Raw genomic sequence first — 61,206 nt, forward strand, 5'->3', positions numbered from 1 at the left:
ACAGCAGGCCCAAAGGAGGCTGAGCAAGCGCAAGTCAAATAATAACATGGCAAAAACAACAGGATGTCATGGCAGAAGTGTCAATTGACCCACAAAGAGGGTAAGGATTGGATTGAAGAAGGAAAGGCCCATGCCCAAGCAAGACCTAGCCCAGGGAGAAAGCAAGATATAAAGAATGAAAGCCCAGTGACTCATCCATGCCACAAAAGGTCAAGAATGAGTAGCAGAATGTGTAGCAAAGACTAGACAAGCCCTTAGGTCATGGCAAACACATGAACAACAGGTAAGCCATGGATACACATGGAAATGGAGCATGCACAAGGTTCAGACACCACCCACTTGTACCAAGCTAATACAGGAGTGGTGGGCCATGGGTCGAAGGTAAATCATGGTGCACTAGCAAGGTGTTGCGTCTGTGTGTACAGGGTGAACCAACAATGTTCAGGCTCAAGGAGAGGTAATTAAGCACGGATAAAGACACATTGTACATTATGTGAACCAACAATGTACCAATTTTTTTTTTTGAAAGCATTAAAGTTATCATAATTAAAATTTTAAACCTTCTTCCTCTCTCTAGATCGTCTCTTTCTGTCTAGATTCATTGGATAGCAGTGTGGAAGGCCTCTTTCTACATCCCTATAGTGAGATCATAAGTGTTAGAATTATGTGCCCTCAAAAAAAATATTATGCATTTTTATTTGATAATAAAATTTTATTTTCACATTCATAATTTTTATAGGTATATTTCATTATTTAAATGTGCCTTGTGATTTCACATTTGTAGAAAAATCATGTTAATAGTTAAGGAACCAAAGACAGGAAGTAATGTTTTTCATAGATTATTAATTGTTTTAGGCTGTGGATATTAATGGAATATTACTACTGAAACCTATACTTGTTGTGTTGGTATATGATAGGACGATTTACTCCATCATTGAGGTAGTGACTTTAAGCAGACAAGTGGGTGTAATGTAATAAGTACATACACTGAATTGGATCTGATCAAGAACACCTTATGGAGTGATCACTGTTAATTAAAATATTATTCTATCACAATTTTTCTATTGTCCTCAAACATGAGAGATTTGTGTATAGTTATTTATTATGCACATAACTTTGACAGTGTCAACTGCTTAACAATGAATCCACCAGTTTTTAAAGAAGATAGTATATTCAATTGATTTTCATAATGAAGTTGGACTCAAAACAAAACCAGCCAGTGACATTTTTCAAAAATGTTTTTCATATATATAATATTGTATATGTATATATATATATATATATATATTTAAAGAGTTTTTCAAAGATATTTGGAGTCTAATAGAAATTATGAAATCAAGATATTAAGGGTTACATAAGTTAAGGACAAGACAATAATATTAATCCAGTTCTAGTGACTTGTGGGAATATTGTGTGGTGGAAAGATATAGATATAAAATTGTAAGTAAGGGGACCTCATTTGTAATTCTCTAATCTTCAGGGGTCAATTGCAATGTGTTCATGGACATTATTGCAATCTATAGAAGTTCAAATATTTTCTTGATATGGTTGAGAAAATTAAAAGATAATTTTGAAAGAGTTTCAAGATAAGTCAATAACATTCAAAAAGTTATTGATTAATCTTAAGATCCATAAGGATCCCACATCCAATCTCTCTCTTGGGTTTTAGAAGTCTTAAATAAAAATAAGATTTTATAATATTATATCAGTCCAATCTCTGTCTTGAGTTTTAGAAGTCTTAAATAAAAATAAGATTTTATAATATTATATCAGTGGTAGGCTATCAGAACTACTGAGTAATACTTGTAGTTTTCTAAAAACCCAAAAAGAAATAGAGAGAGAGACGTGAATATCTTGGGAGGCAACACACTTGGTTGCTAAGAGAGATACACAATTTTGTTCTATTTAAAATCTATAATTGTGCGATACAACGATCTTTAAATGAAAATATAAATTTTGTTTTATATTGCTTCCGCAAAAACTATCAATGGTATCAGAGCAAACCACACTTAATCATGGATTTTGAATCGTTATTCATATCAGTATGTGTGTCGAGATTTATTTGCCATATGTCGTGATTGATCTATATGATATGTCATATTCTTCATTGTTTTAGCTTTCTTCCTATTGAAACTTTAGATTAAACAGACTATCATAGGTCCTTTTTCAGAGTGACAGAAAAGGTGAGGGCATGAAAAACAAGTTGAACGCCGATCTGAAAGTTTGGTGCTTTAAAAGTGTTTTGTTCTGTATTTTTCTCTCCGCCTGTCTTGCGGCGTCCATCTCTCTCTAGAGGCTAGAGGGTTGAGTAATAAACTAGGAGTGAAAATGTGTGGTTGAGTAATAAACAGATAATGCCTTGGTCTGCTTCTTTTCTTTTTCTTTTTTTTTTTTTAAATATTTTTGAACTTAATGTAAAGTAGCTAATGTAGACCCTACCCTTGTTAAATTATATTCTTATTATATTTATTTTTTATTTTTCGTTTCAAACGCTTGATTGAGTCCTATGCCTCAATCCTCGGTCTTAGATTTGAATATACCTTTTTTTTTTTTTTTTTTTTTAGTGGAACATACCTGTAGTTTTTAAGTGAAATAAATTCATCTCCAAATTTGTGGGTCTCACACTATTTTTTTCTCTTATTTTTATTTCAAATAATTTAAGTTTTAACTTTTTGAAAATAAGTTATTTTTTTGCCTCACAAATAACTTAAACTCAAAAAAAAAAAAAAAAATTATCGACAAGTCTATGTATTAAACTCAAAATAATAAAAAAAATTACTGACAAGTCCATGTATTAAACTCAAAAAAAAAAAAAAATTACTGACGATAATTAATCCCTTATATCTCAATACTAAATTCTTTTGTAGTTTTGTTATAAACTCAATTTTTTAAAATAATTAGGAGAAAATAGAGAAAGAAACTTGAATGGTACATAATTTTTAAAAGCAAACAAGGCGTGAACTGGTGTACAACTTTTCTGTTTTATTTTGTATCTTTAGGATGTGTTTGGTAGAGTGGACATTAGGGAGGATGGAAAAAAAAAAAAAAAAAAAAAGGAGAGAAAGTGAGGAGGGAAAACTATTTGGAGGGTGTTTGGTTGAGAGGTGGGAGAGGAAAATGATGGTGGGTTCCATCATTTTGTTTAGACGTGATTTTTTTTCTATACATGATATTTATTTTTTAATAAATATGGGTGATTGTATTTTTTTTTTTTTTTGGATGTTTCACTTTTTTGTTCCAACTGGGTATCATTTTTTAATAAAGGTATATAGGTAAATTCATACAAATTCATTTTTTTCACATTTCCATTTTTTCAATCCCAACCAAACAAAAGGAGGGAAATTAAAATATTTTCTATTCTCCTACTTTTTTACCTCTTCAACCAAATAGACTCTTAAATTATAATTTTTTTTTTGGGCTAAAATGCATTTCAGTCTTCTAACTTTACTTCTGTTCATTTTAATTCTCTAACTTTCAAGTTTATTCAATTAAGGTTTTTCTGTCAATCTTCGTTATATGTTGCGGCTAATTTTTCAATTTTTTTATAAAAATTTTCTTCAATTTTTTTAAATTAAAAAAATTCAATTAATGGTTGAAAAATATTTTCTATATTTTTTTCCAATTTTTTTTTAACAAAAGTTGGCAGAAAGATCTTAATTGAATAAATTTGAAACTTAGTGTTCATTTGGAAACAAATTATTTAGTTGATACTAAAAACTTTTTACTGAAAATACTGTAAATAAAATTAAAAGGTAGATGAAATAGTATAGTGGGACCTGTTAATAGTACCAAAAAGTGCAATGGGACCCATGAATAGTAGCAAAAATAGACTAAATAGTAAAAAAAGCTAGTTTTTCAAGCCAATGCCAAATGCAATCGTAGAGGACTGAAATGAACGAAAGCAAAGTTAGAGAATTGAAATGAGATCTGAAGAAACATAGATGGTGTGTTTTGCATTTTAGCCTTTTTTTTTTTTTTTCTTCTTAATGTTGACCCCCTTTTTTATATCAATTTTGATTCTAGTTTTATCTTTTAAATTTAAAACTACGGATATTCCTAGGGTGGGGTTTTATTTTAAAATTTGTCATGTGATCTATGGAGAACACGGTGTCATGACATATCTTGATAATTAGGATATGAGTCTAGACACGAGGTTTGACATTTGCTAGATTAAGTTTTCTTCTCTACCAAAAGAGTGTGGTCATATTGGATTTTTGTTCATGAATTTTATGCTAATTACTAAAATAGAACATATATTTTTTGTTTTTGTTTTTGTTTTTGATAATAAATACAACATTGATCTGAAGGATAGTATCAAAACGCAAATAATACAAGGAGATTTTGTTTAGAACCACTAAGCCTACCATTTATCTAATTAACTTCTACAAAAAAGTTTCTTCTAAATCTCTACATATTACAAGGGTTTAGAATTTTTTGGGTCACAACTTTGGTCTCTCAAAACGTGCTATTCCCAGCCATAATCTACTTATTACTTACACTCAAACTTCCTATAAACTATTTTAATTAGAAATAGCGCGTTGAGAGTAAGTATAGGAAGTTTAAAAGTAAGTATAGGATCTCAAAAAAATGTATAGGAAGTTTTTTGAAGGTAACTTTGTTAAGCTTCCTATGCTTACTCTCAACGCGCTATTGGGTCCGTTTTTGCCACAAACCCACCCAAACCCACCTATTTGACACCCGTCCCTCTCCTCAAAATTTTTTATTTTTTATTTTTTTTGGGTTGGGGATTTTTTTTTTTTAATTTTCAAATGGACCTATAATGGCATTTATAAACGCCACTATAGACCCATGAATATAGGGATGTGTATAGATCATATTGAATTGGGTCTGAGATATTTTTTCAACCCAATCCAACATTTTCATATTGAGAAATCTTTAATCCAACTCAATCCATGAAAATTATAAAAACTAATGCAACCCATCCTATAGGGATCAAATTGTCAAAGCCTTAAAAAAAATTGAGTTTTTTTTAAACTTTTTTTTTTTTTTTTGATAACATAAGAAATCTTTGTTAAAAAGATCCCTTTAAACTCATCTTTAATCAGTAACTAAAACCTACAAGCAACTCATGTGACCCCACCCACCATACTAGTTGACAGGTAATTTAGGTGCATACACTCCTAATGGACTATGAAATTTATGCTCGTGCCCAGGAGCAAACTATTTAAACTCACTATTCAATAAAAAAATTAAGATTTACACAAATAGACCTAATATTCTGTAAATCCAACTTCATCAAAATTAAATCTCAAAATACCAAAATATATTAAACTAACAAATTTAAACAAAGCCTCAAAATCTAATATAAATCAATCTAACAAATTCAAAATACATACAATTCTTAAATTATTAATAGCGTGTGGGTTGGGTTGGTTTAATAGGGATGAAAATTGTGCTAATTTAAACCCAACCCAAGCTTCAAAAAAATAATAATAATACAAAACAAAAGAAAAAAAAAAATAAAAAATTTAGAACCCAACCCAACCTCCCAAAAGACCAATTCAAAATGTCCAATTGAGTTGAGTTGGGCTAGTTTTGTCTAGTTGGTGAGTTGAATACACATGCAATACATCTCAAATGATAAAAAACAATACTTGGGACATGATTTTTCTCAAAACTTGGTAAGGTTGTAAAGTTATGCTTGTTGCAATATTACTCTCACATATATAGACCCATCCTAACAAATTTTTATTGTGCACCAATCATATCATGTCATCTCATCGATTGTGAAAAAAAAATTTCTTTGATAGCTAATCACTTCACTCCATTTTTTTTAATGCACTTTTTAGTCATCAAATACCATTGCTAATTTCATGGCAAAACTAATTTCTTGTTCTGGAAATGGGAAAAATATTAGCCTTAATCCAGTACTCCTTTAACTCTCTTTCTCTCGAAACAAACTCAAGTTTTCAGTCTCCCATAGTCCCATTAATTTCTAGGACCCATTTCAGTCTCCTCTAATTAGATTGGGAAGAAAAACTTTGCCACTATTCCTTAAATATGATTTGAAACTATTCTTTGATAGCTAAGTTACCAAGCCACACTAGCCCAGCCCAACCCAGCCCAGCCCAGCCCAGCCTATTTAAACAAATTAGCCTAGCCTAACTTGACTTGTTTCACCATTTCAAACATTCTTTTGGTAGAGCCATTTTAGACAACACAACTAGGGTTTGGGGAAGGAAATGGGTAAGGGTTAGAGGAAGCCTCCAGTTTACTTTCTGAGGGGAAAAAAGAGACTCGTGGACGGCAAGGATGTCTATAAGTGCACTCACTGCAAAGCTGGCTTCCAAGGCAAATCTAAACATGATGAGCATCAGAACAAGTGCCGAATGAGGGTATGTATTTTGGGGTTTATTACTTTATTAAAATAGCCTTCAGTTTAATTTTGTCCTAGCTAACCACCTCATGCACCGCGACTAGCCTCACGTCCTCTAGCCCCACGTCAAGCTTCCTATACTTACTCTCAATTTACATGGCACTAGATCAACTATGCAAACAAGCTATCACTGCCCACAATCGAACATAGCCAACTACCTATACTCCACAATCAACCACTGCCAATCATAATTGACCACTATAGACAACATGGACAACCCATACATCACATTCAACCACTACCAACCACCAATTATCGTCAATCTCTCACCCTCAACCAAAATTCTTTTCAATGGCTTCAATTAAATTGAAACCCTACTTATTGAATCACAAAAATACCCTATACTGCAAATAAATAAACAAAATACTAGGGCCTATGATGTTCTTGATGACACTATGATATGAAAGGCTCTTCAAATAAAAGTCTCATCGCACGTGGGAAGAACGTGTGATGAGGCTAGTTATTTTTAAATAATTCTCCTTTACACTTGTCATTTTCTTATATACATAGATGCTTCAGCTTTTGAACTATGCGTCATTTCATTTCACATCGTAATTATAAATGATAAATAATCTTTTCAAAATAAAGAATATAAATGATAAATATTGTCATTTCAACCAAAAAAAATTATTAATAAATTTCATTTCAAATATGTTCTAAATTTCATACAAATTTTGGGCTAGGGGGGCCTGGACCCCCTTAGGCCCCCTTCTAGGTCCATCCCTAACCACATGTCTTTTTTGGGTCACAACTTTATCATAACTCTAGTCTCTCAAAACTTGTTATTTCTAGCCATAAATTACTTACTACTTACTCTCAAACTTCCTATAAATTACTTACTCTAGAAATAGCGCGTTGAAAGTAAATATAGGTAAGTATAGGAAGGTTTTTTTTTTCTTAAAAAAAAAAAAAAGTATAGGAAGCTTTTTGAAGGTAAGGTTGTCAAACTTCCTATACTTACTCTCAATGCACTATTGGGTCCCCTACTCGGTCTGTACCTATCTCAAAGCCACCCAAACCCGCTTATTTGACACCCCCCTCCCTCTCCCCAAAAACACAGAACACAATTTTTGAATCTCTATATCGCAAGGGATAGGGTGCTGACTTCCATTGATTTATCTTGCTCTTGTATGGGATAGAATTCGGGAAAGGTATAGTTGGTTTTGGTTGGCCTTAAATGGGTTGGGCTTAAAGTTGGTTTTTATCCACTCTATTGTGATAGCTTTTACTATCAGGCCAAAACATCATTTAATTTTTGGGGTAAAAAAGATTCCAACTTAGGTCTTGCTTGTTCCACAACAAAAAGATTTTACTAATTGAGCTAATTAAAATCCATTTACTAATAACTTGATAACTTGGTCTTGGTTATTGTGAGGGGTTATTTCTTGGTTTCTTCTAGTCATTAATAACTTGATTATCTTTAGATAATAGTAGATAGAAACAACGCTCGTAAGGAGTCCTATTGAAACCAAGAAATATAGACCTACCTACCATCATATAAGGGAAAATGCTTTTCTTTTTCTACAATGAAAAGCAAACACATGACAAAGAAAAAAGAAATATGAAGATTACTTGTTTTTTTGGATAACTCATAAAGGAACTAATTGTGACATCAATTGTCTTTTAGTAGCTAAGTGATTAAACATAAGTAGATTATATTTGTTTTAATTTTCTATGGTATATTCACAGTTAAATCTCAATGAACATTGATTCTAAAAAAAACACAAAAAAATCTCAATCTGATTCCAAAAGAAGTTATCCTTATGTTTGAATATAAAATCTAAAAGATGTTTGGGATGGGTGTATTTTGTATTTCTTTAACTAAATGGGCACAGAATTACTTGAGGCAGAGACTGACCCTTACATAGTGGGAAGGAAAGGAATATGAATGCATTTTCCTCCCAAGTTCCAACGATATTAAATGATTTAAACATTAGACAATCTTATAGGTGATTTTAAAGAATTGGTACTTTAATTTCCAAGCATACAACATGGGATAAGTCACAGGACAAACAAAAAAATATATCCAAGCTATCCAACAATAAAATTCCAAATATGGATATACTCATCCAACAAAATATGGTTACTCCATGCACCAATGGCCAACTCGTTAGACGTTGGTACAATTGGGCCTTTTAGTTGAATTAAGAAATGTTCGGTTATCATGTATCAGAGTAAAGGGGGAGGAAAGGGGAATGATTGTCCTTTCTTGTGCTTGGGTTGGGTTATGGGTAGGGGTGGTAAATGGGCGGGTTTTGGCTTTTGTCAAAATGAGTTGAGTGTATAACTACCTATTTATCTATTTATGATCCACTTATATTTAAATTAAATACCCATTACCTATTCAACCCGTTTAATTTAGTAACCCACCCATTTAACCCAAATACCACTAAAACTACTTAAATGACATAAATACCCTCTGGTCTCTCTTGACCTCCAAAATTACCAAAATACCCCTAAATACTCAAAATGACCCAAATACCCTACACTTCTAAAATTACCAATATACCCTTGGACATCCAAAATTACCAAAATCCCCATAGAATGTCCAAAAAACACTTAAAAGCCCAAAATTACCAAGACAATAACACTTGATTAGTGACAAATATCATTTTTTTTTTCTTTTCTTGATGGGCAAATCAATAAGACAATTTATTTTATCACTCTTATTGAGGAAATAAATTAATCACCATTATCCATTTATTTTTCTTTTTCTTGATTTTGGTTTAGTACAGTTTCTACATTTATAGACTAATTTTTCCATCACACCAATTAGGGCTATAAACGAGTCGAGTTTTGTCGAGTAGTGCATGTTCAAACTTGGCTCGTTAGGGAAAGCTTAAATCTCAAGCTTGATTTGAGCTTGTGACAAGCCAAAAAATAGCATTTGAGCATAAGCTTTTGGAAAAGCCAAAAAGGTTGAGCTTGGCTTGGCTTGATTAATTAGTCAAGCCAAGCTCAAGCTTAATATAAAGCTCAAACTCAAGATCAGGTCAAGCTTTTGAGCTTAAGATCTAAAAAAAATTACATTATCAACTGCTTAAATCTCTAAAGTTAAGAAAAAGAAAATAGTATACTTATTTTATCATGCATATAGTCTTACTTATAATTAGCTATTATTCATCAAATTAAAATTTTACATAATTAAATTCATTCATTCATTCATCATTCCTTGTCTACAACTTTAGCAATTGTTCAAAATTCAATTTTTACATTCATATTAGATGGTGAAGTACTAGAAAAATACTTGATTGTAATTATTATGAATGAGAAAATACTAACATGTTTCATAATTTTACTTTAGATTATTGATAGGAAAAGATCATATGTGGCCCACTTAATTAATTAATTAATTAATTTTTAAATGTAATTATAGTCTAAAGTGGTTCTTGGTCAGTGTAAAGGGAAGGAAAAATTAAGGCAATGCGTAGTGGTCCCATATTGGCCATGTCAATAAACTTATAAATGAGTCTATACTTGAATTGTTTTGTATCAAGCCTAATAGATCACAAGCTTGTTCGTGAACAAATATTTTTGTTTGGGCTCGGCTTGTTTATTAAACAAGCCTAAAACTAAGGCTCAAGCTTGGTTTATTTATAAACAAACAAACATAGATAAGTTTTTTATCGAGCTAAGCTCAAGTTATTCATAATTAGCTTTGACTATATTTTAAGACTTCGCATGTGTTTACTCGAAGGTGGTGGCATTCTTGTCCATGGGCTTCATTTCTTGAAGAGATATGAAGTTTCCCCACCACTCTGGGAACACTCAACATCATCAAACTCACCTCAAATTTTTTCTATTTTTCTTCTTTGAAATGTCTTTTTTAACTACTACTAATAATCCTCCCATTGTTTACTTTTTTTCTTTCTTCTTTCTCTCGTTCACTTCAGTTTAGCCTGAAGGGCCAAGCTATACTCGAATGTGGAAAAGCCATAGGCATGATGGAAATACCCCAAGACAATAAGATGATGATGCTGCCACATATGAAATAAGTTTGTACTCTATCAAAAACTGATCTTCATTGTCAAGATTTCTTTTTCAAATTAAATTTTCTTAAGTTCAAAATGCGAATAACTCAACTAGATTTAAATCTTGAATGCCACAGGATATCTTGGCCTAACTTGTGGCAGTTTCCAATCCATTTACTATGAAAAAAACATTAAAATTCAATACAAATCAACACGACATTGGATAAACATGCATATCTAAAATGTCCATTGGTTTTCTTCCCCCTAAATGAAAAGGGTGATGGCTAGTTTCAAAACTAAACAATCTTCACTCTTCGCTATCATTGAAACGTTCAAGCAACTCTTTATCTTTCAAAACTAAGCAATCTTCACTCTTCCCAAACCAGTCAATGGGTGTGCATAGTTCAGGTTGGGTCGGGTTTAGGGGATTTTTTGACCCAACCCACTATGGTGAGTTAAAAAAAATCCAACCCAACCCACACAGATCAGGTTGGGTTGGGTTGAACCCATGGGTTGGACAGTTTTTTATTATTATTTTTTGTATTAATATTATTATTAACTTGAGCAGGAAAAATATATATCTCACTTGCCACCTGTGAGAGTGCTTTTTTTTTCTTTAGCACACAAGCCCAAGGATCCTGGGCCAAATAGTTGTAGTTTGGTGGACTGGGCTTAGTTCACCGCAGCTAAATGGGGGCTGATTACGAACCAAGTTGTGCGCAAGTCATATAAATCTCCTCAAGGCAAAAATGCAATTCCTCCTAAGTAATAAAATACCATTATAAGTGTTTTAGTATCATAAAATGACCATTTTCTCTTACAAAATAAGTAAAATAGATGTTCATAATATTCACAATGAGAAAGAGATTGAAATAGAATATTTAAGACTTATCTTTTATCGTATAAACATTTTAAAGAATTCCTTCACTTGGTACCCCGGGCGTACTGTCGTGGGATCCCGGGACGTACTGTCGTGGGATCCTGGGGCGTATGAGGCCTGTAAGAACCCAGAATCTCTGGTTCTCTGCGCTATACAATCTTTCTTCATGCTTGTTATGCAATGGAGTTTTGTCCTTTCCTTTTACCTCTATAGATCCTACACAAGAACAACTATACAATGCACATATCTTCAAATAATTGTTAGTTTCTTAAATTAGGATATATATATATATATATATACATATACATATATGTAAGTGAGTTTCATGAGAATGATTCAGCCACGAGGATCCTGACCCCAATTCTCACAGACTTAGTGCTTTTGCACAAGACTTGTGGGATTTGAAACTCAAGTCTAAGTGGCTTTGCTTGGGCAAGGACTCAGTTTTACAAGCAAGAATATATGTATTGAGCAGCAAGAAACAGTAAAGGAAGATAATATAATAAAGAAATATGCAAAGTAATTGTTAGAAATTCTCAAATCAATATGAGATATTTCATTATTTTTCTTGATTGTGGATTACAAATGTGCTCACTAAGACGTGATACAAGGTTCAAATAAGCTCAAAAATTACAGACTTTGATGGCTATTCAAGCCTCTAAGACTTGCAAAGTTTGAATCCTTTTGAATCCAAGTATGTGCTATAGTGGCTGTTTCTGGGATACCGGGAGACATTCCTCTGTTTTTCTTAAATTTTACAGAGTTCTAATGACTCTGTTATGATATTCTTCCTACTGAAAATCCTCCCCCCCTTCAACATGGGTTTTCTCTTCCTTTTATAGTGTGTTTTCTAGGGCTCCATGGTACTAGTGATTTCTCTCTTTTGCCCCTCAGAGCTCGTGCTGTGACAGTTGCTCAAGGGCTGGTCTCTTCCCTTTTTTCTCATAGTTTTCATCTTTTATTGCTGTTTCTCTAAAAGTCACTTCCTGACTTTCCATTCCGGGGTGTCCTTGGCAATTAGCCTTCAATCTCTCTTCTTTCAAGGTTTCTCATTTTTCAGAATTAGTTGTCGGTGTTATTTCCTTGCTGTCATTATTCCCAAATAGTTGGAATCTTTTATTGCTGGGTTGAAAGTTCCTCTCCAGTTGCTTCTACTTATGATTTTCTCATTCTTGGTTCCTTGTGGTACAGCTCCTTTGTTCATGAATGTTTACTTTATACTTTCTGATTCTTTGCTGCACCACTGGGTACTTGAGAAGAACATCTCTGTTCTTCATTTCTTATATTTCTTGGTACCTTTCTTGAGTTGTCTCAATCCCACAGTAGCTGTGCTGCATTACCTGAGGATTTCGGGCCTCTGGCAGCCTCTGGGTATCCCGGCCCAGTTCTTTCACTGGATTTTGCTGGAATTTTTAATGACCTTTTTGCTGGAAATCTGAACATAAATAGGGCCTTAATGTTGATTTTTCTTGTTGCTTGAATTGAGCCTTCTTTACTTTTTCATGGAATGGGCTTTCTTGTAAAATTTTAGCCTTCAACACCACCTAAGTTGATAAATAAAATATTCATAAACTAGTATTCTAACTTAGTAATAAACAAAGCATATCCAACTAAGTTGATAAACAAAATATACATGAACTAGTATCCCAATTCAGTTATAAACAAATAGGAGTGGAATGACAAAGTGGGAGTGGGAGGCGGCAAAGAGAGAAATAAGATTGTTAGAGTTTATAAGGTAATTGGGTTTTAGATAGGAAGAGCCGAATATGAGAAAACATTATTAATTATATAATATATTTTTATATATATAATTTAAATTTTAAATATATAGGTGGGTCGGGTCGGGTTAGGCGGGTTTATGATTGTTATGACCCGCACCCAACCCACTATTAAAAAAATTTTCATAACCCAACCCACCAACCACTAAACACCGACCCAACCCGGCGGGTTGGGTTGGGTCGGGTCGGTTTTGGTGGGTTGGTGGGTTGGCTGCATACCCCCACTCATAGTCGCTTGGCAATGTAATCGTAGACAGGATCTCTGAGCGGAGTTGGAACTACCAAGAGTGTACTTAAGGCAGAGTATGGTAGCAGCTTATATGACAACCTTCAAGGTAGCTGCATAATCACATCACTACAAAAAGTTAAGACTTTGGTACTTGGCAATAATCATATGCTACAAAGTAAATAGTAGGAGTGGGAGAAGCAGCCTGGACAAAGAAAAGCAATAACTAGCATAATTCACATTCACATGTCTGTAAGCACAACAATCTGCACAAGCATTCATAAGTCTGTAATTGGATCCGCTGTTATAAAGAAAATAAGCAAGAATCTAATAGCTTTTGAATAAAACTGTTTCATCAACTGAATCTTTAAAGATGAAGTGTAAACTGTTTCAATAATTTGGCCAAATATCAAACCAGCAAAGCTATAAAAGCATAAAAGGTTATGTATAATTCAATTTAGAATCCATGAGTGCTTTATAACACATGAAACATTCCCATTCATGCTTCAAGAAGAAAACAAAGATAAATCACACTAGCTTTGGAAAGATAAGTTTATTAAGGATACTGTTGAAAGCTATAAAGGCATTTGCCCTTCTTAGTTGAGGATTAACTTGGGCCTTGGCCTGGGAAAAACATGGGCCGTTTTGTTTGTGTTACCACAATAGTTGCAACTTTTACATGAAACTAGTTCAAAATGCAAGGTAGATCATATTTATGGTTTCAATTTCCAATCAGAAACAGAATTGAGTTGCAAAGCACAGCACAATCTAAAATTGTATAACAAGAACATTTGATTAGGTTTGTATTTTGACGATAAGGGGAGAGAGACAGAGAGCTCACGATTTTTTTTTTAAAAAATTTGTTTTTAAGGAAGAGCTCACGAATGTTTTTGGTTTAGAAATTTAGTTTTTCTATTATTTATTTAAATTTTAGATTTTAGATGGATATTTAGTGGGTATTAGTAAGTTTATTCATTAAGACCCATTTAATTAAGTTACCTAGGGGGTCTTTATTTAACCAAATATTCAAATAGGTTGGGTTAAAAATTTATCCAAATTAAGTGGGTAATGGATGAATTGAAAAATCTCAACCCCATTTCAGTCAAGTTGGATTTACAATATTACAACTATTTGTTGCCCCCTATTTAAAAATTCTAAATAGTTGTACCACTATACACAAATTATTATATCAATATTAGACTCATCACACACGCTTGACGCGTGCCATTAGACTATTTTTTATTTTTATTTTAGATTAATTGAAATAATGTATAAAAGTGAGATAGAGATAATGTCCTAATTTTTAAGATAATTCTCTACGTGAGAATCAATAACAGTTTGAAAGCCAAAAACTTAGGATTAAAAAAAAAATAGTAAATTACTCTTTTAACAGGGTTTTTTTTTTTTTTTAATTTAAAATTATTTAACTAAAAGATAGAGGCATTTTAGAAACTTTGAGAATTTGTGTGATGATATTTTAGTATACAAAATGATGAAACCCACATAAGAAACCATGTTATTAATAATATAGATGAAGTATCAAACCAAATGCATTTAATTAGTAAAAAATTCAAATAATTTTGTCCCAACTTGGTCGAGAAACAAGATAAATTTGAAGGGTAAATTGCAAAACACTCATGAAGTTTAGGGTTATATGAATTTCACACTGTAATGGTTCAAAATTTGAGTAGGGACAAAGTTTGGAGCTCAAACCCAAATGTATAGAATCCTGGTCCAATAAGCCCAATACAATGAATTTTGTAGAGTATGGGTCAAAGAACTAGAACTAGATAAGTTGGGCAACGGCTAGCATGAAGTTAAGAATCAATTAAATACAGATAAAAGTTATTATGACCTGAGGACCTTTGGTCCGAGAAGACCAGAATTTGACGTAAATATAGATCACAATATTAGGATTGTTGAGCATGCTACAGTATTCTCTCTTACTCTTTTTTTGCCTCCCTTTCTTCATGGGGCTCTTCCACATTATATAGCTCCTTCCTGATCATCTGGACTATACATTTGTTGATCACCTAGATCCCCACTTGAGTACCCATCCCATCAAACACCCCTTTCAGCCCTCTGTGAGTTACAACAGTCAAGGCAACACTGTTCAGGGGTCTTCTCCACATTAATGCGGCCAGAAAAGTAGCTACAGTGCATTTAATGTGGTGGTGGTAGCTTTTCCTTAAATATTTTGAGTTTTCTTCCCTCTCACATGTTCAGGAGGGGCACTTCAACTGCTTGAGTATATATTTGGTTTGTGTTTGTCGTGTCCGAGGAAGAGTTTTTCCTCGGACCTTCTTCCCTTTGTCTCCCACTAATGAGACTTGTAACATAGATCATCTAAATCATGTTTCTCTTCTTGGACTTGTTAGTGTCCTCGGACAAGGTCCAAGACCTAACATATTATTTTGGGCCCTAACCCCCACAATTTGGATTTGACCCTCTAACATTGCATTGCATTTTTTTTTTTTTTTAGAACCATTCATGAGTTTTTGGCTAATGTGTCTGTTAAGTGACACATTAGCTTGCCACATGGACTTTTTTTTTTTTTATGGGCCCACATGGACTAATTGATCTAATAAAAATACGTTATCTATTACACTATTCGATATAATTAGACAATTTTAAAAAATCTTTGAAAAATAGAAGTAAATCTAAAAGTCTATTAAATTAATTAAATAAAATTTTTAACTATTATCGCGTGAACAAATTGGATATTCTCCTCTGAAAGAAAATCTTAACAAACACTCAAAGAAAAAGAAAAAATAGTCCTAAATCAAACCAAACACCAAGAACATATATGGACTTAAATCTTTCACATAAACACAAAATTATCATTTAAAACACATAAAATTACATAAATTAAAAACGCAATTGCAAAAAATCACAGCATTTTCTCAGCATCTAAACAGGAATTTCTCCTCTTTACTTTCAAAAACATGAGTCAGGCATGCGATGATGTGTAGCTGTGGCTTGAGCGAGGCATGCGAGCAGTAGCAGCAGCTGTTGGACGAGTAACACAGAAGTGTCTCAACTCTCAAGTAGATCGGCATGGGAGGCAGCCATTCCATACTTCACTACCAACCCATGAACTTGCTTCCATTCTAAAAGTTAATTTAAACTGAACGGGTTCCACATAAGCATCACAAACCATTTAAACGAACAATAACAAGGCCCCAAGTGGTTTACCATTGTCATTGCTCTCGGCAAAAGCTCTGATTAATGATTATAGTGTTCCAAGAAAAGCAATTTGGTTGGGGCATTTGGTCGAACACCTTCGTACGTATTATATACACTGTGATTGGAAAGCACACAGAATCTAAGGACTTAGACGGCAGCCAGAGGTAGTGGATTTGGGCAGTTTTGATCATATGGGCATGGACTTGATTCAAGTCTTCGATGGTTTTGCAGAGTGTAATGTTTGAGATGAGTGAGCACGGGTGAGATGGTGCCATATTGGGCTGCTGGGCTTGCATGTTGTGGAATTCATGGATCAGAGGTTGAGAAGAGACTTGTTTGTTACTGTGTTGTATTCATTAGATCTGAGTACATATCACATATACAATTATATCCAAACCCAGATAATTTTTTTTATAGTTAACCAAACCCATATTTGAATGTAAATAGGAGAATTCCTGTTTTTATACTGAAAAAATGATGTAATTTTTTGTAATTGTGTTTTTAATTTATGTAATTTTTTTTAATTTATGTAATTTTGTGTTTGTGTGAGAAATTTAGGTCTAGATGTGTTTGTGGTGCTGGGTTTGATTCCAGACTAATTTTTCATTTGAATGTTTGTTTGTAAAGAAAATTTGATTTTCTTGGAAGAATTTTGAATGCTCAGAATTTTCCTAGGGGGAATATCCAATTTCTTCATGTGATAAATTTTTTAAAAAGAATAATACTAGAGATACAAATTATTTTACAAAAAATTTGACAAGCTGCTAATGTGATTAATGATTATTGGGAAATGAAAAAGTAATATTAATAGCGAGTTTAAATGAAAATTAATAAGAGGTTGATCACATCAACATTTTGTAAAAATGTTGTAAAATAGTTTATGTTTGTAATATTACTCTTTTAAAAATTAAAAAAATAATTTAGTAGATTTTAAAGATTTTGTAAATTATTTAATTATATTGAATAGTGTAGTACACATGGCGTACTTCTATTAGATCAATTAATCCATGTGACAAGCTAATATGTCACTTAACGTACACATCAACAAAAAACTAATAGAGGGTGTAATTATCAAAACAATATGTAATGTAAGGGAGTTAAATCCAAATTTTAAAATTTCAAAGTGTGAAATCCAAATACTTCCAAATTTAAGGGGTGTATTTTGCAATTTACCCAAATCACTTAAAAAAAAAAAAAAAACATAAACTAAATTTTCTATTTTATTAAATTAGGAAGAGGAGATAAAAGAGTGACTAAAAAAAACCTATAATATATATTAAATAAGGGTTGGTTGAGTCGGGTTAGGTAGATTTGTCAATCTACCGACCTGAACCCAACCCAACCTAAGCCTCCCCTTGACACCAAAAAATATAATGAGTTGGATCGATTTAGGTGAATTGGCTAGTCGAAGGAGGGTAAGTATAGTTATTTTGGACCCTATTTTTAAAATATTAGGTACACATACACAATTTTTAGTTTTGTGTACTGCTTATTTGGACTTATTGAGTATTGACCTCTTAGTCCACTCGCTGCAATGGAACATGTCACTCATGGTCTACAACCTTTACACTGGGCATGGCCCAGTCACACCTTTTACTAACCCTTATGGACTTAACTATACAGGTCATTGTACAAATCAAACCAAACCTGCAATCTTGTACTTTGTCGTTTTGAACTCATGGCAAGCTGAAGTGACTCAATGAGTGCATCGAGCTATAATGATTACGAATATTAGTATATTATCTGTTAGGTTCTAAAGACTTAGGATTTTATGTATTTAGAACTCTAATTTGTATTGTTGGCAAACCATGATCAAAACAATGTATTTAGAAGTGTTTTAGTCTTGCTTAAAGTTGTGTGTTTATGTAAAGTTGGAATCGAGCTGAATGCAGAAAAGATTAATGCATTTCGGTCTAGCTCGATCGATCGAAGCTTAGGCTCGATCGATCGAAGTTCGGGCAGAATGTTTTTCTACAGAATTTTCCAACTCAGCCCTAGTTGTTTTAAAACATTTTTAGGATTTCTTATTTGTCCTAAGTATAAAAGGCAAACCCTAGCCACATTTTAGTGTTGCTCATATTGCTGTTTGTGTAAATCTCTTGTGAGATCTAGAGGAGTTTTCCTTTACACAAACTTAGGGTTTTCAAGGAAGAGATTTTATCTACACCTTGATGATCAACTCAGTTGCTGCCATTGAAACTTAAAGAAAACACAAGCGGATGTGCTTGTATCTGGTGGTGAATCCAAGAAAGAAGGAGTCCGTGAATCTCTAAGCTTGCACGTGGTCGTGTCAGTAAGTTCTATTGGTTGGTAGCAATAAGAAGTCGAACGTAAGGGCTTGTAAGTCTTATTGTATGAACTTCGATTCTTTCAAGATAGTGGATTCAAGTTTACCTTGAGGATAGTTAGGTCAAATCCTCCCCAGGTTTTTACAAGTTTGGTTTCCTGGGTGATCATATATTGTGTTATTTATTTTCCGCTACTTTGCATGATTTGATCTGTGTTATTGTGATAACCTAGACTTGTTAAATTAGACTAAGTAACAACTTGGCTAATTACCTAGGTTAAATCAATTGGTTTTAAGGGGTCTAAAAACTATTATTATCAATTGGTTCAAATTTTTTTCCTTTACATAAATTTTATAAGAAATATGGTATTATCAAATGATTGTATTTCTTTGCTTAATAGAAGTTTACATTTGAACCAAGTTAAATAACAGCTAAGTTGAAATTCTCATTCTTTAGTGAGTTCACCTTCTATTAAAGGCTTTCCTTTTTCATTATTATTTACCCAAATAGTTAGTAAACACTTTCAAACACATAAACAAATGTATTCTTATGCAATTTATATATAAATTTTCAAAAAATATATATATGCAGCCACAATTTTTTTTAAATCCAAAACCTTAGTTTTTTCCATGATCAAAATCCATTTTCCAATTAATCAGTATGAACAAAAGAAAATCAAGGAGGGAGAGAGAGAGATAAATAGTAAAAACAATATTAAGAGAAAGTATGTATTTTAATGAAAATGCTCACTGTAAGGACACAATCTTTGGCGGCCCAATAAGGATGTTGGGCTCGCGTACGAAAAGATACCCTCACAATATGATTTTGTAGAAGAGTGGGCTTAAAAGCTAGCCGCTGGTCACGGGGTGATGTCCATCCTGGTTTTAGAGGAACTCATGTAGAAAATAGGAATTGGGCTTGAACATTTAAGCCCTAAGACGTCGCACCCTATGGGATGGGACTCCTCGGAGTTGATCCGAGAACCATTGAAGCCTTACCCCGGTTATCCAACGACGGACTTTCTTCCGTGAAGTCCGGTGTTGTTAAGATGTCCTCCCCCATGTGATCCTTCTCTTTTTGAGGGTAGGCTGGGATCCCCTTTTAGATTTACTTACTTTCTTCTTTTATACTCGTCCGTGTTGATTGTCCTTCGTCCACGTGTAGGGTCAATCTATACAAGACTGATATTTGTCCCATCAGTCTAATCCCAGAATTGTTGAGTATGGTTGATAAGGCTGCAGAGTACGGCTCTGTCATGTGTTGGGTCTTATCTGGAAGGGTAGTAAGGATAACTTCCCCAAGATATTTTGGATCTCCTCACGAATTCGTCCCTATACCTGTTTTACCCCTTTATTTCGGTGGGATTCAGGATCTGCCGAGGACTGAACCGTCCTCGGCTGCCTCCCAAAAATTGTTTTGTGCTCTGTATTGTAGAGCTTGGGCCACAGCTCTCCTCGGATTGGGCCTTCGGACTTCCCAGGAGCAATTGGGCTTGGCCCTTAAATTATTGGGCCCCACACTCACTATATTCATTTTTAGAGAGATAATAACAATAACAATAACAATAATAACAATAATAATAATAATAATAATAATAATAATAATAACAACGCCATTGTGGACACCTAAAAAAACTTTTGAGACTGATTATATATGTAAATTAACCCAAAAATCCCAAAACTTTTCATGAACACCCATAGTACTATTAAAAAAAATACTTATAATTACTCAAATTTTTGCGTATATATGCTCACAATCTTTCTTTGATATATTGTTGGGTATATAATTACTTTAAATAAAAATAATACTTAAAAAAAAATTGTTGAATTTAAATATATATAGAAAAAGAACTCAATGATATATATATTTGAGAAAATTATACGTTTTAATTTATCAAACAAATTTCGTATAAAAGAGGAAAGAGAAAAAAAACTTAACAACTCAGTTACAACTTTGAAGTCAATCTAAAATATGTAGTTGGTAATTGTGGGGATAAAAGAACCAAGTAGGAGTATTGGGCCGTGGGTCATGCCTGAGGATGCAGAGGCGCCCGAGGATGATCAAACAGTAAGATAAGCACGTGGGCTGATGGGTTGAGGACAATGACTAATAACAGTGAACAGGTGATGTTTCTCGAGGAGGCAAACTTCCTTGGGAGGTGTTGTGGGAGGCTAGAGCTCGACCACCCAGAAAATAATGCGCAAGATGCAGCCACACTTTAGAAGATAAGCTTCAAAGAAAGGAGTTAATAGTGAACTAAGAAATAGTTGAGAAAAAAACTGCTACCACCACATTAAATGCTCCACACCTAACCATCTGGTAGCATTAATGTGGTGGTAATACCTAAACAGTGACTTTAGACTTACAACTATATACAAAGACTTCAAGAAAGTTCTGATAAGACAAGCATCCATAAGATTAGCTAAATAATCAAGTAAAGGGCCCAAATTGTGCGCCAGAAGTGAGTATGGTCAGGTCCATTGGACTTGGTGCATGGGTTTGTATGGGAAGACAAGGATAAAGCCACTTTATATGCACTATTCACTGTGAATGTACCTCTTGGAGTGTAAGCCCAGATTATGCGGTCCCTAGTGGAATTTCGGCTTCTTGGTATTCCCAAGATGGCATCAACGTCAGCTGGCAAGAAGTGTTGCCGAATCATGTCTGCCTTCCATTCACCCGTATCATCATCAATGAGAGTGCAAACCCGTGCATCTTGAGGAAGTGTACCTGTCGGCGAGATGACTTAAAAAGTGGAGTGTGTAGGCAGCCACTTGTCAAGCCAAATCTGAACCAAGGACCCACTTGCCATCTGCTGCCTGCCTTGACCACATCCTGTGCAGCCATGATGCTACGCCAAGCAAAGGAGGGTTTTGAGCCTAACTCTGCATGTAAGAAGTCACTGTTTGGGAAGTAGCGAGCTTTGAGGACACGGTGAACTAGGGAATGGGTGTTTGTTTGAAGTCGTCATCCTTGTTTGGCGAAGAGTGCCAAGTTAAAAGCTTTTAAATTTCGAAATCCCAAGCCACCATCAGATTTTGGAAAACAAACTTTATCCCATGACAACTAAGCCATTTTATTTCTTCCATTTCGTTAGCCCCACCAGAAGGAGCGCACCATGCTAGTCATCTCATCACAAAGTGTATCTGGGAGTTTGAAGACACTCATTGTATAGGCTGGGATTGCTTGGGCCACTGCTTTTATGAGGATCTCCTGTCCTGCTTGGGAAAGCATCTTTTCTTTCCATCCTGAGAGCTTATTGTCTAGTCTTTCCTTCAGAGCTCGGAAGGTGTTCTTTTTAGATCGACCCACGAGTGAGGGAAGGCCAAGGTAGGTCTCATGCTGTTGTATAACCTCAGCCCAAAAGCGTTGCTTTATCTCTTCTTTCAGGTCCTGTGTGGTGTTTTGACTGAAGAAAAGAGAGGTTTTCTTCCGGTTTATTTTTTGCCCAGATGCGTCTTATATGTCTCAAGAATTTGTTCTAGGTGGTTACAGTCTTCTCAAGTAGCTTGGCAGAAAATAATACTGTCATCTGCAAAAAAGAAATGTGAAATCTGTGGGCCGAGTGGGCAAGCTGCTACTCCTTTAAGTAAACCAGTTACTGTGACCTATTGGAGAAGAGATGAGAGACCTTCTGCACAAAACAAAAAAAGGAAAGGAGAGATGGGGTCCCCTTGCCTCAAACCCCAGGAGGGAATGATGTGGCCACGAGGCTTACCATTTAGTTTGACAGAATATGTAACTGAAGTAACACATTGCATCATAAGATTCACCCATTTTTTATCAAAGCCCATCTTATGCATGATATCCCGAAGGCAACCCCATTCCACTCTATCAAAAGCCTTACTCATGTCAAGCTTCAAGGTCATCTCCCCTATTTTACCATTTCTTTTCTAGTTTAAGTAATGCATGGTTTCAAAAGCAACCAAGATATTATCAGTGATAAGGCGGTCAACCATGAAAGCACTCTGGTGTTCACTGATTATTTTTGGTAGGAACCTCTTAAGTATGTTAGCAATGACTTTTGAGGCTAGCCTAGAGATGACATTGCTCAAGCTTATGGGTCTGTATTGTGTTATTTTTGTAGGGTTCTTAACTTTTGGAATAAGGATAATATGAGTCTCATTAAACTTAAGGGGAATGATGCTTAAATTTAAATAGTCAAGTACAACTTTAGTAACACAATCACCAGATAAAGACCAGAAATGTTGGTAAAATAAAGGAGGCATACCATCAGGACCCGGCGATTTCTTAGGATGCATCTGCTTCAAAGCTCGGTGGACCTCATCTGCTTGGAAGGGCTGGCACAAGAATCTGTTCATGGAGTCAGTAACAACTGGTCTGATTGCTACAACAACTGCCGAAGTGTTTGTGGGACCATTGGAGTGAAATATATTAGAGAATTGGCCCAAAGTAATTTGCTCCATTGATTGGTCATCAGTCTGCCATATGCCATGTTCATCAGTTAAACCTTCAATGAAGTTTTTCTGCTTGCGGTTGGATGCTTTTTGATAGAAAAAAAATGTGTTTCGATCGCCATCTGTGATCCACATTTGCTTTGCTCGTTGGTGCCACATGGTATTTTCTGTGTCCAACCAACAATCAAGAGCTTTACGGACCTCCTGGATTTGTTCAAGGTTTTTTTGTGGCCGGTGATCAAGTGCTTGCAACTCCCGTTCCAAACGTGCTATTTGGCGTCCAACATGGCCAAATTCCAGTTTGTTCCACGATGTTAAGCGATCTCGGCAACTGTCAAGGCAGTTTGTGATTGGTGTGCCCTCTGTTTTGTATAGTCCTTCCAACCATGCATCTTGGATGACTTCAGCACAGCGAGGGTCCCGTAACCACATTGCTTCAAAACGGAATGGAGCATGGGATTTAGGTCGTCGACGCCAGACTGAAGGGAGAATGACCACAAGCATGGAGTGATCCAAGGCAGACGTAGGCACATGTTGTACGACAGTGTTTTGGAAATGTGACTTCCATGCTATAGTGGCAAGTGCTCGGTCCAAGCGGATGTATGTTTGGCCATTCACAGGATGATTTCGAGACCAAGTAAATGGAGAGCCAGTATAGCCCAGGTCCACGAAACCACAATGGTGGATCACTTCGCGAAACCGGTCCATTTGTCTAGTTGGCCTCAAACTCCCTCCGCTCTTTTCTGCCTGGCTGATGATCTCATTATAGTCCCCGAGGCACAACCATGGAAGATTATTTGAGTGCTTTAAAGACTCAAGTAAGGTCCAAGTTTCCTCCCTTCTGCTTGTATCAGGTTGTCCATAGAAGCCGGTTAGCCTCCATTTCAAACCTGTGTCATTGCAAAAAATATGGGCATCAATAAACCATTGAGAGAAATTTTGGACATGTACCTGTGTATTGGGTTTCCAAAGAAGAGCCAGTCCACCACTAGAGCCATCACTGGACACCACAAGTCCTTGGTTATAATCCCAGTTATGTTTCATGCCATTTAGTTGTTCAGTGGTGAGTTTTGTCTCCATTAAGCAAGACACAAATGGGAGCTTTTTTCTTCAGTGCTCTCTTAAGAGCGTTAACTGTTCGGAGGTTTCCAAGCCCCCGACAGTTCCAGCTTATTATACTCATTGTGTCCGGTGGTGCTACGTAGCGGCTACCATCGATCCTAACTTGTCTGCCATAAGTTTACCCAGAGCCTTTGCTTTAGGCGTTGCTTTTTTTCCGTGAGAATAGCAATATTTGGTTCAGTGTCTTCACACTTACATTCTGGGCCAAGCACTTGTTCATTTTTTTCAGAAGTGTCCATTGCATGGGCTGGTGGCCCAAGTCTGCACCATGTACCAATTTTTGGGCCCACCAAAGATTCGGTGTTGCGGCTTTGATTAGCATTGGCATCAAGGTGTGAGTTTGAGATGTGTGGTGCAGGTGTAATGGAGGTAAGGTTCTGTGTCCCTACTGAGGTAGTGATGTCTTTTCGAGGAAGAGTTGACTTAGAGGGTTCAGATATGGAAGTAATATCAGGGGCACGTGGGTGGGATTCTGTCAGTTGCATGGGATTTAAATTTGGGTTGTAATTTATGTCTTGGTCTATTTCCGTAATATGCGCATGGAAAAGATCTTGATTTGACAGTATTTCCATATTTGTGGGGGTATGTTTGGAAAGTAGTGCTGAAGTCACGGTAGTGTCCAATGGTAGTGGTGGCGGTGGGTCCGAGGGGTTGGTCATTGGTGGGGTTGGCTTTGTGGACGGGGAAGGAGTGGGGCGGTGTGGTTTGTGTGGTCTTGGTGCTCACTGTTTGTGGTTGCTGGACGTTGTGTACGCTTGCCCGAAGCCAAGGCCCGTATTGCTGCTCTTCTTTTTTCAGTGAGCCTCCATTGTTAATCCAAGTTTGGCAGTCTTTTTCATCATGGTTTAAGAGGCCACACCAGTAGCAGTACACTGGTAGCCTCTCGTATTGAAGTGAGATCCAGAGTGGGTCCGATTCACCCACGTCCACGAAGCGGCCGCGAGAAAGGGGTTGACTGATATCAATGTCTTTTTTTTTTAACTTAATATAAAGTAGCTAATGTAGACCCGACCCTTGTTAAATTATATTCTTATTATATTTATTTTTTATTTTTCATTTCAAACGCTTGAATTGAGTCCTATGCCTCAATCCTCGGTCTTAGATTTGAATATACCTTTGTTTTTTTTTTTAGTGGAACATACCTGTAGTTTTTAAGTGAAATAAATTCACCTCCAAATTTGTGGGTCTCACACTATTTTTTCTCTTATTTTTATTTCAAATAATTTAAGTTTTAACTTTTTGAAAATAAGTTATTTTTTTGCCTTGCAAATCACTTAAACTCAAAAAAAAAAAAAATTTATTGACAAGTCTATGTATTAAACTCAAAATAATAAAAAAAGTACTGATGAGTCCATGTATTAAACTCAAAATAAATAAATAAAAATTACTGACGATAATTAATCCCTTATATCTTAATACTAAATTCTTTTGCAGTTTTGTTATAAACTCAATTTTTTTAAAATAATTAGGAGAAAATAGAGAAAGAAACTTGAATGGTACATAATTTTTAAAAGCAAACAAGGCGTGAACTGGTGTACAACTTTTTAGTTTTATTTTGTATCTTTAGGGTGTGTTTGGTAGAGTGGATTTTAGGGAGGATGAAAAAAAAAAAAAAAAAGGAGGAGAGAAAGTGAGGAGGGAAAACTTTTTGGAGGGTGTTTGGTTGAGAGGTGGGAGAGGAAAATGATAGTGGGTTCAATCATTTTGTTTAGACATGATTTTTTTTTCTATACATGATATTTATTTTTTAATAAATATGGGTGATTGTGTATATATATATATATATATATATTTTTTTTTTTTGGATGTTTCACTTTTTTGTTCCAACTGGGTATCATTTTTTAACAAGGGTATATGAGTAAATTCATACAAATTCATTTTTTTCACATCTCCATTTTTTCAATCCCAACCAAACAAAAAGAGGGAAATTAAAATATTTTCTATTCTCTTACTTTTTTACCCCTTCAACCATATGGACTCTTAAACTATAATTTTTTTTTTTTGGCTAAAATGCATTTCAGTCTTCTAACTTTACTTTTGTTCATTTTAATCCTCTAACTTTCAAGTTTATTCAATTAAGGTTTTTCTGTCAATCTTCATTATATGTTGCGGCTAATTTTTCAATTTTTTTTTATAAAAATTTTCTTTGATTTTTTTAAATTAAAAAAATTCAATTAATGGTTGAAAAATATTTTCTAGATTTTTTTTTTCAAATTTTTTTAACAAAAGTTGGCAGAAAGATCTTAATTGAATAAATTTGAAACTTAGTATTCATTTGAGAACAAATTATTTAGCTGATACTAAAAACTTTTTGCTGAAAATACTGTAAATAAAGTTAAAAGGTAGATGAAATAGTATAGTGGGACCTGTTAATTGTACCAAAAAGTACAATGAGACCCATGAATAGTAGCAAAAATAGACTAAATAGTAAAAAAAGCTAGCTTTTCAAGCCAATGCCAAATGCAATCTTAGAGGACTGAAATGAACGAAAGCAAAATTAGAGAATTGAAATGAGTTTTGAAGAAACATAGATGGTGTGTTTTACATTTTAGCCTTTTTTTTTTTTCTTCTTAATGTTGACCCCCCTTTTTTATATCAATTTTGATTCTAGTTTTATCTTTTAAATTTAAAACTACGGATATTCCTAGGGTGGGGTTTTATTTTAAAATTTTTCATGTGATCTATGGAGAACACGGTGTCGTGACATATCTTGATAATTAGGATATGAGTCTAGACACGAGGTTTGACATTTGCTAGATTAAGTTTTCTTCTCTACCAGAAGAGTGTGGTCATATTAGATTTTGGTTCATGAAGTTTACGCTAATTACTAAAATAGAACATATATTTTTTGTTTTTATTTTTGTTTTTGATAATAAATACAACATTGATCCGAAGGATAGTATCAAAACGCAAATAATGCAAGGAGATTTTGTTTAGAACCACTAAGCCTACCATTTATCTAATTAACTTCTACAAAAAAGTTTCTTCTAAATCTCTACATATTATGAGGGTTTAGAATTTTTTGGGTCACAACTTTGGTCTCTAAAACGTGCTATTCCCAGTCATAATCTACTTATTACTTACACTCAAACTTCCTATAAACTATTTACTCTAGAAATAGCGCGTTGAGAGCAAGTATAGGAAGTTTAAAAGTAAGTATAGGATCTCAAAAAAATGTATAGGAAGTTTTTGAAGGTAACTTTGTCAAGCTTCCTATGCTTACTCTCAACGCGCTATTGGGTCCCCTATTGGGTCCGTCCTTGCCACAAACCCACCTATTTGACACCCGTCCCTCTCCTCAAATTAATTATTTTTTTTTTTTTTTAATTTTTTTTTCAAATGGACCTATAATGGCATTTATAAATGCCACTATAGGCCCATGAATATAGGGATGTGTATGAATCGGATTGAATTCGGTCTGAGATATTTTTTCAACCCAATCCAACATTTTCATATTGAGAAATCTTTAATCCAGCTCAATCCACGAAAATTATAAAAACTAATGCAACCCATCCTATAGGGATCAAATTGTCAAAGCCTTAAAAAAAATTGAGTTTTTTTTAAACTTTTTTTTTTTTTGATAACATAAGAAATCTTTGTTAAAAAGATCCCTTTAAACTCATCTTTAATCAGTAACTAAAACCTACAAGCAACTCATGTAACCCCACCCACCATACTAGTTGACAGGTAATTTAGGTGCATACACTCCTAATGGACTAAGAAATTTATGCTCGTGCCCAGGAGTAAACTATTTAAACTCACTATTCAATAAAAAATTTAAGATTTACACAAATAGACCTAATATTCTGTAATTCCAACTTCATCAAAATTAAATCTCAAAATACCAAAATTATTAAACTAAAAAATTTAAACAAAGCCTCAAAATCTAATATAAATCCATCTAACAAATTCAAAATACATACAGTTCTTAAATTATTAATAGTGTGTGGGTTGGGTTGGTTTAATAGGGATAAAATTGTGCTAATTTAAACCCAACCCAGGCTTCAAAAAAATAATAATAATACAAAACAAAACAAAAATAAAATAAAAAATATAGAACCCAACCCAACCCCCCAAAAAACCAATTCAAAATGTCTGGTTGAGTTGAGTTGGGCTAGTTTTGTCTAGTTGGTGAGTTGAATACACATGCAGTACATCACAAATGATAAAAAACAATGCTTGGGACATGATTTTTCTCAAAACTTGGTAAGGTTGTAAAGTTATGCTTGTTGCAATATTACTCTCACATATATAGACCCATCCTAACAAATTTTTATTGTGCACCAATCATATTATGTCATCTCATCGATTGTGAAAAAACAATTTCTTTGATAGCTAATCACTTCACTCCATTTTTTTTAATGCACTTTTTAGTTATCAAATACCATTGCTAATTTCATGGAAAAACTAATTTCTTGTTCTGGAAATGGGAAAAATATTAGCCTTAATCCAGTACTCCTCTAACTCTCTTTCTCTTGAAACAGACTCAAGTTTTCAGTCTCCCATAGTCCCATTAATTTCTAGGACCCATTTTTTGAAGCCTTATGTAGAAGTGTTTGAGTTCTATTTTTTGAACTTTGATTAGATTGAGAAGAAAAGTTTTGCAACTATTCCTTAAATATGATTTGAAACTATTCTTTGATAGCTAAGTTACCAGGCCAAACGAGCCCAGCCCAGCCCAGCCCAGCCTATTTAAACAAATTAGCCTAGCCTAACCTGACTTGTTTCACCATTTCAAACATTCTTTTGGTAGAGCCATTTCAGACATCACAACTAGGGTTTGGGGAAGAAAATGGGTAAGGGTTAGAGGAAGCCTCCCATTTACTTTCTGAGGGGAAAGAAGAGACCTGTGGATGGCAAGGATGTCTATAAGTGCATTCACTGCAAAGCTGGCTTCCAAGGCAAATCTGAACACGATGAGCGTCTGAACAAGTGCCGAATGAGGGTATGTATTTTGGGGTTTATTACTTTATTAAAATAGCCTTCAGTTTAATTTTGTCCTAGCTAACCACCTCATGCACCACGACCAGCCTCACGTCCTCCAGCCCCACGTCAAGCTTCCTATACTTACTCTCAGTTTACATGGCACTAGATCAACTATGCAAACAAACTATCACTGCCCACAATCGAACATAGCTGACTACCTATACTCCACAATCAACCACTGCCAATCATAATTGACCACTACAGACAACATGGACAACCCATACATAACATTCAACCACTACCAACCACCAATTATTGTCAATCTCTCACCCTCAACCAAAATTCTTTTCAATGGCTTCAATTAAATTGAAACCCTACTTATTGAATCACAAAAATACCCTATACTTCAAATAAATAAACAAAATACTAGGGCCTATGATGTTCTTGATGACACTATGATATGAAAGCCTCTTCAAATAAAAGCCTCATCGCATGTGGGAAGAACGTGTGATGAGGCTAGTTATTTTTAAATAATTCTCCTTTATCATTCTATTATATATACAGATGCTTTAGCTTTTTAACTATGCGTCATTTCATTTCACATCGTAATTATAAATGAAAAATAATCTTTTCAAAATAAAGAATATAAATGATAAATATTGTCATTTCAACCAAAAAAAAATTTATTAATAAATTTCATTTCAAATATCTTCTAAATTTCATACCAATTTTGGGCTAGGGGTGCCTGGACCCCCTTAGGCCCCCTTCTAGGTCCATCCCTAACCACATGTCTTTTTTGGGTCACAACTTTATCATAACTCTGGTCTCTCAAAACTTGTTATTTCTAGCCATAAATTACTTACTACTTACCCTCAAACTTCCTATAAATTACTTACTCTAGAAATAGCGCATTGAAAGTTAGTATAGGAAGTTTGAGAGTAAGTATTGGAAGTTTTTTTTTCTTAAAAAAAAAGCATAGGAAGCTTTTTGAAGGTAATGTTGTCAAACTTCCTATACTTACTCTCAACGCGCTATTGGGTCCCCTACTAGGTCCGTATCTATCTCAAAGCCACCCAAACCCGCCTATTTGACACCCCCCCTCCCTCTCCCTCTCCCCAAAAACACAGAACACAAATTTTTGAATCTCTGAATCGCAAGGGATAGGGTGCTGACTTCCATTGATTTATCTTACTCTTGTATAGGATAGAATTCGGGTAGGGTATAGTAAGGGTGTCAAATAGGTGGGTTTGGGTTGGCTTTAAATGGGTTGGGCTTAAAGTTGGTTGTTGTCCACTCTATTGTGATAGCTTTTACTATCAGGCCAAAACATCATTTAATTTTTGGGGTAAAAAAGATTCCAACTTAGGTCTTGCTTGTTCCACAACAAAAAGATTTTACTAATTGAGCTAATTAAAATCCATTCACTAATAACTTGATAACTTGGTCTTGGTTATTGTGAGGGGTTATTTCTTGGTTTCTTTTAGTTATTAATAACTTGATTATCTTTAGATAATAGTAGATAGAAACAACGCTCGTAAGGAGTCCTATTGAAACAACGAAATTTAGACCTACCTACCATCATATAAGGGAAAATGCTTTTCTTTTTCTACAATGAAAAGCAAACACACAACAAAGAAAAAAAAAATATGAAGATTACTTCTTTTTTTGGATAACTCATAAAGGAACTAATTGTGACATCAATTGTCCTTTAGTAGCTAAGTGATTAAACATAAGTAGATTATATTTGTTTTAATTTTCTATGGTATATTCACAGTTAAATCTCAATGAAAATTAATTCTAAAAAAAACACACACAAAAATCTCAATCTGATTCCAAAAGAAGTTATCCTTATGTTTGAATGTAAAATCTAAAAGATGTTTGGGATGGGTGTATTTTGTATTTCTTTAACTAAATGGGATTAGAATTACTTGAGGCAGAGACTGGTCCATACATAGTGGGAAGGAAAGGAATATGAATGCATTTTCCTCCCAAGTTCCAACGATTAAATGATTTAAACATTAGACAATCTTATGGGTGATTTTAAATAATTGGTACTTTAATTTCCGAGCATACATGGTATAAGTGACAAGACAAACCAAAAAAAATATCCAAGCTATCCAACAATAAAATTCCAAATATGGATATACTCATCCAACAAAATATGGTTACTCCATGCGCCAACAGCCAACCCGTTAGACGTTGGTACAATTGGGCCTTTTAGTTGAATTAAGGAATGTTCAGTTATCATGTATCGTAGTAATGGGGGAGGAAAGGGAAATGATTGTCCTTTCTTGTGCTTGGGTTGGGTTATGGGTAGGGGTGGTAAATGGGCGAGTTTTGGTTTTGGTCAAAATGAGTTGAGTGTATAACTACCTATTTATCTATTTATGATCCATTTATATTTAAATTAAATACCCATTACCTATTCAACCTATTTAATTTAGTAACCCACCCATTTAACCCAATATGACTCAAATACCACTAAAACTACTTAAATGACATAAATACCCTCTTGACCTCCAAAATTACCAAAATACCCCTAAATACTCAAAATGACCCAAATACCCTACACTTCTAAAATTACCAATATACCCTTGGACATCCAAAATTACCAAAATCCCCCTAGAATGTCCAAAAAACACTTAAAAGCCCAAAATTACCAAGACAATAACACTAGATTAGTGACAAATATCATTTTTTCTTTTCTTTTCTTGATGGCAAATCAATAAGGCAATTTATTTTATCACTCTTATTGAGGAAATAAATTAATCACCGTTATCTATTTATTTTTCTTTTTCTTGATTTTGGTTTAGTAAAGTTTCTACATTTATAGACTAATCTTTCCATTACACCAATTAGGGCTATAAACGAGTCGAGTTTTGTCGAGCAGTGCATGTTCAAACTTGGCTCGTTAGGAAAAGCTCAAAACTCAAGCTTGATTTGAGCTTGTGACAAGCCTAAAAATAGCATTTGAGCTTAAGCTTTTGGAAAAGCCAAAAAGCTTGAGCTTGGCTTGGCTTGATTAATTAGTCAAGCCAAGCTCAAGCTTAATATAAAGCTCAAATTCAAGCTCAGGTCAAGCTTTTGAGCTTAAGATGTAAAAAAAATTACATTATCAACTGCTTAAATCTCTAAAGTTAAGAAAAAGAAAATAGTATACTTATTTTATCATGCATATAGTCTTACTTATGATTAGCTATTATTCATCAAATTAAAATTTTACATAATTAAATTCATTCATTCATTCATCATTCCTTGTCTACAACTTTAGCAATTGTTCAAAATTCAATTTTTACATTCACATTAGATGGTGAAGTACTAGAAAAATACTTGATTGTAACTATTATGAATGAGAAAATACTAACATGTTTCATAACTGTTAGGTTCTAAAGACTCAGGATTTTATGTATTTAGAACTCTAATTTGTATTGTTGGCAAACCACGATCAAAACAATGTATTTAGAAGTGTTTTAGTCTTGCTCAAAGTTGTGCGTTTATGTAAAGTTGGAATTGAGCTGAATGCAGAAAAGATTAATGCATTTCGGTCTGGCTCGATCGATCGAAGCTTAGGCTCGATCGATCAAAGCTTGGGTAGAATGTTTTTCTGCAGAATTTTCCAACTCAGCCCTAGTTGTTTTAAAACGTTTTTAGGGTTTCTTATTTGTCCTAAGTATAAAAGGCAAACCCTAGCCACGTTTTAGTGTTGCTCATATTGCTATTTGTGTAAATCTCTTGTGAGATTTAGAGGAGCTTTCTTTTACACAAACTTAGGGTTTTCAAGGAAGTGATTTTATCTACACCTTCATGATCAACTCAGTTGCTGCCATTGAAGCTTAAAGAAAACACAAGCGGGTGTGCTTGTATCTGGTGGTGAATCCAAGAAAGAAGGAGTCCGTGGATTCGGAGCTTGCACGTGGTCGTGTCAGTAAGTTCTACTGGTTGGTAGCAATAAGAAGTCGAGCGTGGGGGCTTGTAAGTCTTATTGTATGAACTTCGATTCTTTCAAGATAGTGGATTCAAATTTACCTTGAGGATAACTAGGTCAAATCCTCTCCAGGTTTTTACCGGTTTGGTTTCCTGAGTGATCATATCTTGTATTATTTATTTTCCGCTGCATTGCATGATTTGATCTTTATTATTGTGATAACATAGACTTGTTAAATTGGACTGAGTAACAACTTGGCTAATTACCTAGGTTAAATCAATTGGTTTTAAGGGGTCAAAAAAACTATCAATAACTTTACTTTAGATTATTGATAGGAAAAGATCATATGTGGCCTACCTAATTGATTAATTAATTTTTATATGTAATTATAGTCTAAAGTGGTTCTTGGTCAATGTAAAGGGAAGGAAAAATTAAGACAATGCGTAGTGGTCCCATGTTGGCCATGTCATTATTAAGATATGTGTAATGAGTATATTTAGATAACACATATAAACTTATAAATAAGTCTATACTTGAATTGTTTTGTATCAAGTCTAATAGTTCACGAGCTTGTTCGTGAACAAATATTTTTGCTTGGGCTCGACTTGTTTATTAAACAAGCCTAAAACTAAGGCTCAAGCTTGGTTTATTCATAAACAAACAAACATAGACGAGTTTTTTATCGAGCTAAGCTTAGGTTATTCATAATTAGCTTTGACTATATTTTAAGGCTTCGCATGTGTCTACTTGAAGGTGGTGGCATTCTTGTCCCTGGGCTTCATTTCTTGAAGAGATATGAAGTTGCCCCACCACTCTGGGAACACTCAACATCATCAAACTCACCTCAAATTTTTTCTATTTTTCTTCCTTGAAATGTCTTTTTTAACTACTACTAATAATCCTCCCATTGTTTTTTTTTTTTTCTTTCTTTCTTCTTTCTCTCGTTCACTTCAATTTAGCCTAAAGGGCCAAGCTATACTAGAATGTGGAAAAGCCATAGGCATGATGGAAATACCCCAAGACGATAAGATGATGATGCAGCCACATATGAAATGAGTTTGTACTCTATCAAAAACTGATCTTCGTTGTCAAGATTTCTTTTTCAAATTAAATTTTCTTAAGTTCAAAATGCGAATAACTCAACTAGATTTAAATCTTGAATGCCACAGGATATCTTGGCCTAACTTGTGGCAGTTTCCAATCCATTTACTATGAAAAAACATTAAAATTCAATGCAAATCAACACGACATTGGATAAAAATGCATATCTAAAATGTCCATTGGTTTTTCTTCCCCCTAAATGAAAAGGGTGATGGCTAGTTTCAAAACTAAGCAATCTTCACTCTTCGCTATCAATGAAACGTTCAAGCAACTCTTTATCTTTCAAAACTGAGCAATCTTCACTCTTCCCAAACCAGTCAATGGGTGTGCATAGTTCAGGTTGGGTCAGGTTAAGGGGATTTTTTTACCCAAGCCACTATGGTGGGTTAAAAAAAATCCAACCCAACCCAATACAGGGGTACAACCCAACCCACACAGATCGGGTTGAGTCAGGTTGAACTCATGGGTTGGACAGTTTTTTATTATTATTTTTTGTATTACTATTATTATTAACTTGAGTAGGAAAAATATATATCTCACTTGCCACCTAAGTTGATAAATAAAATATTCATAAACTAGTATTTTAACTCAGTAATAAACAAAGCATATCCAACTAAGTTGATAAACAAAATATACATAAACTAGTATCCCAATTCAGTTATAAACAAATAGGAGCGGAATGGTTGAGTGGGAGTGGGAGGCAGCAAAGAGAGAAATAAGATTGTTAGGGTTTATAAGGTAATTGGGTTTTAGATAGGAAGAGCTGAATATGAGAAAACATTATTAATTATATAATATATTTCTATATATATAATTTAAATTTTAAATATATAGGTGGGTCGGGTCGGGTTAGGCGGGTTTATGATTGTTATGACCTGCACCCAACCCGACCCACTATTAAAAAAATTTTCATAACCCAACCCAACCCAACCCACCAACCACTAAAAACCGACCCAACCCGGCGGGTTGGGTTGGGTCGGGTCGGTTTTGGTGGGTTGGTGGGTTGGCTGCACACCCCCACTTATAGTCGCTTGGCAATGTAATTGTAGACAGGATCTCTGAGCGAAGTTGGAACTACCAAGAGTGTACTTAAGGCAGAGTATGGTAGCAGCTTATATGACAACCTTCAAGGCAGCTGCATAATCACATCACTACAAAAAGTTAAGACTTTGGTACTTGGCAATAATCATATGCTACAAAGTAAATAGTAGGAGTGGGAGAAGCAGCCTGGACAAAGAAAAGCAATAACTAACATAATTCACATTCACATGTCTGTAAGCACAACAATCTGCACAAGCATTCATAAGTCTGTAATTGGATCCGCTGTTATAAAGAAAAAAAGCAAGAATCTAATAGCTTTTGAATAAAACTGTTTCATCAACTGAATCTTTAAAGATGAAGTGTAAACTGTTTCAATAATTTGGCCAAATATCAAACCAGCAAAGCTATAAAAGCATAAAAGATTATGTATAATTCAATTTAGAATCCACGAGTGCTTTATAACACATGAAACATTCCCATTCATGCTTCAAGAAGAAAACAAAGATAAATCACACTAGCTTTGGAAAGATAAGTTTATTATGGATGCTGTTGAGCGCTATAAAGGCATTTGCCCTTCTTAGTTGAGGATTAACTTGGGCCTTGGCCTGGGAAAAACATGGGCTGTTTTGTTTGTGTTACCACAATAGTTGCAACTTTTACATGAATTGAGTTGCAAAGCACAGCACAATCTAAAATTGTATAACAAGAACATTTGATTAGGTTTGTATTTTGACGTTAAGGGGAGAGAGACAGAGAGCTCACGATTTTTATTTTTATTTTAAGGAAGAGCTCACGAATGTTTTTGGTTTAGAAATTTAGTTTTTCTATTATTTATTTAAATTTTAGATGGATATTTAGTGGGTATTAGTAAGTTTATTCATTAAGACCCATTTAATTAAGTTACCTAGTGGGTCTTTATTTACCCAAATATTCAAATAAGCTGGGTTAAAAATTTATCCAAATTAAGTGGGTAATGGATGAATTGAAAAATCTTAACCTAATTTCAGTCAAGTTGGATTTACAATATTACAACTATTTGTTGCCCCTTATCTAAAAATTCTAAATAGTTGTGCCACTATACACAAATTATTATATTAATATTAGACTCATCACACACGCTTGACGCGTGCCATTAGACTCTTTTTTATTTTTACTTTAGATTAATTGAATAATATATAAAAGTGAGATAGATATAGTATCCTAATTTTTAGGATATTTCTCTATGTGAGAATCAATAAAAGTTTGAAAGCCAAAAACTTAGGGTTTAAAAAATAAATAAATAAATAAATTACTCTTTTAACCGGTTTTTTTTTAATTTAAAATTATTTAACTAAAAGATAGGTGTATTTTAGGCTGCGTTTGAATCGACTTCAAAGTGATTTCGGAAATGATTTTCCAGAAAATGCATGCGTTTGGCTGTCACGGAAAACATTATTTTCCGGAAAATGATTTCCGGTTGACCACGAATTTTCCCTTTGACCACGGAAATCCATTTCTACCTTCATTTTCACTTCAATTCACTTCCGGAAAAAGAGAGAGAGAGAGAGAGAGAGAGAGAGAGAGAGAGAGAGAGAGAGAGAAGAGAGCCCAGATCAGAGAGAGAGAGGGACGATCGCGCCGACGAGCGGCGCGATCGACGATCGCGCCGCTCGTCCGACGATCGCACCACGCGGACGAGCGGCGCGGTGCACGATCGCGATCGTCGATCGAGCGGCGCGATCGACGATCGCGATCGAAGAGCGCCGCTCGTCGGACGCTCGTCGGACGCTCGTCGGACGCTCGTCGGACGAGCGTTTCGTCGGATTTGATGCATTTTCTGGTAAAATGATTAAATGAACCAAACACCAAAATTAATTTTCCGTAAAATAAATTTTGTGACAGCCAAACACATGAAAACGTTTTCCTTTCCGGAAAATAGCATTTCCAGAAAATTGAATATTTTCCGGAAATGATTTTACGTGAACCAAACACAGCCTTGGAGACTTTAAGAATTTGTGTAAGAATATTTTAGTATGTAAAATGATGAAACCCACATAGGAAACCATGTTATTAATAATATAGATAAAATATCAAACCAAATGCATTTAATTAGTAAAAAATTCAAATTATTTTGTCCCAACTAAGTCGAGAAACAAAATAAATTTGAAGGGTAAATTGCAAAACACTCATGAAGTTTAGGATTATATGAATTTCACACTCTAATGGTTCAAAATTTGGATTTGACCCTCTAACATTGCATTTCTTTTTTGAGAACCATCCATGAGTTTTTTGCTAATGTGACTGTTAAGTGACACATTAGCTTGCCACATGGACTTTTTTTTTTTCGATGGGCCCACATGGACTAATTGATCTAATAAAAATACGCTATCTATTACACTATTCGATATAATTAGACAATTTTTAAAAAAAAATCTTTGAAAGATAAAAGTAAATCTAAAAGTCTATTAAATTAATTAAATAAAATTTTTAACTATTATCGCGTGAACGAATTGGATATTCTCCTCTGAAATAAAATTTTAACAAACACTCAAAGAAAAAAAATAGTCCCAAATCAAACCAAACACCAAGAACATATATGGACTTAAATCTTTCACATAAACACAAAATTATCATTTAAAACACATAAAATTACATAAATTAAAAACGAAATTGCAAAAAATCACAGCATTTTCTCAGCATCTAAACAGGAATTTATCCTCTTTACTTTCAAAAACATGAGTCAGGCATGCGATGATGTGTAGCTGTGGCTTGAGCGAAGCATGCGAGCAGTAGCAGCAGCTGTTGGACGAATAACACAGAAGTGTCTCAACTCTCAAGTAGATCGGCATGGGAGGCAGCCATTCCATACTTCACTACCAACCCATGAACTTGCTTCCCTTCGAAAAGTAAATTTAAACTGAACGGGTTCCACATAAGCATCACAAACCATTTAAACGAACAACAACAAGGCCCCAAGTGGTTCACTATCGTCATTGCTCTCGGCAAGAGCTCTGATTAATGATTATAGTGTTCCAAGAAAAGCAATTTGGTTGGGGCATTTGGTCGAACACCTTCGTACGTATTATATACACTGTGATTGGAAAGCACACAGAATCTAAGGACTTAGACGGCAGCCAGAGGTAGTGGATTTGGGCAGTTTTGATCATATGGGCATGGACTTGATTCAAGTCTTCGATGGTTTTGCAGAGTGTAATGTTTGAGATGAGTGAGCACGGGTGAGATGGTGCCATATTGGGCTGCTGGGCTTGTATGTTGTGGAATTCATGGATCAGAGGTTGAGAAGAGGCTTGTTTGTTACTGGGTTGTATTCATTAGATCTGAGTACATATCACATATACAATTATATCCAAACCCAGATAATTTTTTTTATAGTTAACCAAACCCATATTTGAATGTAAATAGGAGAATTTCTGTTTTTATACTGAAAAAATGATGTAATTTTTTGTAATTGTGTTTTTAATTTATGTAATTTTGTGTTTGTGTGAGAAATTTAGGTCTAGATGTGTTTGTGGTGCTGGGTTTGATTCCAGACTAATTTTTCATTTGAATGTTTGTTTTGTAAAGAAAATTTGATTTTCTTGGAAAAATTTTGAATGCTCAGAATTTTCCTTGGGGGAATATCCAATTTCTTCATGTGATAAAATTTTTAAAAAGAATAATACTAGAGATACAAATTATTTTACAAAAAATTTTACAAGCTGCTGATGTGATTAGTGATTATTGGTAAATGAAAAAAATAATATTAATGGCGGGCCTAAATGAAAACCAATAAGAGGTTGATCACATCAACATTTTGTAAAAATATTGTAAAATAATTTATGTCTGTAATATTGCTCTTTTAAAAATTAAAAAAAGTTAATTTAGTATATTTTAAAGATTTTCTAAATTACTTAATTATATTGAATAGTGTAGTACACGCGGCGTACTTCTATTAGATCAATTAGTCCATGTGACAAGCTAATATGTCACTTAACAAACACATCAACAAAAAAACTAATAGAGGGTGTAATTATCAAAACAATATGTAATGTAAGTGAGTTAAATCCAAATTTTAAAATTTCAGAGTATGAAATCCAAATACTCCCAAACTTAAGGGGTATATTTTGCAATTTACCCAACTCACTTAAAAAAAAAAAAAACCATAAACTAAATTTTCTATTTTATTAAATTAGGAAGAGGAGATAGAAGAGTGACTAAAAAAAACCTATAATATGTATTAAACATGAGTTGGTTGAGTCGGGTTAGGTAGATTTGTCAATCTACCGACTTGAACCCAACCCAACCTGCCTCCCCTTGACGCCAAAAAACATAATGAATTGGATCGATTTTGGCAAATTGGCTTGTCAAACGAGGGTAAGTATAGTTATTTTGGACTCTATTTTTAAAATATTAGGAACACATACACAATTTTTTGTTTTGTGTACTGCTCATTTGGACTTATTGAGTATTGACCTCTTAGTTTACTCGCTGAAATGGAACATGTCACTCATGGTCTACAACCCTGACACTTGGGCTTGGCCCAGTCACACCTTTTACTAACCCTTGTGGACTTAACTATACAGGTCATTGTACTAATCGAACCAAACCTGCAATCTTGTACTTTGTTGTTTTGAACTCATGGCAAGCCGAAGTGGCTCGATTAGTGCATCGAGCTATAATGATTACGAATATTAGTATATTATCAATTGGTTCAAATTTTTTCCTTTACATAAATTTTATAAGAAATATGGTATTATCAAATGATTGTATTTCTTTGCTTAATAGAAGTTTACATTTGAACCAAGTTAAATAACAACTAAGTTGAAATTCTCATTCTTTAGTGAGTTCACCTTCTATTAAAGGCTTTCCTTTTTCATTATTGTTTACCCAAATAGTTAGTAAACACTTTCAAACACATAAACAAATGTATACTTATGCAATTTATATATAAATATTCAAAAAATATATATATGCAGCCACAATTTTTTTTTTTTTAAAAAAAAAAATCCAAAACCTTAGTTTTTTCCATGATCAAAATCCATTTTCCAATTAATCAATATGAACGAAAGAAAATCAAGTAGAGAGAGAGAGAGAGAGAGAGAGAGAGTTAAATAATAAAAACAATATTAAGAGAAAGTATGTATTTTAATGAAAATGCTCACTATATTCATTTTTAGAGAGATAATAACAATAACAATAACAATAACGACAACAACACCATTGTGGACACCTAAAAAACCTTTTGAGACTGATTATATAGGTAAATTAACCCAAAAATCCCAAAACATTTCATGAACACCCATAGTACCGTTAAAAAAAATACTTATAATTACTCATATTTTTGCGTATATATGCTTATAATCTTTCTTTGATATATTGTTGGGTATATAATTACTTTAAATAAAAATAATACTTAAAAAAAATTGTTGAATTTAAATATATATATAAAAAGAACTCAATGATATATATATATATATATATTTTTTTTTTTTTTTTTTTGAGAAGGTTATATGTTTTAATTTATCAAACAGATTTCATATAAAAGAGGAAAGAGAAAAAAATTTAACAACTCAATTACAACTTTGAAGTCAATCTAAAATGTGTAGTTGGTAATTGTGGGGATAAAAGAACCAAGTAGGAGTATTGGGCCGTGGGTCATGCCCGAGGATGATCAAACAGTAAGATAAGCACGTGGGTTGATGGGCCGAGGACAATGACTAATAACAATGAATAGGTGATGTTCTTGGAGGAGGCAAACTTCCTCAGGAGGCATTGTGGGAGACTAGAGCTCGACCACCCAGAAAATACTGTTCAAGAGGCAGCCACACTTTAGAAGAAAAGTTTCAAAGGAAGGAGTCAATAGTGAACTAAGAAATATCTGAGAAGAAAGTTGCTATCACCACATTAAATGCTTCGCACTTAATCATCTGATAGTATTAATGTGGAGGTAATGTCTGAACAGTGATTTTAGACTTACAACTATATACAAAGATTTCAAGAAGATTCTGATGGGACAAGCATCCATAAGATTAGCTGTATGATCAACAAGTGGAGGGCTAAGATGGGATAAGGAGGAGTATAAAAGGTAAATGATTCCTTTACATGAAGGATCATCCGAAAGAGAATGAATTAAGAACAAGGAAATGACCGAGTGTAATGAAGGACTCTGAACATTTGTAAAAGTCTGAAATATATACATAAGAACATACCTTCCTCGAACTTGAGCGAGGAGTGTTTTTCTCTTCAAACTTTACTTCTCAATCATTGTAATACCAGACCAACTCATTGTGATTTACTTTTGACTCATTTAGTCTTCATTTACTAAACTCACTCTCTTAAAAATCTATTGTGGTGGGTTTGTTGGGCCATTGCTCCTATCTATTGGACCTTGGGTCAATTTGTGCACTTACAATATGCAATTGTGAAGCAAACAGAGAATCATATTTAAATCTTAAAAAATGGAGAGGAAGGGATAAATAAATTAGATGGTGCGCCCACATACTATTCTTAGATAAGCAGGACGAGGCTCCATGCCATGCCTTTTTGGGTGATGTTTTGTTAAAGGAAAATTTATGGCGCACAAGATACCCCCTCTAAAGTTAAAGTGGGTGGTTCTAACAGGTTTGTTTTTATGTGTGGATGGTGGATAGGGTTTTGACAGGTAATGATCAAAGGTAAGAAATGATTGTCTCGACGTAGAAGATTCAATAGATTTGATCATTGAACCCCTATAAGATGTGGTGGAAGTTTTATGAGCGTTGTTATGTTGATTTCCTATTTGGTGATATAATTTGCTCTAACATGTTTGCTTATTGAAAATATCCAAAAGAAGGAGATATTAAACCATTACAGCACCCACCTAACCAAACATTTCTATTATGACCTTAATGGAAAGCCCTCATTAGATTTGTAACCAAATTAACTTCAAATGTTCATCGTTACTCCATGCATGCTTGTTTCAGTCATTCTAGGTGTAGGAATTCAAAAATAACAAATGAAATAATTATATAGTTTCCACATCATAGTCTACATTACATTCAAAGTCTATGGACTTTATCCCCTCCCAGAAAAAAATAAAATAAAATAAAATAAATAAAGCTCAGAAGCTCGAACTTTATGATATACATATTTAGTTTCTTGTTCTTGTTGGGTTTGGGCCGTAGAGTTGGATCTCCCTATTATTTAGTTGTTGGACTGGTCTTGCATTCTTCTCAGCATACTGCAGTAAGTTGTAAAAGTTAAAAAACCTTGATTGCTTATTTTGCTCGGTAGCTAAACCAATGCCTAAACAATTATCTTTTCACTTGGCTTTTGCCATAAATTATAAAACAAGAACAATGTTTGGTTACTTACATCATGGACAGCCACTCTAAGCGATTTCACTTGCTCCCTTGAGACCGTCCTTATCTAAAGGTAGTTTTCAAATACAATTAAGGTTTAAAAAAAGAATAAAAGAAGCATAGGAAAGGACGGAGAGTAACAATGTTTAACAAGGGTATACCTTTTTATTTATTGTCCAAATAACACCTTCTGTGCATGGAGGAACAGTGAGTGAGCCCATATATTTATAGTACTTCTTGCCACCCATCTTTATTTCTCTTGGATCAATCACCCCCATATTTCTTTCATCTTTTTTATCAGTCATGGACAATATGTTTCTCATCAACTGAAATTCAAAATGAGTAACATGTTAGACAACAATTATGGAGAGAGAGGATAAACATTTATTAATGTGGACAAGGACTTAGGAGTTGTGACCAAATTCTATGTGGTATGAGAATAAAATGGCAGGGTGCTAAAAATTCAACAGTATCAATTGTGTTAAATTCTGTAATAGTATGATATTGACCATTAATTCGAAGACCTTGATCTATCTTGTGGTCATATTAATTAGCTGACTTAGTGAAAGAATTTCCTATATATCTTAGCACTTTCTTTCATAATTTGATGACAGTGATGACAATGTAAGTTCACGTGCTTGTTTTATGACCATCGAAGCTACAAACTCATTTGGGAGGAAAATGCATTGGCATTCAGTCAGTGTGTAGCAAAATTTCAGCTTGTTCACATGGCAAGAACAGTGTTGTTTGGTAACGAGTACTGTTTTAAAAACCGGACCGGACCGGCCGGTCCGACCGGTTCAACCGGGAATCGGAAGTCAATCCAGTCCGGTTAAAACCCCCAAAACCGGTCAACAACCGGAAAACTGGCCAAAAACCGGTCAAAAACCGGGGTTGAACCGGAAATTCTAAAAAAAACGGTTCTTTGTCCAGTTCGATTTTTAAAACCATACTAACGACTTTCAAAGTTACTTTTTACGGCGACTTTGAATTAGTACTTCCACAAGTCTCGCTTAATAGAAGTTTTTGGAGTTGTTTTTATTTATAAGAAAAGTTAATGAATGCCATCTGCAACTTTATTAATAAATCTTTTTAGAAAAATTTTTAATGAGAGAAAAAAATAATTAATATTTTCACAATATTTTTAATTTTTCATAAAAAATGCTATAAAAACTTTCTTAAAATAATTTAATAACGATTAATCTTATGACACTAATTAACAATAACCCTTTATTCTATAATTTCATTTTTTAACCTTGAGTGCCTGGTGCAACGGGTTGTGTAAACAAATGAAAAAAGTAGTTGAAAATTTTCTTGTGGGAGAGAATCTGCACCTTTGAGAGGAAATCATCGTGGTGACCAATCTTGTAAAAGAGTCCAACAACAGCAATCTTATTTGTCACGTTGGGATCTCGTGCTAAGTGAACCATGTGCAGCTCCAAGTCATACCTAACAAAGAAAAAAAATACATATTAAGTTGTTGAACAACATGGAACATTGACAAATACACGAGAGAGAGAGAGAGAGAGGACCTCCTGCCATTGATGGAGTGCTCAGAAGGTGAGTGCCAATGGCCTTGGTCGAGAAAATAATCAGTGCCGTTGATTTGTATTGATCCTGCATCACCTTCCCACTTTAACTGCACCAATGACATTTAAAGTGTATTTAGTTATATAGTACTAACTAACAAACAAAATATGATCGGAAAGCCATACATATGACACGCCCAATTAAAGTACAATATTTTTAAAGTGGAAATTGAACTAATTATAAAAAATAAAAAAAAGGGCAAATCATCCGTCTAATAATTTATAAATTTAATAATTAAGAAAACTGATAAAATAGAAATGCACAGTTATCTACTGAAAATTGAAAATACTGTAATAAAATAATTCTTAAATATGTGAATAGTACTCTGAGATCCAATTTTAAAAAAAAAATTGATAAAATCCGTACTTACGAGTCCCATAAACGGTACACAAAATTCACGGTAAAAATGCACATGCGTGTTTTGGTTGCTTTTCATCTTTTCATCTCAGTCCAAACCCAGCCTAAATTGAAGTGATGGGAGTGGGACCAAGCTAATAAGATAACACGTTTTTGAGGCTTCTCTTTGTAAAACACCATTGAGTCAGGCCCTACTAATTTTTGTCCTTTCATATTTGGAGAAATGTTGGGATGGTATCAAGACCAAGACTTCTTCGAGTCCTTTTTTTTTTTTTTTTTTTGTTGCTTTTGTTTTTTGTTTACTTTGGAGTGATAATGGGACAAAAGGAAATAAAAACTATCTCTTTGAAATATCGATGGAAATCCAATGTCAAAAAATTTTCTAAAGTTCAAGAAGATGCAAAAGGCAATTCAATTGTAATGGAAACATGCATATTATATGTGTGTGTGTGTGTGGAGGTATTAAGCTAAGAGAAGTAATCCTAGACAAAATTGATAAAGTTGTGCAGTTTTTGATTCCTTACCGAAATATCATGGCCTCTGTTCTTGACAGTGGCATTACAAGGCTTGTAGTTCCTCTTCAGGTCCATTAACTTGGGGATCACTTTCACTCTCTTACTAGACAAATCTATGGGAGATTGCATATTTCCATTCTTGCAAGCTTTCCAATCTTTATTTAAATCTCCCCAATGACCCGGGCCCTTCTCGCTTCCTTGTAGATAATCAAACTCTCTCTCATCCTCTGCACCATATCATCATTCATATATTAAAATCCACAGCTACAAAGTAAATGGAAATAGAAACAAAAACAAGGAAGAACAAGCATGAATATAGTGTATGTCTTCTCTGAATTACCAACTTCTTGTGCTGTAGTTGATTTGATAAGAATGGCAAAGAATACAAAGCTTGCTACAAAGATCAGTTTGCTTGGATTCTTCATGTTTTGTATGGTACGTGTGTGTACGAAGTAGCCAAAAGGAGTTTCAAGATCAGAAGTCGGAGGTGGGAAACTGAATATTTTTCTATGAAATAATGGTCTCTAGTTATAGAGTATATATAACCAAACAAAGAATAGGATGGCCATGTAGAGATGGAAAGAAAAGCAAAATCTGCAAGTTTCGGATTCAGATTATTCCCAAGTGTGAACATGGCTTTATAAATAAATAAGACACGGTATGAAGGAAGCTTCCCAAAGTTTGAAAGCTAAACTGGAAGGGAAAAAATAATGAAGTTGATGAAGAACAAAAAGGATAGGTGACGAAAAAAATCTTCTACAAAAATCACATGGCGTATTTTATTGTTGAGTATAAGACCTATATATTGATTAATAACTGATATGCGTGTATTTACCTAGTCTCATGCCGATTTATTGTTATTTAATTTGATCACTTAGAGTTGTAGTTGCTTAGTTTCTCAAAAAAAAGAGTTGTAGTTGTTTGTGTTAACAATAATTTAAAGTTCTACGCTAAGGCCAAAATTTAGTTTCTTAGAATTTTTTTATTTAAATATTAATTCATCCATGTGAAAGGCGAAAATTTAACATCCAATGTTTTTTTTTTTAATAACAAATTAACAATTCAACCATGTAATGTATTGACCAATTAATGCATAAAAAAAAAATCTTCTCAACTAACTTATGATTTGTAGTTTATTGGACAATGCAATATAATAATTAAATAATAATTCACCGTACAATAATTAAGAAGTTATGCTTAGGTTTTATTGTTTGACTTATATGGTAGATGTTTCTAAAAAAAAAGACTTATATTGTAGACATATACCATTATATATTAGAAATTAATACAAGCAATTCATATCAAAAATTCACTGTACAAGAATTAGAAATTAATACCAGCAATTCATGAGATAGATATATCTTATCATACTAAGTTTGATTAGATTCACTGGAAGATAAATCAAAATTAATTCTATTAGTGTATATACGCCTACGTCTAACACATTCGTTTCTCAATGGTTTGGGGCCGAATATGAGGCAAATGGATTAGATCCAAATCCAACAGCACGAAGTCATGGCCAATACTATAACTAAAAACCTTACATTTTTATGTCCTTAAATTTTTATAAAATATCAATTTCCAAAATTATTTAGAAGAATTATTTTGTTACTAAATTATTAAGAAAATCTCTTTAAAATTAAAATTTAACCTTTCAATAATTAGAGGGAAAAATCTCTTTATATTTTTAGAAAACCATCCAAATTTTAGGAAAAAAAAAAAACAATTTTTTTTTCTTCGGTCCAGATGTACATGTTGTAGACGACAAGCATATGTGTCCTTTAAAAGGTAACCAAAGATTTTGACATGAGGGGAAAAAGGTTTTCGAAACACCAAATTTGACTTTGATTCTTATAAATTTCTCATTTATATTGAGGAAGACATTTCCACTTTCAAGTTTCAAAGTACTAGAGCAATGAATTGTCTAGCGTGACGGTTTGTTCACAAACCAGTCTCCCCACCAAATAACTGAAGCTTGGTTGACAAGGAAAAATCTTGAAATTTTTGGGACTTGATGAGTTATTAAACACATTAATATCTTTCTAGTGAGAGGCTCTTTTCATTTCAGATCATCGTTGTGACAACCATTAATAACTATGGCTTGGGTAATTAGATATATACGTGGATGATGACAATTTTTTAGGGAAAAAATGCCTTAAGGGCATTAGTTTATGAACTATTTAAAAAAATTATTAAAAAATGATTAAGTAATTAATTTTTCAAACAACTTTTTATATTTTCTATAAAGGTAATGTTAAAATTTTCTTAATATAATTTAGGGTCATGCTAATGAGTGCCTTTATGGTATTGGTTAATAATCCATTTTAAAAAAGTTTTGACATCATTTTTGTGTGGGGATTTTCCCGCACAAGCGGTTTGTCCGCTTTGGGGAGCCAAGCCTGCACAGTTTTGTTCTCGTCCCTGAGTGTGGTGTTTGGGATTTTCACCTCAAGCACTTTGGCCGATATTGGCTTGACACCCTAGTCCCACATCGGTTAGAGATGCGCCCCACGCATGCCTTATAAGCTCTTGAGCAAAGGCATGGTGTACCACTCTCACATGTAGGCATGGTGTACCGCTCTCACACATGTGAGAGTGGTACACCATGCCTTTACCCAAGAGCTTTTAAAGCATGCGTGGAGCGCATCTCTAACCGATGTGGGACTAGGGTGCACTCAGGGATGAGAACAAAACCGTGCAGGCTTGGCTCCCCAAAGCGGACAAACAGCTTGTGCGGGAAAATCCCCACACAATTTTTATGAAAAATGAAAAAAAAAAAAAACTGTCAAAATATTAATTTTTTTTCTTTTCCCATAAAACTTTCTTTAAATGAATTATTAATCGATACTCTAAGAGTATTCATTAGTATTATTGTATAATTTATTAACAATTGCCTTGAGGACGCCCATTAACATTATCTGTTTTTTTAAAGGTGTCCTTAAGACAATTTTTGTAAACCATTTTAAGAAAAATTTTATACTATTTTTATGAGAAATTCAAAAAATTATTAAAATATTAATTTTTTTCTTTTCTCATAAAAATTTTCTTAAAATAGTTCATTAATAAATTCTCTCAAACCATTTGTTGGGTTGTTTCTTTTCTTTTCTTTTTTAGTTTATGTACATATGTGTGTGTTAGATATCATAATTCTACTAATTAAAAATTAAAAAAAAATGTTGCTGACAAGCTTGGTCGAACAAAATGAAGCGCACGTTTCTTGGTTTTTAGGTATCGAAAGAAGTTTCCTCGTCACCCACCTTCGAATCGAACCATCTGGATTCTCCTGGACTAGAGGAAAATAAGAAAGTATATCGAAATGACTAAGGGTCTGTTTGGATACAGCTGAAAACTGAAAACTGAAACTGAAAACTGAAAAACACTGTAGCGAAATAATTTTTAAATGTGTGAATAGTATCGTGGGACCCATTTTTAATGAAAAAATTGCTGAAAAGTGAAATTTGTGGGTCCGTAAACAGTACACGATGTGCTGTGATTGGTCCAAAAAAATTTGAAAAGTCAAAGTTTGCGGCTACTGTTCATTGAACAGTGCATGAACAGTAGCCGCAACACCCAAAACGCTCCAAAACGCGTGAGAAAAAAAAAAAAAAAACGTTTTGGAAAAACGCAAACGCAGGATTGGGCAGAAAACGCCCAATCCAAACGCAACCTAAGTAAGCTGTCTTATTATAGATTAAAGGTGTTAATCTTTGTCTTAAAGGCAGTGTTACGTTGTACGGCCATACCCAAATCCGTGTCGGCTCCATGATTTGAATTTGGTACACTTTGTGCACCAGCCAAGCACGCTCAGCACCCACTCTTATATCTACCAAAAAGAGAGATGTTATTTTGTTTAAAAAATAATTTGAGTATTTTTTTTAAGAAACAAAATAACTTTTGTATAAATACAGTTGAATGGTACCAAAAACGGGCCATTAATTATTAAACAAGTTACTATTTTATAGTCGTGAAAATAATCTTACTTATATTATAGGCATCATCTAATTATTGATATGTTTTTGTTTTCTATGATAATAACATTAATAAAACGATTTTATAAAATTATAATAAGTGTCAAGAATCTTGTAAATCAATTGATATTTTTTGTAGTTCTAATGAAAATGTTCAAAACTTAGTTCTTTATGACAATCCCAACTATCAAATTATCATTAAAAAAAGAAAACTCTAGTAATCAAACATCTGACCTTTAGAGTCATAAGGGTTTAAAACTATTATAGTACTACTCATACTAACATTTTAATTTTAAAGTTTTGATTTATTTCAATTTTGTTTATTAATTTCATTATGGGGTTTCATGAAATCCTATGTTCACAAGGCTATCATTAACATTAAGGCCTTAAGCCCTTGAGGACCCAAAATGATGCGGTATTGATTTTTTTTTTTTTTTTTTTTCTATTTTCCCATTTTTACTTTGTGTGTGTTTCATTTCCCCTCTCTCTCTCTCTCTCTCTCCAATTCAATTTTCTTAATCCCTCATTTTCTTTTAGATTTGAGTGATGATTTGATTTTTTTTTTTTTTTGGGTGAAGAGTTTTGTATATGGGCGGTAGATAGGGTTTCGACTAGTAGTGGTCAAAGGTGAGGAATGATGGGTCTCAACTTGGATGATTCAATGGATTTGATGGCAAAACCTACATGATATGGTGGTGGTTTTAAGGGCATTTATGGTGCTCAAGTAGGTATCCTAGCTTCAGCCACATGATGACCTCATCGTCATTGGATTTTCATGCAAAAATGGGTAAGAAATATAAATTGATTGTTGAATGCTGAGTAAGTTAAGCAAAGAGAGAGTAAAAAAAATGACACATTTTGCTCATTTTGTTTTGGTGCTATGAAAATGTAGCAGTCAACAAGGTATAAATTGAGAAGGAAAATTTTGGTCCTTAAACCTCTTTGTTGTTCTAGGTTTAAAGGGAGAAAAAAAAGATATTCATGTTCATTTTCTTTTTTGATAACCAAACAAAGTAGAAGCTTTTATGGCTACCAAATAAAGTTGAACCTTAATGGCCTGTTTAGATAGAGAGGGGAAGGAGGTGGAGTAGAGTAAAATTGACTAAAAATAAACTAATTTTGTGCTAAATCTATTATTCTACTCTACTCTACTCTTCCTCACTCTCCCTCAATCTAAACGGACCATAAGATTCACTTAAAAAAGAAATTAACAGTTTTCTATTAATTTTTCTATTAGTTTTATTTCAAATAGTTTAGGGGGTTTGAATTGGGTGAAAATTGAATTATATAACTCAGTTTTCATCACCCATAATCCAAAACATGTGGAACCCACAAAAAAAATGTTGTTTGGGAAGTTTTTTAGTCTTGTTTCCATCACTCAAAACTCAAAAAACTGAGTTTGAGTGATGAAAATTAAGAACAAGTTTTGGTTATTTTTAGATTATGAAAATTAAATGAGCTTTTGGATACGACTTAAAATCCCAGTGTTTGGTGTTTTGGCTTTTTTTTTTTTTAGAAGTTAGTTTTCATGTGATTATGCACTGTTCAGTGGGTCCCATGCACTGTTTACGAAACCCACAAACCTTTTTTTTCAACAAAATTTTCATTAAAAATGGGTTCAATGGCACTATTCACACATTTAAAAATTATTTTGTTACAATATTTTTAGTTTTCAATTTTCAGCAAAATAAGCGGTATCCAAACGGACCCTAAGTGACATTTTCGTATTTATCATCAATCAATGGGACCCAAGTCTTTGTATTGTCCACACTTGCCTTTACTCTCCCCTCCCCAATGACTCTTTCTTATAGTTTAGTTACCTCCTCTTTCTTTCTTTCTCTTCCTTTGCTTTCCTCATCGAAAATCACACAAAAAAAAAAAAAAAAATTCCACAAACATTTGAAACAATTTTTTATCAAACTCATAAATACAAACCCACAATCACACAAATCCACAATCACACTATGGCAACACAAACGAGAAAAGGCGAGAAGGAAGAGAGAGACCAATTCGAGCGATGGTATGTGTGAAGGCTCGAGAGATAGCGGTCAGCCAATCCAATGAGTTTTTTTTTTTTTTTTTTAAATAATAAATATTATTATACATTTTATCTTATTTGCTATATTAAGTATAAGCATTTTTTCTTCCTAAAAAAGGTATAGGCATTTTTTTTATAAGTAAAAAAAAAATATTATTATGCATTTCATCTTATTTTCTATATTAAGTATAGGCTTTTTTTATAAGTAATAAATATTATTATGGATTTATCTTATTTTTTATGTTAAGTATAGGCTTTTTTATAAGAAAAAAGAGCTTTGAATGGGTTTAGGCTCGTACATCTTGCCTTTTAGATTTCATTTCCTCTCTCTCAATGCTATCACCAAAAGCTTCTTCTTCCCTCCAATAAGTGTCTTGACTTGATGATAAATATCAATTAGCTAGAATAAACTCTATTGGTTGATATTCTAACATATCTATAAAAATTTTAAAAAAAAAAAACAAACAAAGTATAAGCTTTTTTATATGTAATAAAAATTATTATGCATTTTATCTTATTTTTCATATTAAGTATAGGCATTTTTCTTCCCTAAGAAAATATTATTTGCATTTCATCTTATTTTCTATATTAATTATAGGTTTTTTTTATAGGTAATAAATATTATTATGGATTTTATCTTATTTTTTATGTTATATACAGGCTTTTTTTTTTTAAATAAGAAAAAAGAGGTTTGAATGAGTTTAGGCTCATACATCTTACCCTCTCGATTCCGTTTCTTCCCTTTCAATGCTATCACCAGAGGCTTTTTCTTCCTTCCCATAGGTGTTTGGGCTTGATAATAAATATCAATTATCTAGAATAAACTCTATTGGTTGATATTCTAATGTATCTTAAAAAAAAAAAAAAAACAACAAAGTATAGGCTTTTTTTATAAGTAATAAATATTATTCTGCATTTTATCTAATTTGCTATATTAAGTATATATAGGCATTTTTTATTCCTAAAAAAAAGTATAGGTATTTTTTTATAATTAAAAAATATATATTATTATGCATTTCATCTTGTTTTCTATATTAAGTATTGGCTTTTTTAAAAAAAAAAATAATAAGAAAAAAGAGGTTTGAATAGGTTTAGGCTTGTTTGTCATATGGTGGGAATTGGCATGAATTAATTTTATGTGTCTTGAAACTAATATTATGCTCTGTTTGAAGTAGGGTTGTGAGATAAAATGACTTTAAGAATGTTAAATTGCAAATTTGCAATGCATTTATGGTGCTTTAAAGAGGGAAGAGTGATTTTGGTTGTTGGCTTAATTATTGAACAGGTTCAAGAGGTTATAGTAAAATTTTCATAATTAGAAGCTTCAGATTTCCCAAATATATATAGATAAAAGAAAATAAAATTTATACCCTTTCATGACATTTGTTTCGATGCTACATGCGCTCTGAGTGTTCTTGAACCTTGGCTTTACAATATTCACAGGTTCAAATTTTTTGTTCTTCACTTCTCTCTTCTTCCCTTTCAAAGGTATAATAATTGTCTTCTTCTCCTTCCTCATTTTCTCTTTTCCCCAAACCCTAGCTTAGCTTTTTCTTTCTTAGAAATATCTCTTTGAGCGAAATGGGGTAGAATCTAAAATGGGCTAGGGTGGGCTTTAAATAGAGTAGTTTATCGTATTCCACGTCAATAACACTAGTTACACATAATATTCTACATAGGTGTTTTGGTAGAAAGAACTCAAAAAAAAAAAAAAAAAAAAGATTAGTTTTGGAAAATAATACGATTAATTTTTACTAATGTATGCTTTTAGAAAATATAATAGTAAACCATTTTAGAAAATTTTATGGGAAAATAAAAAAAGTCACCAACTCTTTTAATAATTTTTCATAAACATTTCCTAAAATTGACGATTAAGGGTCTATTTGAAATCCGCTTATTTTGCTGAAGGTCTGTTTGGATACCGCTTATTACTGAAAACTGAAAATATTATAGCAAAATAATTTTTAAATGTGTGAATAGTGTCGTGGAACCCATTTTTAATAAAAATTTTGCTTAAAAAAGAGGTTTGTGGATCCCGTAAATAGTGCACGAGAGCCACTGACAGACGCAAACGCACAACGCAAGCGTTGAAAACGCTATCCAAACTCCACCTGAAACTAAAAACATTTTACTAAAAGTATTATAAATAAAGATAAAAGTTAGTTGAAATAGTACAGTCGAACCTATGAATAGTACTAAAAAGTAAAGTGGGGCTATAAATAGTAGCAAAAATAAGTTAAATAATAAAATAAGATAACTTTTTAAACTGAAGCCAAACGCACACAAACCTTAACCGAACCCTTAATATATAACCAAAAAAAAAATATATATATATATATAGAACGAAACTAATTAACTGTTTTTTTTTTTTTTTTCAACGACCAAAGGTATGCAACTTTTTTAGAGACCAAAGGTAATTAACAACGTGTTGATAATGATCAAATCATTATCAACATGTTATAACATGACGCGTTTATTTGTGTAAAATGAACAAATGAAACAGGAGAATAAGATAAGAATCTTTTTAGGGAGATCCAACAATTGCTGATGAGTGGCCGTCCATTGTGTGACAGATTGACATTATTGTGAAAAAACTTATATTGTTGGGTTGAAAATCCTACCTAACTTCATCAGATTTTAGCACCTAGTTAGATTTAATTTGGCTTAGACGATCATAAGAGTTGCATGCTCATTAGAAATTGGGTTCTGAGTTGGCTTAGGTAATTTATTTCCTTTCAAAAGTAGGTTAGAGTATTTGCATCAGTTAATGCAAAAATTTCTGACTATATTAGCTTAACTTTTTTTATTTTACAAAACTACTTCTAAAAATACTCGCATCAAATTAAATTTTTTACTGTATATTTTATTTAAATAATCATTTTTTAATTATTATTTTCCTTTTTCTATTTATTACTGTCCTTTATATTCAATCATCTCTAATCTCATCCAGCAGAGCAGCTCCCTCTATTCTTTCGTCGCTCTTACCCAACTCTCTCTCTCACACACATTGGTGCCGCCCTCAGTGCCTAGGGATGGCCATACCCATTGGGTAATGGATATCTTACCCTACCCGATCCAAATGTTTTGGGTAATACCCAATTCTTTATGGGTAGAATTTAATCGGGTAGGGTATGGATATTACTCGAATAGTTCGGGTAGGGTATGGATATTACTCGAATAGTTCGGGTAGGGTATGGATTCGGGTAGGGTATGGATATTATCCATACCCGACCCATATAAATAAAAAATAAATAAATAAACCCTAACTCTCTCACTTTCACTCACACACACACACATACACTCTCTCTCTCTCTCTCTCTCTCTCTCTCTCTTGAGCCTCCATCCTCACCGTCACTCTCTCACTTTTTCTCACCTGAGCCTCCATGGCCCAGTACCTTGAACTCATCCCTCCGATCACCAGCACCACCACTACGGTGGTCTTCTCCATCTCTGAATAAACTCTCTCAACCCAGAGGAGATTAAACCATGCATCACCGGAGTAGACCTGCCGTCGCTGATCTAGACTTTGGAAACGCCGACAAAACCATTCGTGGACCCACCGCCGATCTCACTGTTCGTGGTTTCCATACATTCTGCTCCCTCTCTATCTCTTTCTTTGTGTTTGGTCGCTGAGAAAAACTTGAAGGAAAAGAGAAATTTTGGAGTCTTGGGGCTTTTGTACGACCTTGATGTCCATTGCTTTTTATGGGTTTAATTTCATGAATGGGTTTCTCCAAAACCTTGCTGATTGTCATATAAAGAAACACTCTTTTGCTTTCTCAATGTGCCTTTGAAACTCGTTTGGGGCTTTCGAACCTGGAGTCATTAATTTTGTTTTTAAGCTTATTTTTTACTATACTTCGTGTGTTAGATGATGCACTAAAAACTTTGGGTGTAAATCAAAAACAAAGCACACTGATTGTTTGCCTAGAAAAAAATATTGTTATTTTTCCAAGAAAAAGAAAAAGAAATCAAAGGGCTGTTTGTTTGCCGAAAAAATGAAAGAAAAAGGAGATGAAAAGAAAAAATTAAAAAGTCTCGTGGGCACGTGTTTCAATTTCGTAGATGGGTGAAGTTCAAAAGTTATTGATTAGTTTTTTTTTTTTTTAAAGATAAAGTTATTGGTTAATTTTTAACTTAAAATGATTTTGAATTTTAAAAAGAAAAAATTAAATGGGTTTCGGGTAGGGTATGGATATCTATGGATAATAAATCTGGGTAAGAAATAGGTATGGATAATAATGGGTATTAGTATCTGGGTAAACATTTCGGGTAGGGTATGGGCATACCTGATCCACCATGAGTAGGGTATGGATCACCAGCACCACCACTACAAAGACGACGATAGCTCGGCGGAGATCTCGCGCACCATAGACTGAGTCTGTTCTGTGAGTTTGGGCGGCGAGCGAGTTGGGAACACCAACGAATCACGTCGGAGCGAGTGGATTGGTTTGAGGAGAGGCTTTTGGGGCTTGAGAGATGGGGAAGATGAACAAATGCTAGAGATTGAAGCCATTGGAGATCGCGAAGAAAACGGTGTCGTTTAGAGAAAGGTTTACTAGTAGTAGTGGTAGTACTAATACATGGCAAGGTTTTGAATTTATGAGCTAAGAAAATTTGTGTTTGTGTTTTGGGGTTTTTGTTTGATTTAGGATGTGTTTTGAGGTTTGTGAATGTGGTGGGTTGTTGTGGATTTTTTTTTTTTTTTTTTTTTTTTTAAGGTGGCATTGGTGGATGGGATTTTGCTGGTGGTGGTTGTCGATGTTGCGTGGCAGTGGTTGTTGGTGGCCGTTGTTGCGGCAGTGGTGGTTGTTGGTGTTGTTGATGATGATGATAATGATAAGGAAAAGTTAATATATTATTTTAATGTGTAGTAGATATTAATTTTTTTTTTTTTTTTTTGAGAAACCAGCCCATAAGTGAGGGCCGAAATTTATTCATGCATAAAACTAAGATCATGGTTGTAAACATCTACAATGTCAGGAGGAACTTCCTCCATCCATACTAATAGAGGATTACAAAATGATCTACGAGCTAGGCGGTGAGCTACACAATTGCCCATACGCTTAATGTGATGAAAGGAAATGCTGCTAAAGGAGCCTGATAAAACATGGATATCTTCCAAAATGTGTCCCAAGACTGAGGAAAGGAGTGTTTTCTCCCTGATTGTTTTGATGATAATTTCAAAATCTCCTTCAACCATTATTCTCTCAAATCCAAGCTCTTTAGCAAATTCTAGAGCCCTTCGTGCTGCTATCACTTCCACTGTCTCTACCGAAGTAGGCATGGGAATCTTTTGTGAAAGGGTAGCCAAAACCAATCCAGCCTGGTCCCGAACAACCATGCCAAGGCTTGCTGAAGATTGGGTTGAGAATATAGCGCCGTTGAAGTTTACTTTCACCATACCTGGCGAAGGAGGTTTCTAATGAACCAAACGGGCTGTTCTAGGAATTTTTGAGTGAACGGGACGTAAGTAATTGAACTCATACACCTACGATCGAGCCTAGTCTGGGATTTTTTCAAGGCTCAGCCCAACATCCCTGAATGCAACTCTGTTTCTCTTCATCCAAATCAGAGACATGGTATTGGCAAATATCTCAATGCAACTGGGATCCTTGAAGTCTAAGTGCATTAGCTCCATAAAGGATGTGTGAGGCGAAGTAACTTCCTTGAGCTTAGCAAACTGAAGGAGCCAGATCATATCGAGTTTTTGACACGACCATAGTGCATGGATTGTTGATTCAGTTTCAAGGTTGCAATTGGGACAGGTAGTAACTTAAAGGATCTTTCTGTGCACCAAGTTTGCCTTTGAGGGAAGGGAGTCGCAGCAAGCACACCAGAGAAGGGTGCGAATGTGATTTAGGACATGGAGTTTCCATATTTGTTTCCACACTTCCCTATTTCCAAAATGGTTTGAAGTACCCGGAGTCTCAGTGTCATCACTCTCTCTTAGAAGTTTGTACCCAGATTTGACAGAGTAGGCTCCACTCCTGTTCATTGGCCAAAACAACCTATCCGGGGTGTCCACAAGACTCAAAGGGATAGCTATGATCACTTTGGCCTCAAAAGGGAGGAAGATGTCACCCACTAGTTCTGAATTCCAGCAATGCAACTCATGGCCAATTAAATCTACCACTTTTAGGTCCAGGTCATGATCAAGGGGTGGAGATAGAACTCTATCCGAGCCCACACAAGGCAGCCAATGATCCTTGAACACTTTAATAGACCGACCATTCCCAACCCTCCACTTCAAGCCCTTTTGAATGGTGTCTCTACCCTTTAGAATGCTCTTCCAAGCAAAGGACCCCATGTTGGTCTTTGCCTCAAAGATAGAGCAGTGAGGGAAAAAGTTAGCTTTGAAAAATTTATAACACAACGTGTCTTGATTAGTGGCTAACCTCCACTCTTGTTTTGCCAGTAGGGCATCATTGAACTTATTAAGCTCTCTAAAACCCATGCCACCTTCTAGTTTTGATCGACACAGTGTATGCCATTTCACCCGATGCACTTTCCGCCGGCCACCTCTTTGGCCCCACCAAAATTTACAGACTATTACCTCGATATCATGGCAGAGAGAGGAAGGTAATTTAAAGCAACTCATAGCAAAGGACGGAAGGGCTTGGATAACTGCTTTTATGAGGACTTCCCGACCAGCCTGGGAAATGAGGTTTTCCTTCCAACCCTTCAATTTGGAACACACCCTCTCTTTTATGTAAGCAAAACTCGCCTTTTTTCCCCTTCTCACAAATGAGGGAAGACCCAAGTACTTCTCATATTGCTTTATCACAGAAACCCCAAGCAGATTAATGATGTTTTCCTGAGTATCCGGGGAAGTAGCTTTGCTGAAAAATAGGGTTGTTTTGTCCCTATTAAGCTTTTGGCCTGAGACTACCTCGTAATCTACTAGGATGGCTTGAATGTGATTGCACTCCTGAATTGAGGCCCTACAGAAGAGAAGACTATCGTCTGCAAAAAATAGATGAGTTAGTCTAGGTCCATTTCTGCATAGGGATATGCCCCTAATAAGCCCATCATTAGCTGCTTTCTCAATCAGAGCATGTAAACCTCCAGAGCAAAGAAGGAATAAGTAGGGTGAGATTGGGTTTCCTTATCTGATTCCCCTTGAAAGCACTATTTTTTCAGTTGGCTCCCCATTGATTGAAAGGGAATAGGAAACCGATGTAATGCACATCATTAGTAAATCCACTCATTTTTCATGGAAGCCCATTCGTAACATTATTTGCTTTAGGAAAGACTACTCCACCCTGTCATAAGCTTTGCTCGTATCTATTTTAAGAGCCATAAAACCCCCCATTTTCCTGGTTGGTGCTTTATATAATGGAGAGTTTCGTAGGCCATCAGAATATTATCTGTTATGGGCCTCCCAGCCTGAAAAGCACTTTGATTTTCTGAGATTATGCCAGGAAGTACCCCCTGGAGTCTATTGGCTAGCACTTTAGACACCAATTTGTATATAACATTACACAGACTGATAAGTCTAAAATCAAAAAAAATTTCAGGACTCTTAACTTTAGGGATGAGGATTATGAAAGTATGGTTGATTGCAGCAGGTAAAGAACAATTATTAAGGCAGTTTAGAATAGCAGAGGAAATATCATCACCAACAATAGACCAATAAGTTTGAAAGAAAGTAGGGGGCATACCATCCGGTCCGGGGGCCGAGAACGGTTCCATAGATTTGAGAGTTGCTTCCACCTCATCTCTTGAGAAGCTACGGATTAGTTCTCTGTTCATATCCACAGTCACCACTGGCAGAATTGACTCAAAAATGGAATGGCTCTCATCAGGACTGCTAGTGGTGAAGAGGTCCTAATAGAAGGAAGTAGCAATCCCCTGAATTTGATGCTCAGATGTACACCAGGTATTCTAGTCATTCCACAACCCGAGGATCCGATTTCTCTTATATCGTTGTGAGGCTCTACTATGGAAGTAACAGGTATTGCTATCTCCTAATTGCAAGTATAAGGTTCTAGCCCTCTGAATCCACATCATGCTTTCCTTGTCAAGTAACTCATTAATGTTCATCTTCAGAATTCGGACCTGATCATATGGTGCACCTTTAGCTGCTGCCTCCTCAGCTAGCCCCAGCATTTTTGAAGCCTCAACTAATTGCCTTTTTATGCTCCCAAAGGAGGACTGACTCCATTTAGCCAGTTTCGACCCACAATGCTTGATTTTTGACGAAGCCAGAACCATGTTACTTTCATATGATGGAAATCCCCAAGCATCAATTATTGTATTACTACAACCATCCTCTTTCATCCACAAGCTCTCAAAGCGAAAGGGTTTATTGGTACAGTACACAATACCTTCGGGTTTGATGATTATGGGGTTGTGGTAAGAAGCATTGGAGAGTACGTGTTGCACCCTTGTTGCTGGGAAAAGCTCCAGCCATAAGGGAGTAGCAAAGGCATGGTCCAGCCTTTTTAAGATCATTGTTTCACCCCCTTTTACCTCACCAAGTAAATTTTATGCCCGTGTAACCAAGATCAACAAAATCGAGCTCATCCATAACATCTCTAAAAGCTTCCATCTCAACTTCCCTCCTTGGTGATCCACCAAATTTCTCATGGCCTCTAAGGATCTCATTAAATTCCCCTGCACATACCCAAGGGATATTGTACTTGTTGTTAAGCTCACGTAAAAGTTGCCAAGTTTCCACCTTCCTCCTTGTTTCCAAGAAACCATATATGCCTGTAAACCTCCATGAATCTTCCTGACCATCATTATTTATAGCATCAATAAAATTAAGAGAAGAATCAACCACTTTGATACTTACCGAGCTTTTCCAGATGAGAGCCAAACCACCAGCTCTAGTAATTCTGTCCACTACCCACTTCTCATCAAAATTTAGCTCATCACACAATTTATCTAGCCTAGCTTTATCTGCCCAAGTCTCGGCTAGGAACAGGACAGAAGGGTCTTGTACTCGCACAATGTTAGCAAGCTCTCGAATCGTACGGTGGTTCCCAAGCCCCTGCACATTCCAACATATGCAACTCATTTCTCTCAGTGGGGCTGGGAGCCAGCCTCCACCGTTGGGTTGAGGTTTTCTTTCTGAGCAGCAACATAAGTTAGTCTGCGTTTTGGTGGATTAGCATCACTGTGAGGGAGATGAGTAATTCTTTTACCTAGTGTAACATTGAGAGCTTGTGAGTCATCATTTAAGCCCACTTATCTTTTAATCCAGGTCCATTTAGGAGATGTTTTAGGTACTGGATGGGAAAGGCTGAAGTTAGTTAAGTTGGCAAGTGGGCTTTTTGGGTTAGGTAGGGGAGAAGAGTTTGATGGGCCAGAGTTAAGAGGGCCCAAGGGATTTAAAAACTCACCACAACTTATGGGTGCAACATCAAACATGGCAATTTCCTTGTCCAACTCCTCTAACGTCACTTCAAACTTCTTTCCCACCTTAGTTGCATCTTCCAATACAACTGTACTAGAGTACACGTTACCTCCTTCTGTCTTGTCACCCTGACTCACCTCTGTAGTTGCCGAAATTGTCTGCTGAAAATCCGGTTCCATCATGGCAGTTGGGTTTGAAAAATCCACTTGCTTTTTAGGCCATACTACCTCTGGCGAAGGTTTATCTGTTCAGAGCACCACCACAGGTCTTTTGCAACCTTGGGCTCGGCTTAACGGAGGATTAGCTTTCTTCCTTGTTTCAAATATTCCCAGAATCGTGATCACCTTGCTTCTAGATGGTACAAAGGGTGAAGCTTTAATCCAGGGACCATATTGTTGCTTATCTGTAGTCAAATTACCCTCACTTTCAATCTATATATTATAGCTCCGGTCATCATGAGTTAGGCATCCACACCAGAAACAAAGGTTTGGGAGCCATTCGTATTTGAATGGGATCCACAAATCCTTTCCGTCGTCTAGTGTAATCACCCTCCCTCTACATAAGAGTTTTGATATGTTCAAGATTACCCTAACTCTTACGAACCTAACACCTTCCATGGCCGAGTTCTCCTCACCATGTTTTACTATTCCTATGGCTTCGCATAGTTGCTCTGCCACCTTTCTATTCCTGAATCTAAGTGGGAGGTCATGTACTTGGACCCAAAAAGTAGCAAGCTCAAAGTTCATGTATCTTATCTCTTTGGTGCCATCAAACTCTTGCAACACCATCATGTGTT

General features: G+C 34.5%; 3 protein-coding genes across 3 annotated transcripts; all 3 read right to left on the minus strand.

Moving 5' to 3' along the window:
• Positions 1–42,156: 42,156 nt before the first annotated feature.
• LOC115953444 (alpha carbonic anhydrase 7-like) lies at positions 42,157–45,704 on the minus strand. The gene is made up of 7 exons (XM_031071087.1): positions 45,381–45,704; positions 45,050–45,267; positions 44,111–44,217; positions 43,913–44,027; positions 42,740–42,904; positions 42,592–42,645; positions 42,157–42,457 (listed from the first exon to the last, which is right to left on the minus strand). The coding sequence occupies exons 1-7, from the start codon at positions 45,463–45,465 to the stop codon at positions 42,368–42,370; spliced, it is 834 nt and encodes a 277-aa protein (XP_030926947.1). The 5' UTR covers positions 45,466–45,704; the 3' UTR covers positions 42,157–42,367.
• A 10,275-nt stretch (positions 45,705–55,979) lies between these two features.
• Positions 55,980–56,450, minus strand: LOC115952076. The gene has a single exon (XM_031069161.1). The coding sequence runs from the start codon at positions 56,448–56,450 to the stop codon at positions 55,980–55,982; it is 471 nt and encodes a 156-aa protein (XP_030925021.1).
• A 99-nt stretch (positions 56,451–56,549) lies between these two features.
• Positions 56,550–59,503, minus strand: LOC115952077. The gene is made up of 4 exons (XM_031069163.1): positions 59,108–59,503; positions 58,711–58,876; positions 56,844–58,012; positions 56,550–56,729 (listed from the first exon to the last, which is right to left on the minus strand). The coding sequence occupies exons 1-4, from the start codon at positions 59,501–59,503 to the stop codon at positions 56,550–56,552; spliced, it is 1,911 nt and encodes a 636-aa protein (XP_030925023.1).
• Positions 59,504–61,206: the final 1,703 nt, after the last annotated feature.

The sequence above is a fragment of the Quercus lobata genome, chromosome 7 (genome assembly GCF_001633185.2).
Source record: "Quercus lobata isolate SW786 chromosome 7, ValleyOak3.0 Primary Assembly, whole genome shotgun sequence".
NCBI classification, from domain to species: domain Eukaryota; kingdom Viridiplantae; phylum Streptophyta; class Magnoliopsida; order Fagales; family Fagaceae; genus Quercus; species Quercus lobata.

Excerpts from the sequence above, each read along its gene's own strand:
- LOC115953444 (XM_031071087.1), bottom strand. The coding sequence starts at position 45,465 with ATGAAGAATCCAAGCAAACTGATCTTTGTAGCAAGCTTTGTATTCTTT. Across the intron at positions 44,218-45,049 it reads ACAGAGGCCATGATATTTCG|TTAAAGTGGGAAGGTGATGC; the intron begins GTAAGGAATCAA and ends TCATTGGTGCAG. Across the intron at positions 44,028-44,110 it reads CACTCCATCAATGGCAGGAG|GTATGACTTGGAGCTGCACA; the intron begins GTCCTCTCTCTC and ends TTTCTTTGTTAG.
- LOC115952076 (XM_031069161.1), bottom strand. The coding sequence starts at position 56,450 with ATGGTGAAAGTAAACTTCAACGGCGCTATATTCTCAACCCAATCTTCA.
- LOC115952077 (XM_031069163.1), bottom strand. The coding sequence starts at position 59,503 with ATGATCTTAAAAAGGCTGGACCATGCCTTTGCTACTCCCTTATGGCTG. Across the intron at positions 58,877-59,107 it reads AAGGTGCACCATATGATCAG|GACCTCTTCACCACTAGCAG; the intron begins GTCCGAATTCTG and ends TCCTTCTATTAG. Across the intron at positions 58,013-58,710 it reads CTCGGCCCCCGGACCGGATG|ACGATAGTCTTCTCTTCTGT; the intron begins GTATGCCCCCTA and ends TATTTTTTGCAG.